General features: G+C 38.3%; 2 long non-coding RNA genes across 2 annotated transcripts; one reads left to right on the top strand and one right to left on the bottom strand.

Moving 5' to 3' along the window:
- Window positions 1–12,793: 12,793 nt before the first annotated feature.
- LOC107761411 (uncharacterized) lies at window positions 12,794–14,091 on the top strand. Its single transcript, XR_001642593.2, has 2 exons — window positions 12,794–13,555; window positions 13,731–14,091. It is a non-coding gene; the product is annotated as an uncharacterized LOC107761411 (long non-coding RNA).
- A 17,672-nt stretch (window positions 14,092–31,763) lies between these two features.
- Window positions 31,764–38,971, bottom strand: LOC107782158 (uncharacterized). The gene is made up of 3 exons (XR_012694547.1): window positions 38,546–38,971; window positions 33,649–33,713; window positions 31,764–33,126 (listed from the first exon to the last, which is right to left on the bottom strand). It is a non-coding gene; the product is annotated as an uncharacterized LOC107782158 (long non-coding RNA).
- Window positions 38,972–72,089: the final 33,118 nt, after the last annotated feature.

The raw sequence follows: 72,089 nt of genomic DNA on the forward strand, positions 1-72,089 counted from the left end.
AGTGTCAACATTTCTCTAAAATTGGTCCTTCCATAATTGCTTTAATCCCATTAGATATCCTGCCTATAGGTATTGAAAGGTTTATTTCGAAAAATTGTTTGTTTCTGCACTAACATAAGCACAGTACTGCATATAGGCAGGCCTTAGGGCATTTTTTCAAACTTGCATTTCCCTGAAGCTGCTTCTGCCACTCAGTGTCTCTAATTTCTAATAGGCTTTTAAAAGAGATCCTAGGCAACTAATAGGTTGTTACTTCTGTATCTGAAAGTGGTTTATTTTTGCATAATCACTTAGAAATCCTGCTTTAGGTCTTTGATTACTAAAGACCTTACTTATAGTTGAGTCGTGTTGCATGTATGCTTGTTTGCAGAGGAAACTGTGAGCCTTTAATTGCTCCATTTATGTGAAAGTCCTAAATGCTTTTCTTTGATTGTCGGCTTAGATTTTTGCCTTTAAGACCTTAGGGGTATGTCTAGAACTGCCTATAGGTAAAGGTACTAATTCAATCCGGGACTATTAAGAAGGGACGGGTAGCAGCACACAATAGGAATCAGTGACCAACACTCGTTTTGCATGACCAATAAGGGGATAGGAAGGGTAGACATGGGATATAATGACTACACGTTAATGTCACGTGTAGCCCCTCGTTGAGGAGTGTTCACCGGAAATTGCGTGGGGTGATCCTATAGGATAAACAACCTAGGACCCCTCTTTAACCCAAACCTTCTCCTTTTTTTAAACTTTTCTTTATAATTTGTTCAACCTTTATTTCACTACTTGACTTGTCCAAACATGTTGTACTTATTTGATTCAACTATTTGTATGGACTAATTTGTAAATATAAGTTCGGTCAGGACCCACAGTTGTGGACCAAGAGGGGTGCCTAACACCTTCCCCTTGAGGTTATCTCGAGCTCTTACCCTAATCTCTAGTAATGCAGACCAACCCAAGAGTTAATAAATCTAGATGCCCTAACGCACCATAATCCGTTAGGTGGTGACTCTTCAAATACCCAATTCCCAAAAAGGAATGAGTCATTGCACCCCATGGAATGTTGAGACCCGAAACTCTCTCCGCGAGCAGGGAAAAAAAGGGGCGCGACAGCAGTTCCCCCTAAAGATGTCATTCTTTATGTTCCCTGAGCTCACAGTAAAGAACAATTGGCGTTGAGTCCTCCTAAGAGGTTCGAGCTGAATAAGGGACCCAAGATGTATGTACCCAAAGGGACTTATGTGGCGCGAAGACCTGTAATTCCACCCAGGTTGAACGAGCCCATAATCATTAGTCGCACACCACAAAGGCCTTTGAAAGACCCTACTGTAATCCCTTGGAACTACAACAGAGCAATTGTGACATACAAAGGGAAAGAAATCATAAGGGAAGTAAATGAAACCAACCCATCTGGGAAATACCTCAATCTGGAGGAAGTGAACAATGCCAAACAAAAGCGCTTCCCGCTCAAAAAACCTGTTAGTGTCGAAGAAGCAGAGAAGTTCTTCCGAAAAATGAAAACTGTGGACTATGAGATAAATGACCAACTCTGGAAGTCTCCCGCTCAGGTCTCACTTTTGTCTCTACAGATAAGCTCGACTGAGCATCAGAAAGTGCTGATAAAAACCCTCAATGAAACTTATGTTCCGATTGAAACCACTGTCGAACAAATGGAAATGATGGCGAAAATATTCTTCGCAGTCAATTAGATTTCCTTTAGCAAGAATGATTTTCCCCCGAAAGGGGCCGCCCATAACAAAGCCCTCCATTTGATAGTTAAATGTGAGGGGTACTATGTGAAGAGAGTCATGTTGGATGGCGGATCCGGAGTTGATATCTGCCCTCTCTCAACTTTGCAAAGAATGGAGATTGGGACTAAGAGAATCAGACCTAACAATGTCTGTATGCGTGCCTTTGATAGCATCAAGAGAGACACCATAGGCGAGATAGATTTGATTTTGACAATTGGTCCTATGGATTTCGAGGTGACATTTCAGGTCCTAGACATGGACACTTCTTATAATTTCCTCTTGGGAAGGCCTTGGATTCACGCGGCAGGGGCTGTACCTTCCACTCTCCACCAGATGGTGAAATTTGAATATGAAGATCAGGAGATTGTAGTCCACGGAGTGGACGAACAATCAATTTATAGGGACCCGTCAGTCCCAAGTCTCGAAGCTAGGGAAGGTAGCGAAAATATAGTCTATCAAGCTTTTGAGGTTGTGGTCGCAGACCAATGTGAATAAGGAAGCCCGTGTCCTCAACCCTTTCTCTCAAATGCGTCATTTATGGTTGCCAAGGAAAAGATCAGGCATGGTTATAAGCCCAAGAAGGAGCTCGGGACATCATTACAAGGTATCACAGAACTTATCACTCTGGCTGCTAGCGAAAAGTTCTATGGTGTGGGTTTTCAAGCCACGCCAGCTGATGAAACATGGGCAAATGAGCAAAAGAACAATGGTTGGGTTTTGCCTCAGCCAATCCCATATCTTTTGGAACATTCGTCAAGCCCAAGTACATATAAGAAGAAGATGAGGCCTTCACGACTGAAGAAATTGAAGAAATATGTGGAGCTATGAGGCAGATGTTGTATGAAACCCACATGGTCCAGCCGGGAGAAGGCTCGAGCTCCGCTGAGGTGTTGTATATAGGGACCAATGCCAAGTTGCAAAACCGGAAGGCTACTACGTTCCCAGTAAGGCGGTAATCCCGGTAGTCCAGTCTTGCCACCTTTTCTACATCACGAGTTATTCCAAGGTGTAACTCGGATGTTTCTTTTAGTTTACTGTCTTTAAATTCCAATGTAAACCCTGTTATCTTCAAAATTCAATGAAATGAAATCAATATTTCATCGTTCATAAATCTCTCTTTATTCTTTCTGATTTTTGTTACTTTTTCTTATTTCTTCTTTCAGTTCTAATAATGCGGCTTTAAATAACATGACATGCTTGCGGACTTCATGCCCAGATCCAAACACGTTGTCTCATTGTGAAATAATGAATCAAGAACCAGAATATGATGAAGAAGAGGCTTTTAGGAAATAAATAGAGAATTGGAACAATTTGAGAATAAGCCTAATCCAAATCTAAATGAAACCAAGCCAGTAAATTTGGGTAGTTCGGAAGAGGTCCAAGAAACCATGATAAGCATTCACACAGATGAAAGGACTAGGGATGCACTAATCCAACTTTTGTTTGAATTCAAAGATGTGTTTGCTTGGTCCTACGATGATATGCCAGGATTAAGTGTTGATCTAGTGGTGCACAAATTGCCAACTTACCCCCAATTGTCCCCCTGTCCAGCAAAAACAAAGAAAGTTCAAGACTGACAATAGTGACAAGATCAAAGAAAAGGTCACCAACCAGTTGAAAGCGGGTGTGATCAGAGTGGTCCGATACACCACATGGTTGGCTAATGTAGTCCCAGTACCAAAGAAAGACGGGAAAACCAGAGTGTGTGTTGACTATAGGGATCTAAATAAAGAAAGTTCCAAGGATAACTTTCCTCTACCAAACATCCACATCCTCGTTAAGAACTGTGCCAAACATGAGATATAGTCTTTCGTGGATTGTTATGTTGGATATCATCAGGTCTTGATGGATGAATAAGATGCAGAAAAGACAGCCTTCACCACACCCTGGGCACCTAATGTTACAGGGTCATGCCTTTTGGTCTGAAGAACGTCGGGGCAACGTACATGAGAGCTGTGACTACCATCTTTCATGACATGATGCACTAGGAAATCGAGGTGTATGTGGATGATGTGATCATTAAATCCAGAACGCAGGATGACCATGTTTGGGACCTAAGAAAGTTCATTGAGCGTCTGCGCAAGTATGATTTGAAGTTAAACCTGGCTAAATGTGCATTTAGAGTTCCGTCTGGGAAACTTTTAGGATTCATCGCCAGTCGAAGGGGCATTGAACTAGATCCAACGAAGATAAAGTCTATTCGGGATTTTCCTCCTCCGAGAACCAAGAAAGAGGTTATGAGCTTGTTGGAAAGGTTGAATTACATCAGCCGATTCATTGCTCAGTTGACTTCCACATGTGAGCCCATATTTAAGCTGTTAAAGAATGATGCGGCAATTAAATGGATAGATGAGTGTCAAGAAGCCTTCAACAAAATCAAAGAATATCTGTCGAATCCGCCAGTCTTGGTCCTACCCGAACCTGGAAGGCCTTTGTTTTTGTATTTGACAGTCTTGGAGAATTCCTTCGGATGTGTCCTCGGACAACATGATGTGACCGGGAAGAAGGAGCAGGAAATATACTATCTGAGTAAGAAGTTCACCAGCTGCGAAGCCAAATACACTTTGTTAGAAAAGACTTGATGTGCCCTAACTTGGGGTCGCTCAGAAGCTTAGGCATTACCTACACCACTTATCTCATCACCAGGTTGGACCCTTTGAAGTACATATTCTAGAAGCTGATGCTCATAGGAAGGTTAGCAAAATGGCAAATCCTGTTCACTGAGTTTGACATAGTTTATGTCACCCGCACGGCAATGAAAGCCCAAGCTTTAGGAGATCACCTAGCTGAAAACTCTATTGATGATGAATATCAGCCTTTGAGTACTTACTTCCCGGACGAGGAAGTAAATTTAGTTGAGGTAACACCAGAAGACACCAATGCTTGGAAAATGTTCTTCGATGGAGTTGTGAACGCAAAAGGTGTCGGGATTGGGGGCAATTGTGATCTCACCCACTGGTCAACACTATCCAGCCACATCCCGGCTTCGGTTTTTCTGCACAAACAACTCTGCCGAGTATGAAGCTTGTATAATGGGTATGAATATGGCAATCGACCAAGATGTGGAAGAATTGATAATCATGGGAAATTCGGATCTGATTATCCGACAAGCTTAGGGAGAATGGGAAACTCGGGACGTCAAGCTTATTCCATACAGGCAAAATGTGGAAGACCTTAGCAAGCGGTTCAAGTCAGTTGAGTTTAAGTACATTCCTCATTTTCACAATGAGTTGGCCGATGCACTCGCTACTTTGGCCTCGATGTTACCGTATCCAGGCAATCTCCCCATTGACCCGTTGGAAATCCAAATCCGAGAAAGGAATGGTTACTACAATATGGTTGAGGCAGAACCAAATGTTCAGCCATGGTATAATGATATCAAGAGATTTCTGAAAACAAAAGAATTTCCCGAGCAAGCCAATGGAGACCAAAAGAGAACCATTAGAAGGCTTGCCAGTGGTTTCTTCTTGAGCAGCGAGGTCTTGTACAAAAGGACTCCAGATCTCAACTTGTTAAGATGTGTGGATACCGAAGAGGCCGGAAGAATCATGCATGAAGTGCACGCAGGAGTGTGTGGACCCCATATGAATGGATACGTCCTGGCAAAGAAAATCCTCCGAGTAGGCTATTACTAGATAACTATGGAAAAAGATTGCTTCAGTTTTGTCCGAAAATGTCATCAGTGTCAGGTGCACGGTGACCTGATTCATGCACCACCTACAGAACTACATCATATATCAGCACTGTGGCCGTTCTTTGCTTGGGGTATGGATGTCATTGGGCCAATCGAGCCAAAAGCTTCAAATGGGCATAGATTCATATTGGTTGCCATTGACTACTTCACAAAATGGGTTGAAGCGGTTACTCTCAAAGCCGTCACTAAGAAAGCAATGGTGGACTTCGTGCACTACAATATCATCTATCGTTTTGGTATTCCTATGACCATCATTACGGATAATGCTGCAAACCTGAATAGTCACTTAATGAGGGAGATATGCGAACAATTTAAGATCACGCATCGAAATTCCACCCCTTATCGGCCCAAAGCTAATAGTGCTGTTGAAGCAGCAAACAAAAACATCAAAAAGATTCGGAGAAAGATGATTCAGAGTTCAACACAATGGCATGAAAAGTTGTCGTTTGCATTATTAGGATATCGCACAACTATGCGCACATCAGTCGGAGCAACACCCTATCTACTGGTTTATGGCACCGAAGCCGTAATACCCACAGAGGTTGAAATTCCATCTCTCTGAATCATCGTTGAGGCTGAAATTGAGGATAGTGAGTGGGTCAAGACCCGTCTAGAATAGTTAAACCTGATTGATGAAAAGCGGATGGCCGCAGTTTGCCACGGGTAGTTGTATCAACAAAGAATGGCTCGTGCCTACAACAAGAAAGTGCGGCATAGGAACTTTGAAGTGGGGCAACTCGTTTTGAGATGTATTCTCCCTCATCACAAGGAAGCAAAAGGAAAGTTCGCTCCCAACTGGAAGGGCCCATAATCAGAAAATTATTGTCGAAAGGGGCGTTGTACCTGGGAGAATTGAAGGAAATGACCTTGAAACAGGTGTAAATGCAGACGCGGTCAAAAGGTATTACGTTTAACCCTTTTGCGATACCAATATTATCCGAGATGACGAATGCTTTCATTCACGCTACCCCAAACACTCCAATCATTTACTAACCCTTTGAGCTGGTTACCCCTCTTTGATTACCCTCTTTGAAACTTGAAAACGTTTGTTAAAAAAACAACAAAAATTAAATCAAAATCAAAAACAAAGTTTCCCTGAATTACGTTCGACTTGATTCCGAAAGGATACATAGGGAGCCTCTCTTTGGGGTTCAGTCACACCAAAACAAAAATCCAAATTCCCCCAAAAGTGAAACTAGGTCAGATGTTATAATGGTTTGGCGACGGTTCGCCAGAAAGGTTCAAAAGTTGTAATTCAATCCAAACTCTCTTTACCCCAAATCCTGTTCAAATCCTTCTGATCAAGCGGTGAGAATGTTCAAGAATCGGAGAATGTGGCTGCTTGGATCTGATACAACCAGATGAGAGAAATAAAATGAGAGAGTCTTATTGGTAAAAATCCACACGGGCACCGTAAGGCGATGGTAAGCAGAGAAATTGAAAATGAGAGAGTCTTATTGGTGAAAATCCACACGAGCACCGCAAGGCAATGGTAATCAGAGAAATTGAAAATGAGAGAGTCTTGTTAGTGAAAACTCGCAAAGAGCACTATAAGGAGACGGTGAGAAGAGAAATGAGAGAGGTCAATTGGAGAAAACCCGCAAAAGGGCGCCGTTGATAGAGAAGAAGGAATCCCTTACAACCATTGGCACTGAAAGAGTCCTGGAAAGGTTTCCCGATTTTAAAACACGGGTCATAGTGGGTTTATGAGAAGTTGGATAGTTGCACAGATCGGGTATCTAGTCCAAGAAGCATGTCATGTCTATTGAAGATTGCATGCACTCCAAATAAGTCCTTCCTTCCTCCCCCGAAAGGGACACTTCTCTTTAAATTCATTTTCCTGTCTTTCTTTACTTTTATTTGAATCCCTTTTGGTTTAATCCTCCTCTGAAACTAATACAAAGAAAAGATGGCAAGATTGGTTTTATAGGATTTTGCTTAGCAAAAGCCGAGTTCAAGTAAAGGCACCCAGCCTCAGCAGGTGCCTCAAGTCGATCTCGATTAGCCTTGAAGGCTGATGCTCCAGAGTCGAAAACTCTTGAAAAGGAAATAAACCCAAAGTCAAGCTACCACAAAGGAAAAATAAGAAAGGCCGAGGCTCCACACGGGTTAACCGTCATGTGAAATTTTGGGCAAAGTCAAGATACCCGATTTTTAGAAGAGAGATCAGTCTCCAGAAAGCCAGCAAGCGGTAAAGGATTTCAGCAAAAGAGTTGGGCCGAGATCAAGTGATCAAAACACTTAAGGCCACAAAACCAACCACCGTTTCAAACTGACAAATTATTCTTTGATTTCAAAACAGGTACAATCCAAGATAACCTCGCAAGAAGCAGGTGCAATAAAAGCAAGGTGCGCAGAGACCAAAATGGTCCAACAGTCGAAGTTAACCCAAAAAAGGGAAGTCCCTTTCAAACTCTTCATACATTCTCTTGAATAAAGTATTAAAAGTAAAATGAAAAGAAAGAAGAAGAAAATTCAAAACCATGGTAGCATAGGGCCTCCGATCTCTAGCTACGTTTTCCCAATATAGGGTCACATTCCCTAATCGCTCCCAGCATAACCTGGTAATCTTTTCCATTACAGGGTTCCACTCCCTAATTGATTCCCGGCATAACCCGTGGACCTCCTCGGCATAACCCGAGGATATTTTTTTTTCCGGCATAACTCGATGAACTTTCCCGGCATAACCCATGGACCTCCCCGGCATAACCCAAGGACCTTTTCTCTTTTCCGGCATAACGCGATAACTTTCCCGGCATAACCCGTGGACCTCTTCATACAAACCGAGGACCTTTTTCTTTTCCAGCATAACCTGATGAACTTTTCCGGCATAACCCAAGGACCTTTTTCTTTTCCGGCATAACCCGATGACCTTTCCCAGCATAACCCGAGGACCTTTTTCTTTTCCGATATAAACCGATGACCTCCCCGGCATAACCCGAGGACCTCCCCGGCATAACCTAAGGACCTTTTCTTTTCCGGCATAACCCGTGGACCTCCCCAGCATAGCTCGAGGACCTTCTTCTTTTCTGGCATAACCCGATGACTCTCCTGGCATAAGCCGTGGACCTCCTCAGCATAACTCGAGGAACTTTTTCTTTTCCGGCATAACCTTGCCATTTTTCCAGCATAACCTTGCAATCTTTCCAATTTAGGGCCCCAATCCCTAGCTGATTCCATTATAGATATAGGGCTCCACTCCCTAATCTCTTTTTCCCAGGGATACACAATCCTAATTTTATTGCTTTCAATAAAGAAATATCTTTGATTTTGTTGCAATAACTCATGAAATTTTCCTAATGAAAACTGGGGCAGAAAATTTCGTTTGTTTGTTTGCTTTGGTGCCTGAATAGGTTTTCACTGTAAGGCACAAGATTGAAATGACCAAAAGAAGGAGTCTCAACCCAAATAAAAGAAAAGAAGTTTAACTCTGAGTGTAGAAGAGGATAAAGGAAGCGGACTACTCAAAATTTGATTGAAGTCACAAGCTTTGCATGTCCCGCCTTGATCTAAAAAGCTGAAAAGGAATGAACCAGCGGCTGCAGCGAACTAGCATCAAGATTCAGATCAGAGTTTGTAGGAAAAACTATCTAAGACTCAAGATCAAGCTTTAGAAGTTTTTTAGATAGGAATCTTGTAACTCGTAGTTGATAGGTTTAGCTAGTTTAGCCTTTTATTTTTCATTTCGGTGTAATAAGGAGTTCAGCAAGCAGAAACAGCAGAAACAACAGTAAAATTACAGTTCCTGGTAGTCCCAGCTACCAAAACTTCTAGAACTACACTGACCTAATTCTTTTATAGCCAAGGATATGTAGGGAAGCTCCGAAGCAGGGTTCGGTCAGACCTTTTTTCCAAAGATGCTTCCCATGGAGTTTCAAAACGGGCAAAAGTCCCTCATAATTGCTCATTTTGTCTTTGCACGAAAACCCTTCATGTTTCAAGCAAAGAAGGGCAGCTGTGAGCATATGATTTTTACCCTATACAAAATACTCCTATAAAATCCCAAGAAAATAGATTTTTTCTTAATTATTTGTCATTTTTAGGAATTTTTGTAAAATTTCATTAGTGGTTTGCATTTCTGTGCATGCTTAATTTTTATTTAAATCATGAGAAATACCATAAATATCATGCATTGCATTTAGGCTTTATTTTTATATTTTTTAGGATTAATCAGTAATTGTTTGTTTTATAAAATGAAAATCACAAAAAAATGTTTCATTTTTATACGTTTTTCTTTTATTTTAAGGTTATTAATTTTTCACTTTTAATTTGGGATCAAGTAGCTTTTATAATTTTGGTAATTAGTTAATTAGTTTAATTTCACATTTTTAGATAATTTAGGATTTTTAATTAAAAGAAAAAGAAAAGGAAAGGAAATAAAAGAAGGAATTGAGAAAGGGGTTTTATTTTTGAAATTAGGCTCATTTTTACACCCCAATCTGGCCCAAACCCATTCCCAAATTACCCACAACCCAAGCCCAAACGAAGCCTCACCGGTTCAGTTCCCACCCGTTCCCAAACGACCCCGTTTTGTATTGATTAATCACAACCGTTGGATCTTATAAATCCAACGGCTCGGAACTGAAGAGACATTAGGTATATTACTGTCCTAATGAGACCAACCCCACACTTCGGAACCCCCCTCATTCAGTCTCTCCTCTCTCTCAGGAACGAACCCTATCTGCCCTAAAATCCATCGCCGCCTACGTCACAAACCACCCACCAGAAATCGCCTCACGGCTGTTCCAGTATTTTAATCCTCCCTAAAACAACACCATGAATTCCCCATGACCTTCTCATTTCCAATCTCACATCCTTTTCCTTCGAACCCCGGTCAAAATTCTCGAATCTTAGATCAAAAATCGCGGCCAAAAACCCTAATTGTTCCAAATCGCTCCAAATTCACACCCTATAACCCTTGTACCCCTCCCCCCCAAACCCTAAACCACCGTTAATCCCCTTCAAATCAGCCTCAATTCCCTCCAATTTTGAATCTAAGATTCTGAGGAAAAAAACCCTAATTCCTCTTTATTCTTTTCGGTCAGTGCATGGAGTTTATGAACCCAGACGATCATTAGTTGGTTGTTCTTATTAAGAACAGCCAATTAATGGTCGTATAAGTTCATGGGTGTGTCGTGCAAGAGTTTCATCAACTGACCCATTCCAAAGCAGCCTCAGGGCTTTTTCTTTCTCTTTTTCTTTGTTCTTGATTGTCTGCCTCATCTTTGTATTTTTTCTTTTGTATAACCGGCAATTAGGTTTTCCTTTATTTTTAGTTTCTTTACATGGTCACTTGTTCTTTTCTTCTTTTGTTTTCTTCTATCAACTAGTTTTAATCTGTAGTTAATTATCAATTAATTGGTTAGTTCAGGGTTTCAGATTTTTTAATTAGTTCCTAAAAATGTTGTGGTTATCTAATGTTTGTTTTCCAGAATTTGAAATTGTTATTTGAGTTCACTTCTGGACTTAATTAATATTAGCCTTAGAAACATCAGTTAGCTAATTAATCTTTGGAATTATTGACTTCACTGCATTGATTTGCTTTATGTAAAATAGAGATGTCAAAATTCAGTTTAGCTATTTGAAGTTTGGTCTTGTAGTTAGGTAGATAGAACAGCCTTTTATCAATACTCAGGTTGATTTCAATTTAAAATTGCATCAGTTCTCCTACTCTCATTTTGTCAATATTTTGCATCTTTTTACTTGTTCTAATTGTGTTTGACATGATTTGAAAATCAATAGAAACTTTAGGGGCCTAACTGAACCAAAAACGTTTAGGTAAAACTGCAATAAGCAGACTTTAGAAGGGCAATTTGGGGTTTTCTAATTAGGGAAATATCAGAATATTCTAGAATATGGTAGTTGTCCCCATTCTTAGCATGAAAATGCTGGTAATGGATAAGAAAAAGGACAACCAGCTGTATAAAAGAGGTTGTACCTTTCTGCAGTCTAAAATTAGTAAGAATATTCCCTTTTGATCTTTGTTTTGCGCACTTTATAAAAGGGAAACATTCCCTCACTCACACACGCATTTATCATCAAAAGTTACTGCAAAAAATTCCCTTTCCTTGGCTGAAAGATCAAATTTTCAGAAATTTTAGAAAAACCTTCAAAACCTCTTACTCTTTGGTTTTCTACAAGCTGAGCAATATGGTTTGAAATATTTTCTTGGTTCTTTAGCTGGTTTTCTGGTTTCAAAGCTGTTTTCTTCTGATTCAAACTTTCTGATTCATTGTTGGGCTGTTGCTGTGTTTGCGTTTCTATTCTTGCAAGCTTTAGACATTTTCCATCTTACCTTCACCTGTTAATTGTTAATCTTTGTTATTGTTCATAGGTATTTAACCTTAGCCTTTCTTATGTAATGACTTCTTAAAAATGATATATGAATCAGATTTTTGAATAGCATGTCTTTCATGATAGTAGCTTGTTTACTTTAGTATGCATTTGATTGGTTTAGTTATGTGTGTTTAGAGTTTAAAAATGATTCAGCACATTAACTTAGCCAATATATGAGTGTTGTTTGGTGGTTGTATCTTGTGAAAATAGCTTTGCATCATAGTAAAACATTTAGGTTTAATGTTGTTATGCTTTCTTTCTTTCTCTCATCTAATTTCTTTTACTCAAAGCCATTATTTTTCTCTTTCTTTGACTGTTTGATCATGAGTTGTAGCCTGCAGATTTAGCCACTGGTTGGTTAAATCAGCAGGTTCAGAAGCCTGAAAGTGGGACTCACGATGTTCTTTTAATAAAGGAAGACCAAGCTCTAATGGACAAGCCATGTCCAAAAGAGGCAGGAATCCTCTATTAGTTATGCAAATTTGTAATAGTTTTAGCCTAAGTCTAGTTAGTAAAACAGTTGTAGATTCGACTGTTATATAGAATATTTTTTAAGAAAGCAATATTTTTAGTTTAATAGCAATGCAAAGTCTGTTTATTGCTGTAAAATTGCCATTGCATTCGGATTTATTGTAATAAGTGTGTGAGCACATGATTTTTGCCCTATACGAAATACTCCTTTAAATCCCAAGAAAATAGATTTTTGTTAATTATTTGATATTTTAGGAATTTTTGTCGAGTTTTATTTAATTGTTTGCATTTTGTGCATGTTTAAGTTTTATTTAAATCATGAAAAATATCAAAATGTCACACATGGCATTTAGGCCTTATTTTTTCATTATTAGGATTAATTGGTAGTTACTTGTTTTATAAAAATTGAAAATCACAAAAAATGCTTCATTTTTACATTTTTTCCTTTTATTGATACTTTCTTTTTTAATTTAGGATTAAGTAGCTTTTATAATTTTTATAATTAGTTAATTAGTTTAATTTCACACTTTTAGATAATCTAGGATTTTAATTAAGATTTTTTATTAAAGAAAAGAAAAAGAAAAACAAAGAGAAAAAGGAAAATAAGAAGAGAATTTGAAAGATGAGGTTTTAATTCAAATTCGGGTTGTTCTTATATCTAAAATCTGGCCCAAACCACTCAAAGCCCAAAAAAACATACCCGACCCGCCTGCCCGACCCGAACCGACCCAAGACCCGGATCCTTTCTTATTAAACTAACCTAATAACCTAGACCTAAGGAATACGGACCTTACCCTCAGAACTTAGGAAACGGTGGATCTGAAGAGAGACCCCCACCCCCTTTTTTGAAGCGTCTTCTTCTTTACAGGCTTTAGGAGACCCTTCCATCTCCTCTCCAAACCAATAGCCATGGCTTCACCCTCATCACCACCAAATCCTTCAGCACACGCCATTTAACTCCCCTTCTTCATCCATCATTTCCTCACAGCCACCAAATCGCCGGAAATCCGGCATTCATCAGCTCCCCCTTTCTCTTCGATTCTTTTTATCTCATCTCTAACCTTGAAAAAAATGGAAACAAAGACCTGACAAGCTTGGAGACCAAAAGCAATAGAAAAACCGAATTTCAAAGAAGATCTGAAAGGGAGTTTGGTCGCTGAAATGTTAAAATTCGTCTTCCTCCTTTCTTTGGGCTCGTATGAAGTTGTGAATGGACTGTGTTGCTGAACTCGTTGTTCCCGATTTTAAATGTTCTATTCATCTTCAGCGTTAACTTTACTTGGTTATTTGGGACTGTATTACTGCCGCTAAGGTACTGTCTCCCATTCTCGTTCTTGTAATTCTCATTTTGATTCAATGAAAATATGCTTACAATGATGAGGCAGTGTATAATTATATATTTTCTTGTTACATTCAGCAATTCCTGTCATTGTAGTGTATCATGATTTGATTTTATAGCTAAATGGAATAAAGGTCTCTATTTTCAGGTTGTCATTTTTAAGATGGTTCTGGAACCGGATTATTGGTTTGTCTAGTATTCTACCAGAATTTTTGGCTTAAAATATGGTATACAGTGGGAGGGACTTTAGGGATTTGCCCTCTGGTTTTGTTTAATTATCAATTCCTTTTTGTAAGTAATTAAGTGTCAAGTTGTTTTTTTATTTGAGCTACATGATCCATCTTGATCAAAGTTAGTTTATAATGGACTGAGTTGGACCCTTTAGCATATGAGAATTGGAATGTGAGAAACATATGGTCTTTGACACAAACGGAGTGTTGATGTTAACCAATCTTGTGTATTGTTGCTATTAACCAAGGTATTCTGAATAATGGAAAATTTCTTTCCTTTTTTTTGGTGAAATTTGGTCTTTGACACAAGCGGAGTCGATACAGCGATGTAATTTGCTCATTTTTTGGAGTTTGAATATGCTTGTGGCAAACAGAGCATCTTTGTGGTTGCTAACTTGGTAATTGGTGTGAAAGCTCATACAATATCAAAGTGTCTAAGTTAATTAAGCTAGGTACAAGAAGTCCTTCTATGTAATCACTATTTCTGATTTTCCAAAATAATTCCAAGAGCCATGTGAAGAGCTACTTATTCTAAATCAGTGTCTCGCTATTATGGTATTCAATGGTGAGTTTCAATAGTTTAAGGACGATTCTGAATAATTAAAATACCATTGGAGCAGTAGGCATCATATTTAAAAGTTTAGTCAGGTGTAGATTTGGATGATTCATAATGTCTTGGTTATCTTGAATAAAAATTGTGCTATTGCAGTAGCTTGCAACAACATGTGCATCTAGTCTCGCCCTTTCCAATTTCCTTAGCAAATTACAGTCATTTTCATACAAATAGATTGCATACATTTTGGACCTTTTCACATTTGATCTCAAACTTAGAAATAATTAATTCATGAATATCATAGCTTGCTTTAGGCACGATTAATAAATAAACCATCGTGATTATGGGTGCGGTTCCCGAGACATAGTCATGATGCCTAATTCCCAGATTCGGGGGTACATTTCATGTGACCCGATTATAACAACTTCGAATAATAAAGCCCTTTGAAATAAATTGAGATGTGTCATGCCAAACAAAATTTATAATGCTCATAAGACTAGATTCAAGAACTAACCCCTTTTAGTTAAAATAATATGAGGTGTGCCGTGCCAAATAAAACCCCTAGGCCCATGGCCCTCACAAAACTAGTTAGCTTTTATAGAAAATTTGAGGTGTGCTATTTTCGTTAAATAAACCATGGCCCTCATGTAATTAATACTAACTCTTTAAAAATTGGGGTGTGCTATCAATTGAACTTTCCATGGCCCTCGCAAACTTAGTTATTAATTTGAACCTTCGTAGTTGCTTTAGGCGCGTTCTATAAATTGATTTTCTTTTATTTATTGACTTCGGGTGCACATTTCATGTGACCCGAATTCATTTTCTTAACAATGTTAAATAGAACGTGTCATGAACCGCTGGTGCATTTTAATGGCGTGGTTCAAGGCATGTTTAAATAACATTGAATCTTCCTAAAATAATTAAAAGCGGTTAATAAGTTAAAAATGCACCATAGGCTAAAACGTGTAATAAATCGGATAATAGGCCAATTATAATGGTTTAAGCGACCGTGCTAGAACCACAAAACCCGGGAATGCCTAACACCTTCTCCCGGGTTAACAGAATTCCTTACTTAGAATTTTTGGTTCGCAGACTTCAAAAGGAAAGTTGAATTTTCCTCGATTTGGGATAAATAAACCGGTGACTTGGAACACCAATTAAATTATTCCAAGTGGAGACTCTGATTAAATAAATAATCTCATATCGAATAATGTCACTTAAAGCGAAAAAACTCCCTTATGCCCTCGGGGTGTATAAAAAGGAGGTGTGACAGCTCTGGCGACTCTGCTGGGGATCCAAGCTCAGAACTTCGGTTCAGTGTTTAAGAATTCGAGCTTAGAATAAATGTTATAGTTGGCTTGTTTTATCTGATTTTTACATGTTGAGCCTAATGTGCTAAATGCCGCTTTTACCGCTTTGATATTGTTTGGATTGTATATAAATTTCTACGAAAACCTCTTCTCTCTGAGTCTTCTAAATCATCTAGGAAGTGTACACTTCGTGTGACTTCTTTTCTGTTAGAGTCTTATCCCAATTTTAGAACGAGGTTCGGACAAGTTGCAAAGCCGGTGAAGCTTCTGTATTCTCGGTACGCTGCCTCCCTCGGCTCGAGATGTCTGCTCGGGTAAGCCAGGTCTAGGACAATACACCCAGGTTTTAAACCTAGTATAACAAAACCTTATGCCGGATCCCTAGTAGGAACGCTTGTTTGCATCACGTGCATTTGACTTTGGAGATTCAACGTAGGGGTTGGGTTTGTCTAGGACAGGTGTACCCGAAATGAAAAGACCATCCTGATGTATTCTACTTGCTACTCGTGCATTTATTTGCTTCGGATTGCATGTTGACCGGCTTATGAATAGTGGAGAAAAGTTGGGAAAAAGAAAAATCAATTTGAGGACTGAGAGAGATAATCACTTGTTTTTGAAAAAAAACTGATATCCAAAAAGTACCGAAACTCTGCCGAAATTTTGAAAAAAAGAAAAGAAAAAATAGTTAGTATTGTTTTTTGCTATGTCAAATCTGCCTGAACTACGCCAGTTTGATTCCCGTCAGATGTGGGATACGTAGGCAACCCCCATCGGCTCCAACTTCATTTTTGTAAAAGTAACTCAAAAAGAACAAAAATTTTAGTGTTTTTTCAAGTGATGTCATTCTTGCCTAAAATAGCCAAATGTCCCCCAAAAGGGCGCCGGAAGGTTGTTTTTGCAAGAACAGCCACCTATGGTCTCTTTTTTAAATTTTGGTTGTTTAGCATACACAGCCCTAAAATCGTCTTTTCTGAAATGCTGAAGGGTCGTATTTGCAAGGCCGGGCTTTTGTTTTGAAATGAAAAATTTTGAAAAAAAAATTAATAACTTTTTCTTGAGTCAAAATGAATCATGATCTTTTTAAATAAATCACCTTTATAAATGTGCAGGATGAGCACAAATGAAAATGAACCCTTTGCAGTTCTTGAGAAAATCCCTTTACAGCTCTATATATGGTGGAACGACTTAGGAAAAGTCAGCAGAGGGACTGTGGTAAAGGTTTTGGGTGGTCTCGTGGGACTTCTGAAAATTAAACCGAGGTTGGATGTGATTCAGGCCTTGATAACTTTCTGGGACCCGACTCACAATGTGTTTCACTTTTCTGATTTTGAGCTCACCCCCATGCTAGAGGAAATTGTAGGCTATGCCGGTCTTAGTGGGAACCTCAGAAGTCGGTACCCGGTGTCGCAAGAACAGTGTCTCCTCACAAGTTTCTAGATATGTTGAGTATTAGTCGGGAGGTTCAGGATGGGAATTTATCCGAAGGGCTTTGCACTTTCCACTTCTTGTACCAGCACTATGGCAATCCCCTTGGTTTTGAAGCACCAGATACGGGTATGACCCATGCAGGAAACAAAGATAAATGGAAGGGACGGTGGGGTTTGGCCTTTGTAGTAGCATTCTTGGGTGTCATAATCTACCCAAGAAAGGATGGCAACATAGAATTGGGTCTTGTGGGAATGGTCGACGTCATGATTAAGAAAGCTAACGGCTCTCTTGTTCCAATGATCTTAGTTGAGATTTACCGAGCCTTAACCATCTGTCGAGAAGGGGGAAGATTCTTCCAGGGTTGTAGACTGCTACTACAACTTTGGATACAAGAACATCTTTGACACCGTGTGGGGTATATGAACTACGGCATGACTGGTCTGAATTGCATCGAAGGGCGGGAGTTGAATTTCCAGAAGGTACAGAGGCTTGGTTTGTGCACTTGAGTTCTTTAATTTCGGACAAAATTGAGTGGACTTTCGGATGGCTCCCTGCCACTGAAGTCATCTACATGTCAGCTGATGTCACGACCCAAACTGAAGGGCCGCGACGGGCACCCGGTGCCTTACTCAACCGAGTACCAACGTAACATATCTTTCTTATCATGTTATCATGAGTAAATGAGCCAGAAAACCCGTCATGAGATAACAAGAATAAAACATAAGGGAATACTCAACATATGAAGACCCAACATGATATACAAACTAATATATGTGACATACGGGCCTATAAGGCCGACATGACCATTAGTAAACTCGAAACATAGGCCGACAAGGCCATACAATTATCCATACACCTGACATCTGTCTACAAGCCTCTAAGAATACATCAAATCATAAAGGTCGGGACAGGGTCCCGCCATACCAATCAATACATATCCAAAGTATACTGACCAAATAAGCAACTCCGGAGCAAGTGGAGTGCACTAACACCTTTACTGAGTTGATAGCCTACTAGGAGGACTGTCAACCTATCAATCGGGACCTGCGGGCATGAAATGCAGCGTCCCCAGGCAAAAGGGACGTCAGTACGAATAAAGTACCGAGTATGTTAGGCAAGAAAGCATACATAAGAATAGTAATGTAAAGAGAGAGATAGAGGAGATACAACCTGTAACATCTGAGTGCCTCTAGGGGCTATGATATGAAATGCATAATACATATATATACATAAACTTTTTAAAACATTCGCCTTTGTGGGCATCATCATCATCATATCATACCCGGCCTCAAAAAGGACTCGGTAAAAGCATACCCGACCATCATAAGGTTCGGTAGAATCGTACCCGGCCACGTGGAGCTCGGTAAACCCAACTGATCAGTAGTTGCACAATAGGTGCTGTACCCGGCCGACTATAGAGCGGCTCGGTAGAGTAAAATAGATACTATATATAATGCATGCTAGACTCATGGAATCACCTTCTAAACCTTTTGGAGTGACTTAAGAATACTATGGACATCCATACCCTCAATATGAACCTTAGTAGGATTCAAGGATCATACACACTTGCTTAGAATAATTTTATAAGGAAAGAACAACATGGACAACCTTAGTTGCTAGGAGTAGAGTCATTATGAAATAGCGTATCGTTTATGTTCATTTCATTTTAGATCATGCCAAAAGAAAAAAGAAAGTGCCTTAACATACCTTAAACTCGTTGAGTCCTTAATTACTTCCAAGAAACTTTTCAAACAAGTCAACTCAATCTATCATAGTATAAGGAGATTCAAAATCAGTGCTGAGCAAAGGCTAAGTCTATAACTTAAGCTAGTAGCTCGTTTACGTAAATTTTGGCAGCATCTCCCTAGTAACAAAGGCCTCCTCCAATACCATATACAAACAACAATGACCAGAGCTATCCATCAATGCATAATTATCAATATCAAGACACCATATAACAACAACAAGTGACAACTACATTACGACGAGCGGCAAGCTCCGATTGGAATCCGTATACCCCTTATCAATCCTTATAGACTTCTTACTTCAACATAAAAGTATCATTAACTTGATAATGAAGTCATTAATCAATGATTCCAGCCTTATACCATATATTTATAACAACGAAAATAATCCACAACTTCAACTATCCCCAACTAGCAACTTTATTCACTAGTTCATGTCTAGCCCATCCATTTAACTTAATCAATATCAAGATAACCTTAGGCACAAGCAAGAACACAATATACATACCTCCTACAGTAACTTCAAGTCAAAATCCAAGTTATATTCATTTTACAACAACCCTTAATAGCAATACAACACCATAGAAGTGACTTAAGCTAATCCAAGTATTATCTTTGTAGTTTATCATCCTAACAACTTAACCAACATACAAGCAAGCTTAAGCACAATTAGTAGGCTGTTATACTCACCTTAGAAAGCAGCAACAACTTGGAATTTCATCCAAATACAGCCCACAACAATCCTCAATGACAACACAACCTCAAAGAGGTGTTGTTCTTCACTAGAACTAAGTTTTGATGTTGAAATATGGTGTAATCACTTTGGAATCACTTCAAACCCTTGTGGTATATGTTTAGGAGGGTTAGGATAAGTTTGGAGACGAATTTTAGTTGAACAATGAGCAAAAAATAGGCATCCAAATCGTTTATAAATTGAAGTAGCTCAACCACCGCCTAAGTGGGTCCCATTAGGAGCTGCTTGCTCGGTCTCGCGAAAACACAAATATCTCTCTACTCCGATGTCGTATTGACGAACGGTTTAATGAGTTAGAAACTAGACTCGTTGATATTCAATTTGGTAGGTAGAACACCCCATGATTCCAAGTATATTTTTAGAAATTCTCATATATATGTGACCTAAATTTCAGCAAATTTATGAATGTAACTTGTGATGACCTTTGCCAACTCTTGTTCCACAACTTGCTTGCCTTCAAAATGTAGAAAGTGAATATCATACGACTAAAATAACTCATAGAATAACCTCCTTATCATGTTAAGAACCCTAGTCTCACTCCAAAGTACATGTTATAACATTCTAAACTTATCGACTTTTGACGAAACTTATTTTCTTCAACTGGTTTAGCTTCTAAGATTTCCAACCCTCTTGGTACTCGTTATTCATGATCTTAAATATTTGTAACCTCCAAGGTAACATGATTAACTTACTTTATTTTCTTCCAAATATAATCTCATTTCCGAGCTTACATCAATGACTTACGATGTATAGGTGTACTGATGTCTTTCGCTTGGTACTTTATCGAACTTAAGACTATTTATATCTCTTGTTTCATAGCCTTGTATATCTATCCTTATGGATTTACTACATCTAGGTAGGTTATACTATACCATAAAACTTACTTCGGTTTATTATTACCGAGGTTTGCTACCCAACTCCAGGTTACTCTCTCGCTGCTTATCCTATATGTATAAATCTAAGTCCTTTAGTGCTTCCTCATTATTATTCATCTAAGAATAACAAACAAATCTCATCTCGAACTTTGGAACTTGTACCCGTCTATTGTTTATTCACCTTAATGTTGATCTATAATCTATCACTGATAACTTGCAACCTCTTATGTAATACACTGTCACTAGGGATCACATCTTATCGGGGAACATATGAAGTGATTTTCTTGATCCACCTAGGGATAATACTATACTTCAATAACCGTATTTCATTGCATCCCAATGCGATTCATCTTATAGGGGTATTCTAATCCTGTGCAATTAATGAAATCCCTTTCTCGTTAAATCATTACTCAATCAAAGGCCTAAGCATCATCCTCTTATCTATCACAATTAGACTCTTATTCTACTGCCAGGGCAGCATTCCATCTCTTCTAAATGCACCTAGTCTCAGACTCTTCTGTGTTCATTCAGGCTGTATCAAGCTTTTTATTACATATGGAAATCATCAGCTCCCTTGTTTGGATGGGTTTAATCCCGAGGACATACATATTCTCGTCAACTTCTCACTCACCTTTTCCTATCCTTACTCATATCAACCTAAAACCTTGTTGCTCTACAATACTTTACCTTAGGACCTACACCGATCTATTTATACTACTCGCAACCTTCCTTTAACTTGCTAGCACCATAAATTTCCTTTCGTGCCTTCTCAGTTGTCCTTAAATGTAAGCAATTACTTTTGCTAGTCATTCTATCACTTGTTGCATGAATACTTGGCTTGTCATTTTGCCCATGAATACTATAATTTCCTGTACCTCATATGATCTCAAACATCACCTTTGATGACTTTTTTTACCATTCATTAGCCATGATAGGTGCCACTTTCTTATGGAGTGTATACAATATTGTAGTGAGACTGTTGTTATAGGATCATTTACTCTTTAGCTCACTATGCTTAGGTGGAAACCTTCTTCCTTATTTCCTCAGCTAGTCTTTCATTGTAGTACTTAGGGAGACCTTCTGGCTCTTGTAAATTTGCGAGCTTGATATATCGTACACCCGAAGGTAATTTTCGTTATTCTTACTCGCCTATAATAATCCTTAGTTACATAAATTTATGCCTTTGTGCTCGTAGGGTTACTTCTAAGCTCAATTTTTTATTGTCTCCTTAGTGGCACTCTCTCTTATTTTTATAAACCTTAAAAATGGTACCTTTAACTGCCTCAACTCCTATCTGAAATTTTTTTCAAATGATTGTAATCTCGTATCTGCGAGACTGAATTCACTATGCTGCGATTCACTACATTTATCTTGCATGATCTATTGATTTATCTGTGACCTCTTGTCTAGCCATAACTGGGCTCTTCCTGAATCAACTACTAATTACTCGTTGGTCCATTCTCATATATATATTGCATAATCCCTCTTGGGATATATCCTTTGTCTTAACTGATCTCTCGCCACTAGATCCTGATGTATCAAGTGTCCATTCACACTTATTTATCAATAACATCCTGGCCGAAAACTTTTACTGCCTCTCCCCGGTGTCGTACTTGTATAATGTTCTGGAGTCGCAACATATCTGCAGGAACTGAATAAATACAACATCATCCCTTTCTCCTCTTTACCACATTCTTCCTTTACCATTCCATAGTTAACTGAACTGCTTAACTCCGACTTAATACCATATCACACCATATTCCCCCCTTTAGGGGAGTACTAAGATTTAGTACTACGACGATCTACCTATAGTTGTTTTACCTCTTCATCTTTGGCGTCTTTTCACATTATCAATGAACCTTAATCACCTTATGGTAACCTTCTGTACCATGGATAACTAAATTTCTTACGCACGAAGGTGACACCTATTGTAACTGGCATACTTAGTCCCTTAAGATTAACTCTGCTCAGAGTGCTTGCTTTAGGTAAGCGACTTCCTAAATGGCCTTTAAAGGTTATTCGTCTGTTGTCTATTCTATTATTGTTGGAGCACGATCTTTGAAATTCTCACGATGTCGACCATTATCAAATCCTCCGGTCCCTAATTCATGTTCGGTTTTATCTTGTTCACCAGCCCATACTGATTTTTATTACTATGGGGTCTAACCATTCCTCCTGGTAATCACGTTGAAGTCACCAACTCATTTCTCGAAATAAGGATATGACTTTATGGCTTATACTCTTTTATTGCCTTAAGGCTTGTCACCTCTTGTATTTTCCTTCACTTGACTATAGACTCTGTCATCGTGTCAAATTTTGATTTACTGTTATAATCCCTTTATCACATCTTACTCATGATGCTTCATTTATTTTCTTCTTATTCTCCGGATAATATTTTTTTGTCTATCACTTTATTCTGAAAACTTCAACAAAAAGTTCTTTCCCTATAAGCTCTCCTAGCTTCATCTCACTGGCTCTTGGGAATGCCTGACATTCTTTTTTTTACTCGGGGCTAGAGTCATACTAAGGTAAATATTTGTCCCTTCTAGGATCCCACTGCCTATCTTCTGAAATTTCTAAATATTCCAGTATTCGTATCTGATTGTACTACTCTAGAGTTCACCATCTGGGTGTCTTAGAAGGAGATCTATTACCACATTTGCACCATCTTTCAGAAACGTTAGTTAATGATAACAACGTATCCACAATTTTTGGGTTACTCTAACTCCAACTGGATCCTGATATCCCATCTTTCTCTTAAATAATATCTGTTAGTTCCCATAGAACATAACTGAGATGGGTGTGGCCAATTGTACTTACCTCTGTCATTGATGAAGGTACCAAAATGCTTATAATTCTCTGCCTGATTTGAAAATATTGATTATCTTCATTATCTGGGTGCCTCGTACCCCTCTTCACCTTACTTATTTTACTTGTTAAAACTTGTATCTAGCTTCTGAATTCCTCATAGATTTTCACCATATTCGTGAATAGATATCTGTGCCTTAAGGCTCCTTATTAAGAAGCATACACATATTAGTACACACATGATCTGTTGAAGACCTCATATTTACTCATCATAAGCATGATGTGAAATCGAGTTCCTCTGACTCAACTCTTCCACATCCACATACAGTCTCTTACCAACTGTCTTTGTGGATATAGGTATAGTTGTATTACGACTAAAGTCGAATTTAGGAGTTTGAATTCTTACAACTGAGCTCTACTGCACGATCTAGAGTAAGAAGAAAGAGTGACATACCTAAATGCCTTGTAGCCTCCTGCTTATAAGTGTGGTGCACAACACACCCATAAACAAGACTCTACTAGACACGGCTTGTAGACTCCCTAGGACAGAACTGCTCTGATACCACTTCTGTCATGACCCAAATCGAAGGGCCGCGACGGGCACCCGGTGCCTTACTCAACCGAGTACCAACATAACATATCTTTCTTATCATGTTATCATGAGTAAATGAGCCAGAAAACCCGTCATGAGATAACAAGAATAAAACATAAGGGAATACTCAACATATGAAGACCCAACATGATATACAAACTAATATATGTGACATACGGGCCTATAAGGCCGACATGACCATTAGTAAACTCGAAACATAGGCCGACAAGGCCATACAATTATCCATACACCTGACATCTGTCTACAAGCCTCTAAGAGTACATCAAATAATAAAGGTCGGGACAGGGTCCCGCCATACCAATCAATACATATCCAAAGTATACTGACCAAATAGGCAACTCCAGAGCAAGTGGAGTGCACCAACACCTTCGCTGAGTTGATAGCCTACTAGGAGGACTGTCAACCTATCAATCGGGACCTGCGGGCATGAAATGCAGCGTCCCCAGGCAAAAGGGACGTCAGTACGAATAAAGTACCGAGTATGTTAGGCAGGAAAGCATACATAAGAATAGTAATGTAAAGAGAGAGATAGAGGAGATACAACCTGTAACATCTGAGTGCCTCTAGGGGATATGATATGAAATGCATAATACATATATATACATAAACTTTTTAAAACATTCGCCTCTGTGGGCATCATCATCATCATATCGTACCCGGCCTCAAAGAGGACTCGGTAAAAGCGTACCCGACCATCATAAGGTTCGGTAGAATCGTACCCGGCCACGTGGAGCTCGGTAAACCCAACTGATCAGTGGTTGCACAATAGGTGCCGTACCCGGCCGACTATAGAGAGGCTCGGTAGAGTAAAATAGATACTATATATAATGCATGCTAGACTCATGGAATCACCTTCTAAACCTTTTGGAGTGACTTAAGAACACTATGGACATCCATACCCTCAATATGAACCTTAGTAGGATTCAAGGATCATACACATTTGCTTAGAATAATTTTATAAGGAAAGAACAACATGGACAACCTTAGTTGCTAGGAGTAGAGTCATTATGAAATGGCGTATCGTTTATGTTCATTTCATTTTAGATCATGCCAAAAGAAAGAAGAAAGTGCCTTAACATACCTTAAACCCGTTGAGTCCTTAATCACTTCCAAGAAACTCTTCAAACAAGTCAACTCAATCTATCATAGTATAAGGAGATTCAAAATCAGTGTTGAGCAAAGGCTAAGTCTATAACTTAAGCTAGTAGCTCGTTTACGTAAATTTTGGCAGCATCTCCCTTGTAACAAGGGCCTCCTCCAATACCATATACAAACAACAATGACCAGAGCAATCCATCAATACATAATTATCAATATCAAGACACCATATAACAACAACAAGTCACAACTACATTACGACGAGCGGCAAGCTCCGATTGGAATCTGTATACCCCTTATCAATCCTTATAGACTTCTTACTTCAACATAAAAGTATCATTAACTTGATAATGAAGTCATTAATCAATGATTCCAGCCTTATACCATATATTTATAACAACAAAAATAATCCACAACTTCAACTATCCCCAACTAGCAACTTTATTCACTAGTTCATGTCTAGACCATCCATTTAACTTAATCAATATCAAGATAATCTTAGGCACAAGCAAGAACACAATATACATACCTCCTACAGTAACTTCAAGTCAAAATCCATGTTATATTCATTTTACAACAAACCTTAATAGCAATACAACACCATAGAAGTGACTTAAGCTAATCCAAGTATTATCTTGTAGTTTATCATCCTAACAACTTAACCAACATACAAGCAAGCTTAAGACCTTGCGTAGTTCGGACCAATAAAAGATAAATAACAATAAAACATTTTATTATTTTTTCAATTTTTCCTAATAAAACAAGCTTGATTATAAAAGTTTAAAAACTGACCATACTAACAGACTTTGACAAAAGACAACAAACGAACTCGAAAATCAAATAACTCGCATACTCTAATCAAAGAATTACAAACTCAAAAACAAACAGCCAGATTCCTTCCCCTATATGCCAATTTTAACCAAATGGTTGTTTTTCATACGTGGCCCCTTCTCAATTTCACCTGAATTTTAAGGCCGGGAAGGACTATTTTACGACCTTTCACAAACTTGTTCGTTCTTTTACGAAAATAGCCCTTCGCCATCTGAAAGATACTCTAAGGCTATCTCGGCAAGAACGGTTTAAGACATTACCGAAGCCGGGCCGGCTTATTTTAACTAAAAACCAAACGGTATTCACTTGACCACTGACTATTTTCTTGTTTTTCAAATAATAAAAGACCTGGTTTTGCAAACACGACCTTTTAGCACTTCGGAGACGAAGATTTTAAGGTTGTGCGGGATAACTGGTCACAACCAAAAAGAATGACCAAAGATGGTCGTTTATGCAAAGTCAGCCTTCCGGCGTCCCTTTCGAGAACATTCGGCTATCTTTACAAAACGGCGTGACCCAACTTATTTATGACTTTTTTCTTATTTTTTTTTTCAAATTAGAATAAAAGACCCAGTATTGCAAACACAGTCTTTCAGCGCCTCAGGGATGAAGATTTTAAGGCTGTGAGGGTCAAAAATCAAAACATAACCAAAGGTGGTTGTTTATGCAAAATCAGCCTTCCGGCGTCCCGTTTGGGATCATTTGGCTATATTTGACAAAACGACGTGGCCCAACTTATTTATGACTCTCTTCTTGTTTTTTTTTAGCAAAAGGGGAGGTTGGACCCGATGAGGGTTGCCTACGTATCTCACATCCGGTGAGAATAAAACTCGCGTAGTTCGGGAATAAAACAACCTATATATTTTTTATTTTTTTATTTTTTTTAAAAAAAGAACAAGACTCTTTTTCATTTTCATTTTTCATGGGAAGACAAACTATTTTCCCTTTCTATTTTTGAAGACAGAACAACGACTTTTTTTCTATTTTTCCTTTGCTTTTACTAAAACAAACTAATAAAACATTTTTTCCGTTTTCTCAAAATTTCGGCAAAGTTTCGACAATATTTGGGCATTGTGTTTTTTTCAAAAATAAACAATTAACTCCCTAAACGCTATTTCCTTTTTTTTTCTTTTCCTCAATTTCACAATATTCCTGATATTCAAAAAGTCAGTCAACACACAAGTCTGAATCAAATAAATGCACAAGTAGCAGCAAGTAAGATGCATCAGGATGGTCATTTTCATTTTTTGGTACACCTGTCCTAGACAGACCCAACCCCTGTGTTGAGCCTCCAAAGTCAAATGCACGTGATGCAAACAAACGTTCCTACTAGGGATCCGGCATGAAGCTGAGTTATTCTAGGTTCATAACCTGGGTATTTGTTCTAGACTGTGCACCCGAGCAGACAACTCGAGTCGAGGAGGGGAGTTGTGTACCGGTAACCAAAAGGCCATCCAGTTTTGCAACTCCTCCGAATCCTCGTTCTATTTTGGTATATGACACTAACAGAAAGAAGTCACGACCAGCGTGCACTCCTCAAGAGAGAGAAGAGAGGGGTTTCGGCACAGTTAATATATACAGTCCAAGTAATATCAAAGCGGTAAGAGCAACATTTTGCACATTTAGGCTAAAACATGTAATAAAATCAGATAGTAAATAAAGCCAAATAATAACAATTATTCTAAGCTCGAATTCTTGAACCCTGAACCAGAGATTCTGAGTTCGTTCCCCAGCAGAGTCGCCAGAGCTATCACACCTCCTTTTTTCGCCCCCGCGAGGGGTGAAGGAGTTTTTCCAATTAAAGGACAATCGAAACGGGATTTGTTTATTTATTTCAGAGTCGCCACTTGGGAGTTTTAAGGTGTCCCAAGTCACCGGTTTAATCCCGAATCGAGGAAAAGAATGACTCTGTTTAACAGTCCGCGAACCAGAAATCCGGATAAGGAATTTTGTTAACCCGGGAGAGGGTGTTAGGCATTCCCGAGTTCCTTGGTTCTAGCACGGTCACTCAACTGTCATATTTGGCTTGATTATCTGATTTAATACATGTTGAACCTATGTGCGAATTTTAACTTTTAACCGCTTTTATCATTACTATTATTTTTATCAAGAATTGCAACATCGTGGAAACACGTCTCGAACCACGTCACATCAATGCACCCGTGGTTGTTGGCACATTTCAACTCTGTTGAGATTTGGATTTGGGTCACATAAATGTGCACCCGAGTTTAAGAAGATAACATTATTAAATACGCTCCTAAAGCGACTAGCGTATCATTATTTTGGGTAGGGCCGTGAAATTTGCTAAACGGCCCGTCCCAGAATCTAAGTACTCGAAATAACTATCCGTTGAGGGCCCCGCACTTTGGGTATTCTTGTTTGTCGAGGCTCGTCTCATTCGTTATTTATTGTTATTATTATTATTATTATTATTATTATTATTATTATTATTATTATTATTATTATTATTATTATTATTATTATTATTATTATTATTATTATTATTATTATTATTATTATTATTATTATTATTGTGTGGAATTTGCAACGTTGTGAAAACGCATCTCGAGCCATGTCACAATCAATGTACCCGTGATAAGAGACACATTTCGACTCCGTTGAGATTTGGATTTGGGTCACACAAATGCACACCCATATTTAAGAAGGTAAGATTAATTAAGACGCGTCCTAAAGAAACTACGTATTGTTGTTTTAGAAAAAGGCCGTGAAAAATTCACTAAACGGCGAAATCCAAAGTCTAGTCAATGGTTATGTATTTATTGAGGGCCCCAGCGATGTGTGATTTATTTGGCGAGGCTCGTCTCATTTTTATTTAAAAGGTCATCCTATAGTGGCTATGTACTCTATTGAGTTTGTCTATAATAATGAAAGAAGAAGAACGGTCCAACTTTATTTACATGCTTACAAGTTAGTTATAGTCGGGTTCCGAATGTGATTTGCCCAAATCCGAAACATGAACGCGTGTCTGGGCAGTCGTTTAGATATTATGGGCCCAGGCCCAGAGCACACTGTATGGACTGGACCTGGGCCATCCTTATTCCAATTGGGCCTAGTTAACCTATTTTGTATATGTTTGACATTTATAAGGGGGCTGAAATGTAAAGTACCGCTTGTCTGATCAAGCCATATTCCTACCAATTTGAGAAAAAAAAACAGGCCATTTGTTTAAAGAAGTAACTATTGGATACCTAACATGCTTCTTGACAACAATGATGAACTAACAGAACATGGCTACTACAACATTAGTCCTTTTTAATTATAAGCAAAACATAGAGTTCTCCAACTAAATGATATGTATAAAGGTTGAGTTACATCACAGCTAACTTCATGGTTCTAGTAGAGAAGGTAAACTATCATACATACAATTATTGTTCAGTATATTTCTAAAATGAATTCAAAATAATTTCAACTCTTCATTTTTTGTATTCATGCTTCAAATTTCAGCCTACATTGACCAATGTATCTGTTGTGTACCTGGTATAGGAAAGCAAAAGAAGAAGAGGAATGATCAGTGCAGCAGTAGCATACACAGCAACAACAGCAACAGAAAACAGCAACACAACCCCAGCAGTCAGATTTTTTGTTACCAACAGCAAACCCAGCAAAACAAAATCCAATAATACCCAGTAGGAGGAACCAGCAACAGATTTAAACCAAACAGAAGTCCAGTGAACTTTCAGACCAACAGAAAGCCAAGAACACTCAACTGAAACAGTGTTCAACAAGTAAAGGACCCAGTTTGCACCCCAGCAGCATCAAAACAAATACAGGCTAAGCAGAGAAGGAAGCAGATGTAGAAAAGCAGTAGCTTCTGATTGTTATGTTCAAAAATCCAGCACACTCTTAGCTCTCTATTACTCTGAAACAGCCTATCCTCTAAAGGTTGGAAGAACAGCCTTGTTTTTGCTTTTATTTTCTATCAACACTTAAAACTGTCCAGCCAGCAAACAAAACTGTCGCCTTTTGTTCTAAAACCAACCTATTTATAAGCAAAGTAGGCAAGCACCAGGCTCTCTTGATCCCTTCAGCCCTTACCCCTTTAAACTAATCGACAATGCCCATCCTCCTGACAGCCCTCTCATGGGTTTTTGTACCCAGGAGGTATGGGGAGACTATAATATTCAATTACCCCATGCTATCAAGTTTTGTTCCCCACTATTGTATTAGTTTAATCATATTTCAGTACCCTACTGTCAGCCCAACTTAAACTGACCATTTTCTGATCTTTTCAAACCCCAAACTACCCCTTTTAACCCCTGATTATTACTGTTTTAAACTGAGCTTCAGCAACCTAAAGTTTGAACTTATGGAAGTTCAAACTCAACAACTGCCCAAGACTGACTTCTAACCATTTCCTAAGTTCACTGCAACCATAAACCATTCATAGCTAAATTCAAATAATCAGCTAAATTACAATGGTTTGATCAAACATGTGAGGTTTATCAAAAACAGACCATTTGAACATTCAGCCTTGTAAAACTAATCGACGACGTTTATCTAATCGACTATACTAATTATAACATAGAACAATCAGTCGATAAACAAATAATATGAACAGGGTCCCAAATGGCTTCAGATAACTTTGCACAAAACAGAGGAACAGCATAAATGGAACACTTGACGACACTGATCAAATCGAGTATGTATATCACCATACATATTTAACAATAAACAGAAGAATAGTCGACCAAATAAAAAGGTCTTACGAAGACGGAGGAAATTGAAAGAACATATCAGAAATATCAACAAACTAACTAAACATGTTAACAAACTCAAACAACATTCAAACAAGAAACAGAAAAGAAAAAGAAAACTCACTCTGGAAGCTCAACAACAAACGACCCAAGTTTTGACTGGATTTAACCATTTGAGGTCGAACAGACTTTAATCGAGGTGTTCTCAATCGAGAACACTTCGATTAAGGTCTATTAGACCCCAACCCTCCGTTTAAACTGGTCGGATTCCCAAAGTTCTTGTGCTCTAGGGTTTGAACAGTCCGATTTGGGGCTTGAGGGTTTGTGGGTAGATTCGGACCAAACCAAACTTGATTTGGTCACGAGTGAAGCCAGGGTATTGACCGGTGTGAATCTGGGGTGGGTTGGTGTAGATCGGGGTTTTGCTCGAATCTTCAAACAAAGATTCGAGACGATGGGGAATGATTCGAGGCAAGCTGCTAATGGATTCGTGTTCAGGGTGGTTGGGTGCATCAGGGGTGTTATTTTGGTGGTCACCGGCGTCGTGGTTGCCGGGTTTACGGTGAAAGTGTATGGTGGCGGCTAGGGTTTGGAACGGGGGGTTTGGGTTCGTCTCTGGGATGATGGTGCACAGTAGGCGAGGGGTGGTTTGGTTTGGAGGCGTGGGTAAAGGGGTGGGGCCTTATATACGGAGGGGGAAAATGGATCCTGGCCGTTGGATCAGGTGAAATCGAGGGCCAGGATCCCTTCACTTAAAGGGAACGGTGTCGTTCCACTTAAAAGGAGGTCGGGCTGGTCCGGGGCCAAATGGGTCGGGCATCTGGGGGTGGTTTGAGTCCGTTGGATTAAATGAAATGAACGGCTCTGATTAGACGCACCTAAACGGCGTCGTTTCAATTTAGACGGGAGGTGAGCTGGACCGTTAGATCTGTTTGATCAACGGTCCATATCTGATAGGCTAGAACGACGTCATTTGGGGAGGTCCTTGAGATCTAGTTTGGACTGGGTCGTTGTAATTGGTTTGGGCCTGATTTTCAGTTGAATTTTGGCCCAAATCCGGTATTTTCTTTCGTTATAATTAAACAAAATTCCTAAAAACCAAAATTAAACTACCCCAATATTAATTAACACCTAACAACAATTATCGCACGAATTAAAACATTTAATAAAATTACCATGACAATAAATAGAATAAAAATGCATATTTTTTGTGGTTTTCGCTTTTAAAACCAAATAATGGTTAATTAATTCCTAAATATACCATTTTTCCTAAATGCATGCAACATGTATTTTTGTATCTTTAACTATAACAAGGCAAGCATTTATGGACAGAACAATATCAAAATGTCACACAAATTCTCAAAATTGTACCCGAAGGTTACTTGTTTTATTTCTTTTTCGATTTCTTTTGGAGTAGTTTCCGTGAAGCAAAAATCACGTGCTCACAAGAACTGTGAGAACCATGACCCGATGATGCCCCAGGATAACCTGGGCGAGCTGATTGAGTCTGCCTACATGGACGGCCTTTGCCCTACTGGAACTGACCCCTCGAAGGAGCACTACTAAAGCTACCAGATCCCCGAGGCCTCTTAGCCTCCCTCTCCTCTCACTCCTGGTGAAGAACCGACTCAATCTCATGGGCGATGTCAACAACCTCCTTGAAAGTAGCACCTATCACCCTCTCCCTAATCATAAGAATCTGAAGCTGATATGTGAGGCCATCAACAAATCTCCTGATCCTCTCTCGATCTGTGGGAACTAACCAGACCGCATGACGAGCTAACTCAGAGAACCGCATCTCATACAGCGTCACAGTCATCTCTCCCTAATGCAACTACTCGAACTGCCTGCGCAGCTCCTCTCGGCAAGATTGTGGCACATACTTCTCCAGAAAGAGAACAGAGAACTGCTGCCAGGTAAGGGGCGCTACACCAACAGGCCTACGCCTCTCATACGCCTCCCACCAAGTGAAGGCAGCCCCAGAAAACTGAAATGTAGTTAATGCTACACCACTGGTCTCCAGAATACCCGCTATACGAAGCATCCTCTAGCACTTATCTAAGAAACCGTGGGCATCCTCTCCCTTTGCACCACTGAAGGTCAGAAGCTGGAGTCTACCAAACCTCTCTAATCGACGCTGCTCATCGTTCGGCATAACTGGTACCACATACTCCTGAGCTGGTGCAACCGGCTGGGCTGGAGGTGCCCCCGATGTCTGAAGTCCCTACACAACCTGCTTAGGTGTGCGAGAAACGGGAGATTGGGTGCCTCCCCCAGCCTGAGAAGTAGCTGCGACCGTAGTAACTGAGACCGCCTGAGCCAAATCGGTACACACTGATAAAATCTGAGCTAAAGCCTTCTGAAGGCCTGGAATCACAATTGGCACAGCTGGTGCCTGAGCTGGTGCTGCTGTAGTGTCCACAACTGGGACCCGATCCGGAATTGGGGTAGCTGGTGGATCTGCAGGTGCTGCCCTAGCTGCTCTGCCCCTACCACGGCCTCGACCGCGTCCTCGGCCTCTAGTGGCCCCAGCTGGTGGTACTGGTGGTCATCCATCCTGCTCGGTAGCACGTGTCCTCACCATCTGTGAGAGAATTGAAAATAAAAGTTTAGTACTCGGATCAACAGATTCGCACGACAAGAATTTCAAGAATATGGAGTTTTTCCTAAAGGTCATGCAGCCTCTCGAGGATAAATACAGACATCTCCGTACCGATCTGCGAAATTCTACTAAACTGGCTCATGACTCGCGAGACCTATGTAACCTAGGCTCTGATACCAACTTGTCACAACCCCGAATACCCGATCATGATGGCGCCTATCACATTACTAGGCAAGCCAACCCAAACATCGATCATAACCCTTTTTCTATTAATATACCATTTTCTAACACGAGTTTAAATACCAAATTTTCATAATAAGTGTTTAAAACAACTAAAATATATGGAAGTCAATAGAACATGAGACAACACAGCCCAAACATATGGTTTCACGAGTTTAGAGCCTCTAATACACAGCCAACTGTCTAATGCATCGTAAGTCTAAAAATACGGAAAATAACAAGATAGGAAGGAGAAAAGCAGGGTTGCGGACGTCATGTAGCTACCTCGCAATCTCCGGCAAACTCTTAATAAGCTGAGGATCCTCACTCTGCCGCTCGGGCACCTGGATCTGCACACAAGGTGCAGGGAATAATGTGAGTACGCTAACTCAGTAAGTAACAAAAGTAAATAAGGTCTGAAAGTAGTGACAAGCAGTTAAAAATCATATAAATAAATAAACAACAGGATAACAGATCAAACTCCACTGTTTAAAACCAGTTCTGTCATAAAAATCATCAATTTCAGTTTAAATACTTGAAATCATATACTGAGCAATTTCTCAACAGAGGCTTATTTTAAAAGAAGAGTGAAATCAGTGAAATTATCATAACCGGGCCTCTCGGGCATGATATCACTCAGAATATGGCCTCTCGGGCAACTTCTCAATCACTCGGTACTCACTCTCAGCACTCAGGCTCATTAATACCTCATAATAATAATCATCATATAACCGTTGTGGCGTGCAACCCGATCCATACTTTATATTCGACTACGCTCACTAGAGGTGTACAGACTCCGGAGGGGCTCCTATAGCCCAAGCGTCATATCTCTACGGCGCACAGTCCGATCCAATATATATATCGCTGCGGCGTGCAGCCCGATCCATATAAGTACTGTTGTGGCGTGCAGCCCGATCAATAATTCATACATATATAAATATCCTCACCATTAGGTTCTCAACCTCTCTCAGTCATTAACCTCGTAGCCTCTCGGGCACAACAGTAGAAATTAGGGAACTCAGTCCAAACAGTCCTCACATTTAAGAAGTAGAGTGATAAAATAAGTTTTAAATAATAAACAGTAAAACATGACTGAGGATATGCTTTCAAACAAGTAGATAAAGGAAAAAAAACAGTAAAAATGCCCCTAAAGGTCTCAACAGGTCGGCACAAGGCCCAAACATGGCATACAGCCCACAAAATAGTATAAATGACTAAGTACGGAATATCATAAGGTTTCTGATCAAATACGTGGCTTAATAGTCGCTACGGGATGGACCAAGTCACAATCCCTACCGGTGCACCCCCACACGCACGTCACCTAGCATGTGCGTCATCACATTTATCAAAACAAGTCAAATACCGGGGTTTTGTACCCTCAGTTCCAGATTTACAATGGTTACTTACCTCAAACCGGTGAAATACTACTACGCGATGCCTTTTCCCCTCAAGTCGGCCTCCACTCGCGTCGAATCTATCCAAAATCAGAATCACGGCGTCAGAATATGCTAAGGGAATGAGGCCCAAGCGAAAATAATCAAATTATACAAAAAATCCCGAAATTGGCCAAACCCCGACCCCCGGGCCCACGGCTTGAAACTCGATAAAATTGTATCAAGGGAATCCTTATCCTTCCACGAGTTCATACATACCAAGAATACTGAAATCCGAGTCCAAATGACCTCTCAAATTCTCGTTTTAAAGTCTTTTAATCTCAAGCCCTAATCCCTAATTTTCTTCCTTAATCTCCACTAATACCATGATTAAACAATGAAAAAATGATCATAAACTCAAATAATGAAGCTTAGGGAACTTACCCAATTGATATCCCTTGATTTCTCTTGAAATCCATTGCCTTAGCCTCTTTCCCGTCTTCAAAAATGGAGAACTTAGCAAAATTTCACGAAGAAAACAATATATACCTTCTGGCCCAGGGATTCCGCACCTGCGGCCCAGATACCGCATCTGCGGTACCGCATTTGCGGTCAATTAGCCGTTTCTACGGTTTTCACTTAATGGTCCAAAACTGCATCTGCGACCAAGTAGCCACACCTGCGCTATCGCAGGTGCATTCAGCCAACCGCATATGCGGCTCTTGCCCTTCTCCTCCTTGACTGCTTCTGCGGTCCTTTCCTTGCATCTGCGTCATCGCACCTGCGATCCCCAATCCGCAGGTGCGGAAATATCATAACAGAAAAATCTGCAGCTTCTCAAATTTCCCAAACTCTCCGACAACCATCCGAAATCACCCCGAGGCCCCCGGGACCTCAACAAAAAGCACCAACATAACCCAAAACCTTGTTCAAACTTATACCAATCTTCAAAATACCTCAAACAACACTGAATCAACCAAACTCATCGGATTCAAGCCTAAGTTTACCAAAATCTTCTAAATTACGCTTTTTATCAAAAACCCAACCAAACCACGTTCGAATGACCTGAAATTTTACACGCACATCCCAAATGACACAACGGAACTACTGCAACTCTCGGAATTCCATTCCGATCCCTATATCAAAATCTCACCTATCAACCGGAAATCGCCAAAAATCCAATTTCGCCAATTCAAACCTAAATCCACTCCGGACCTCCAAAACTCATTCCGATCACGCTCCTAAGTCCCAAATAACCTCCCAAAGCTAACCGAACCAACGGAACTCACATCCGAGCCCTTTAACACATAAGTCAACATCCGGTTGACTTTTCCAACTTAAGCTTCCTCAAAAAAGACTAAGTGTCTCAAACCTTACCAAATCCTTTCCGAACCCGAACCAATCAACCCGATCACATATAGAACCATTAGACAAAGCAATAAGAAGCAAAAATGGGGGAAATGGAGTAGTAACTCATGAGACGACTGGTCGGTCGTCACAACTACGATATTTATGAATTATTTTTCCTAAAACTAGTTTGAGATTATTGCACAAGCCCAAGAATTATGGAAGCTTACATTGGGGAATATTTATCTATTTCAAAGGATCAAATGCAGCTTTGGTGTTTCCCTACTGGATTAATTTAACGCAGACTCGAATTTTCTTACTTTGTTTAAATCCCTTTATAACTTTGATCAAACTAATAGGGAAAACCAACCAATTAGGCGTTCGAGAAGCTACCTTGGTTTGTTATTAGGAGCTACTAACTTGACTGGGGACAAATAAAACCATTCAATCTTCAAAGCAGTATCGTTATGGTTAAAACCTACGAATTGGGGCTTAATCGAAGTCCTGATTCCTAATATTTAGCAACTAAAAAATTAAAAGGCGGGTTCATCTTGGGCCTTATTTGTCAATAACTGGGCCTAGCAACTCTGCTTTGAATAGCCCATTAGACGAACCCCAATATTTAAGCTTAAATAAACAAATTGACATAGTCTATAGATGCGGACCTGAGTGTAGCCAGGCCCAAGACAGATGACAAATCATTATAAGGAATGAAACAGAGGCTCTGGCCCAATATACAACATGACAACAATTACGAGAAGTTAAACATGTGTTTACAAGATCAGTTTGGAATCTATCTTTAACGAATCAAAAGGAGCTATATTCATGCGCTGATTGCAATAAAATCTGAAGATATAACAAAATTAATACAATGCCCTACGTTATACAGAAATAATATCTAATTAATTCTAAGATTTCATTCTATGAACTTCCTTGATGAAATATGTTTCTAGTGTGGTCTCCTCTCTTTAAGGGACATTTGCATCTATACCCGTTTTTTGGGTCACGTTTTAACTTATACCCGCTTTGCGAAAAAAATTGCAAGCGTATCCACTTTTTGCGTGACTTCAGACATACAGGCCTGAAGTAGCAAAGGCAATCACGCAAACTTCAGCATTCTAGTAGACGGGCCTGAAGTAGCAAAAATTGTTGAACCAAGTGTTGGCTGAAGTTTTTGTTTGTAATTGCTGAACTTAAGCATTCTAGTAGCTGAAGTTTTATTCTCTATTTGCTTAAGTTTTTATTTGTAATTGTTGAACTTAAGCATTCTATTAGCTGAAGTTTTGTTCTCTATTTGCTGAACTTCAGCATGTTTTAGCTGAAGTTTTGTTCTATATTTGCTAAACTTCAGCATATTTTAGCTGAAGCTTTGTTATGTTTGTGATAAACTTTAGGGGTGAAATTTATTTTGTTTTTGCTGAACTTCAGCATTCTAGAAGTTGAAGTTTTTGTTTATATTGTTGAACTTCAACATTCTTAACGTTTGTTGCTTATAACCAAAAGTTAAGAATAGGAGATTGCAAAAATGGAAGAAGAGTTGAAAACAAATACTAAGCTTATAACCAAGTAGAAGAGACTGATTCAAAATTGGAGGAAGGAGTTGAAGGACCAATTAGACAAACACAACATTGAGTTGGAAAGGGTGTAAACTACAAAGGAGTTTCTTCTTTTGCGAGGTCCATTATGTTGTTTTCTCTTGCTATCATCCCTTAGCATTCTGTATTGAAGGTGCTTGAAGACAATGAGCTCACTACAAAGATGAATTGTGGCTAGCTTTCTGTATTTATTTGTTTGGAAGTTATTAGGTTGGTCAAAGTACATAAGCATCAAACGTTAATTTTCAGCAGAAAGTTTATCTCTATGAACTGAAGTTTCATAGCAGCACCAACAGCAGCAGAAGGAAGAGGAGGAGAAAGGGGGCTGAACTTTTTTAAAAAGTGAGTACAAGTTAAAACGTTTTAAAAAAATGGGAATAGGTTAAATGGGGGCGACTAAATAGGGCGCCCCGTACCATTTTTACTCTCTTTAAGCTACTTCCAAATTTACAAAGACATAGCCATTGGGTTACTCTTCGTAAATCAGTTTGGCTATTCTAGTAATTCAATAGATAGACAGCATATTAGGCTTAATTCAGCTATTATTAGTAATCTCATTTAAAAAAATGTCGTTATTTGAGAAGGTAGATCAACATCAGTGGTGAACCGACAATACAAAGGTCAACCCAAGAAAAACAAACTAAGCAGCATTTTATAGCTAGCATGCTAGACCTATAAGACTGAAACACACAAATATATCATCACAATCAGACCAGATCTGCATAACAGAAGAATTCAATAGCAAGAAATCAACTAGTCATTTCATAGATTTGAGCAAATATGCTGAGAACACAACAACAGGCCAACAAGAAATAAACAAACATTCCTTTGAAATAAAAATCATTGTACAGAATCATGAGAAAATACCTAAACAACATGGTGAATCAACTAAAAGCCAAATAAAGGCTAAGAGAAAATGAAGAAATCCAGCAGAACTCAGAACAGCTGCAATACAATGAATTTTCATTAACTCCAAAAGCTATAAAATCCAGAATTTGCAGTAACAGAGTAGGACTTAGAAAAACAGCCTTGAATAATTTTTTTTTTCCTTTTTTTTGGTTTTTTCCTATATTTATACTGAATTTTTTCAGAGTGTTTTCTTTGAGAGCAATGCAGAGGATGAATTTTTTCAGAGTGTTTTCTTTGAGAGCAATGCAGAGAATTAGTGTGTGTGTGAGAGAGGAAAAATATGTGGTCTCTTATAGAGTGTAGGGGCGTTAGATACACACACAAAAATTTAGGGAAGTATCTAGGAATGTCAGCCCTAAAAATAAGGAGAAAAGCATCCTTTTTCAATAAATTTGGATAGCTGTCCATTTTCAAATAGTCTTCTCATTTTCAGCATCTTTTATTAACAGATTTGGACATCTGTCCGTCATCTATTCTTTTCCTACTTTTCCAGCCCCTTTACTCTTTCGCATTTCCTTTTTACACCCCAAATCCCATGACCTAACTCTTTTCTTCATCATTTTAATATTGTTTTAACCCCTTCCACACTCTTCTAGAACCTTCCAACCAATTATGTGAAATTCTTTTGATTTAAACCCCTAAATACCCCTTGAAACTCTGAATATTTACCTAAGGACCTAATTTTATGGACCTGGGGTCATGTGACCCTAGGTCAAAGTGTACAGACTCCACGAGAATTCTCAATCCCCATTATCCCAATCTTTCAAATTGATGGACCTACACTAGTTACACAAAAATCTAGCCCATTTCTAAATTAAAGCCAAACGAAAAATAGTGTATATGTTCGAATGAACTCAACAAACAATCAAACAATGATCCAAACAAATCCTAAAACCTACTTCAAATTATAATTAACTCAAATCCAAATAAGCAAATAACAACTCTGATAGCCAATTAAGCAGTAAATCATTAATTAGTAATTTAACGACAGATCAATATTCATTACTTAACCAAAGTGAATGAACAGGAAAGGAGTAACCTAAATCAAATCACATGACTGACTTAGCTTAACTAAACTGTATGACTATATGCAATTAAACAGGCAATTAAAACGAAAGGGAGGGAGATATACCTAATAAGTAAACACCAACAAGGACTAAATGGCCAAGTAGAAGACTCGAACAGACTCCGATGGCTGTGATATGAACTAAGACTAACATCAATTGATTTCTCTCATCAAAAGCAATTGATTGATCTATCTTGGGTTCAAACAGGCCGAGATTGAAGGGAAATAGAAAAGGACAAACTTAGGGTTTTTCGACCTTCTGAGATCTGTAATTCATGGAGTTCTAATGGAAATTGAGGAAAATTAACGATAGAATAGTGATAAGAGGAAGCTTGGGATTATGGGGTGATATTTTAGGGCTGTTTGGCGATGGGCCGCCGCCATGGATGATTTCCGGCGGCAGTCTAAGGCTGAGGTTGAGAAAGGGTGAGGAGAGAGATTGGTAAAGTAATTGGGAGTAAGGGAAATGAGTCTTAGACAGTTTTAAGAAGTTTGGGACTTTAGTTCTCAACCGTAGGATTGGATTAATGGATTATGGAGATTAAACGAACATGAAACGGCATCGTTTAGTTTAATGGAGATTATGGACAAGATATAGGGCTTGGGTTGGGGCGGATCTTTGTGGGCTGCCAATTCTTTGGTCCAACCATTTATAAGACTTAAAACCCACACCTTTGTTTAATTCTCATTTTACCAATTTATTAATACTCTAATTTGAATTAACTTTTTCACAATTAATTTAACCACCCGAATTTCTAATTGATCAAACGATTAACTAACTAAACTAACACACACTTAATTAAATCAAAACTAAAATTACTAAAAGAGAAAAAATGAAAAGTAATTAAAGTATATATATATATATATATATATATATCATTAGATAAATGCACTTGAAATGTATTTAATTCCTAAAATGCGATTGGAATGCAAAACATGAAATCAAAAACATTTTTGGTAGTTTTCCTATGATTTTATAATGCTCCTAATAATGCAATTAAGCTAAAAATGCAACCAAACAAATAAGGATTTTTTTTAGACATTCTACAAAATCAAAAATTTATTTTTTGAGTCTACAACAATAACAATGACCCAGTAAAGTCCCACTAAGTAGGGTTTGGGGAGGGTAGTGTGTACGCAGACCTTACCCCTACCCCAATAGGGCAGAGAGGCTGTTTCCGATAGACCCTCGACTCAGGAAGATACAAATAAAACAAGAAAACAAGAAAAGACAATTCATCAGTAACGTCAACATACACCATAAAAATAATGACAACATCCTAAAAACCATAAAATAGATGACATGCAATAACCATAACCCACAATTAAGGTCTAGAGCTATGGAAAACAGTAAGGTTAGTGTGAACTCTACATTAACCACAAGCCTGTCTAGGACCAACCTACTCAAACTCGCTTCACCCCCGGAATGGAGGAGGAGAAGCTCGACTCCCACCCTATCCTACAACCCTAATGCTCGACCTCCAAACCTCCCTATCAAGGGCCATGTCCTCGGAAATCTGCAATCGTGTCAGGTCCTTCCTGATCACCTCTCTCCAATACTTCTTAGGCCGTCCTCTACCTCTTCTCGAACCCACTAAAGCCAGCAACTCACACCTCCTCATCGGAGCATCCAGGCTTCTCCTCTGCACGTGCCCGAACCATCTAAGCCTCGCTTCCCGCATCTTGTCTTCCACAGAGGCCACACCCACCTTCTCCCAAATATCGTCATTCCTAATCTTATCTATCCTAGTGTGCCCGCACATCCACCTCAACATCCTCATCTCAGCTACCTTCATCTTCTGGATATGAGAGTTCTTAACTGACCAGCACTCTGCCCCATACAACATGGTCGGTCTAACCACCGCCATATAAAACTTACCTTTGAGTATCGATGGCACTTTTTTGTCACATAAGACTCCAGATGCTAGTTTTCATTTCATCCACCCCACTCCTATGCGGTGAGTGACGTCCTCGTCAATCTCTCCATCCCCTTGAATAACTGACCCAAGGTACTTGAAACTACCTCTCTTGGGGATGACCTGTGATCCAAGCCTCATATCCATGCCTACTTCCCTCGACTCGACGTTGAACTTGCACTCTAGGTACTCTGTCTTAGTCCTGTTCAATTTGAAACCCTTAGACTCGAGAGCCTGTCTCCAAACCTCCAACCTCTCATTAACATCGTCCCGCATCTCATCAATCAGTACTATGTCATTAGTGAATAACATACACCATGCCAATTCTCCTTGAATATGGTGTGTTATTGCATCCATTACTAAGGCAAATAAGAACGGGCTAAGCGCTGATCCTTAGTGTAACCCCATAACAACCGGGAAATACTCCGAGTCGCCACTCACAGTCCTTACCCTAGTCTTAGATCCATCATACATGTCCTTGATCGCTCTAACATAAGCTACCGGCACACCGTTTGCCTCCAGACACCTCCATAGCACCTCCCTAGGGACCTTGTCATATGCTTTCTCCAAGTCAATAAACACCATGTACAGATCTTTCTTCCTATCCCTGTACTATTCCACCAACCTCCTAATAAGATGGATAGCTTCAGTGGTCGAACATCCCAGCATGAACCCGAACTGGTTGTCAGATATAGACATTATCTTCTTCACCCTCGCCTCCACCACCCTCTCCCAAACTTTCATGGTATGACTTAGTAACTTGATACACCTATAGTTGTTACAACACTGAATATCACCTTTGTTCTTGTACAATGGAACCATTGTACTCCACCTCCACTCATCTGGCATCCTCTTCGTCCTAAAAATAACATTAAATAGCCTAGTCAACCACTTGAAGCCTGCTCTACCCATATACTTCCAGAACTCAACCGGAATTTCATCTGGCTCGGTCGCTCTGCCCCGACTCATCTTACGCACAGCCCCCACGACCTCCTCCAACTTAATACGCCTACAATACCCAAAGTCTCGGAGACTCTCTGAATGCCCCAGATCCCCTAGCACTATATCACGGTCCCCTTCCTCATTTAGAAGACCCTAAAAGTACATCTTCCATCTCTGTTTAATCTGGGACTCCCCCATCAAGACTCTACCTTCCTCGTCTTTGATGCACCTCACTTGATCCAAATCCTGAGCCTTCCTCTCCCTCGCTTTAGCCAATCGAAACAACTTCTTATCCCCGCCTTTTTTCCCCCAATTCCTCATACAGTCGGCCAAATATTGCATTCTTAGCCTCCGTGACTGCTAGCTTAGCCTCCTTTCTTGCTACCTTGTACCCCTCTTTATTCGCTCTTCTCTCCTCCTCGCATGTGCTCCCTACCAACTTCATATACGCTTCCTTCTTTGCCTCCACTTTGCCTTAGACTATGTCATTCCATCACCAGTCGCCTTGGTGCCTTCCAGAGTGACCCTTCGAAATCCCTAGCACCTCTCTTGCCACCTCCCTAACTCAGTTCGCCATCGTAGCCCACATAGCTCTGGCGTCCTCACTACTCCTCCATGCTCCCATAGCCGATAACCTCCCCTCCAACTCCTGGGCTTTATCCTTAGTTAAGTCTCTCCACCTAATCCTCGGTTGACCACGAGCATACCTCTTCTTCCTCCTTATCGTAATACCAACGTCCATTACCAAGAGCCTATGTTGGGTTGCGAGGGTCTCACCCGAGATAACCTTGCAATCCCTGCACAACTATTGTGACCAAAACAATGACGCAAGTGTACGCGATCTTCAAGTAATATAGTAATAAGTAAAGTATCATTCCCACGAGGACTTGTGATCAACTTATAGACTGATGCAAACTCAAACAATCATCGATTCAAGCTAATTCATTACAAAATACACAAATAACCAATTTACAATTTAACTAGTAGACAAACAATAATACAATGCAAAGTTACTACGCCACTTATGAATTTTTCTTTTAACAATTAATAAAAGAGATATCCCGGGGTTATGGGCTTGCTAGAGATCATCCTACGTTTTTAGCTTAAAAATAATTTATTGAATTATTTGGGTTATTGATTATAGGGTTAATAATACCCATAAGAATTTGTCGATTTCTTATGCGCCTATTCAAGTTAAATTAATATCTATATTTCTATGGTATTAATATTAACTCAAATGAATTTACAAATCCTATTTCTCAACCAAACAATGCAATTAAGTATAGTTCTATCTTAATCGCGAATATTTCACCCGATGCCCAGGATCCAGATCTTGCTCTATTTAATTTTATATGCAATCAAGAATTTCCTTTTTCAAGTTTAACTCAAGATTCGTAAATAATATTTCACTGTTAGCTACGCAGTAAAATAATTAACAGCAGAATCAAATAAACAACCTTTAACGATAATTTCAAGATCATCAATTTAAGCTTCAAACAACATAATCATCTAATACCCATAACCCCAGAATATTTGAGTTTTTAGCCACTCATAATTATACAAACATCAACAATAAAAATCTTAAACATAATATGAGTAAATACTAGGAGAAGGTTTAGAAAAACACTTTTAATCCTTGCTCCATGTTGATGTTCCTCCTTGATTCTCTTCTTCAAGATGAATCTCCTTCTTCTTTTTCTCTCCAAAAACAGGTCTCCCCCAATAATGGCACTGTTTTTGCCTTTTTAATCGTGTAGGAAGGGGTTTTGACAAGTATGCCCTTTTTAGTCCGAAATAGAATAATTTTGTGATTTTTACACACCTGCGGCGCGCTCCGCGGCGCCCCGTGCGATGCATACATGGATTGGACAGAGGTAGAATGCATTTTAACGGAGCAAAACAATGCAGCGAAAATATTTGCACTGCTGCGGCACCCCGCGGTGCGGCAGTGCAATATTTTGTGTTGTTGCATTTTTTCATTTGTTTTGCTATCCGGGCCTTCTTTGCGACCCCCGAACACGATGTCGACTTGATTTATTTAGCTTTTACTCAGACTTCAAAGCCCAAAATCAGTCAAATTCATCCCAAATTTATTTCTTAAGTCGAATTAGCTTCCTGCAAGGCATAAAGCATGAATTTAATACAATTCATTATTATTTAAGCTCAAACCTTTGTAAAATGCAATAATTAAAGTGTTGTTACAATAACTAAAACACGAGTTTTAAGCCTATGATCAACACCCCACACTTAGACCATTCCTCGTCCTCGAGCAATTGACCTACATTTCACATAAGGATGACCTTTTTATCAAACAATTTCTCTAACAACACATGCCGATACTTAAGTACCAATTCATAATAGTTCAACCTCAAGACATGACTCACAAGTGCCACGCATTTTCATAACTTGCTCACTTACTCTAACACAAAGGTCAAAACGTTTCCTTGCTTTCACAAATCATGTGACCTCCCACAATTAATATAGACTAGTTCCTCTCAGCATATTATTCACAAATATTTAGGAACTCAAAATAGGAAGAACTAACTCACTCTCAGAATGGAAATTCATGTGCAACAGATGACATACCATATGCTTGCCCCTAGTGTAATACTCTACTAATTGAGCTTATTCAATCAAGGATCAAATAGGACTTTAATTGGTTGTAATGCAGGATTAGGAAGGGTGTGATAAATATAAAATGTAGTAGCTACATCTCTTTGAGCACTTCATATATACACCATTTCATTTCACAATTTCAGCATTACTCTTATGTTAAACCATCTCCAACCTTTTTGAGATTTTTCATACTAACAACAAATCCCTTTTTCTTTAAGCACCATAAGTTAGGGAATATTCCTACTGAAAATTCACCCCCTATATATATACATATATATACATATATGAATTATTTTTCACTCTTATATATATATATATATAAACCAACAAATCTCTTCTCAACTTTAACAATATTAAAACAAGACTAAGTGCTCATAAGATATAGAGGTTCCAACAACTGATATATTTACATAAATTGGTAAGGTTTATAATGCGGATGCCAAAGAAATAGGATTAACAGCTCAACAGGTTTGACTAAGATATATACAATTAGGTGGAGATAATCATCAAACTGGTTCAACAAAGAAATGCTTATATCATCTCCTAAACTGAATAATGCTACTATTTCGCTTTGCAAAACACTTGAGGGCAAGTTCTGGATATCAACTGTTACGCACAGAATATTTCAACAACCTCACTCACACATTGACACACAACTCATTCAAGCTTGGATCTTTCTTGACTCTCTAGTCAAAGCAGTTAAGCATAGTTATAAATACACAATTTAAGGCACTTACTTTAGAATCAAGAACTGAGATTTGAACATCACAAATAAGGTACATATAACTTCTAAAGCATGTGCATTTGAGGAGATTAACTCAGTAAGTTTGGAGCTTTTTATTCAATTGAAATAAAAAAATTACACTATACCCGGTTCAAATACACCCTTGGAAAAGAACCGTAGTGTAAAGAAAAACCAAGGGAAATTTTTTAATTTAAACCAAAATTAGCATACACTAAACTGAAAATAAAACAAAACAAAAACTGCAAACTCAAAAATTTCGAATTTTTCTGATGGATGGATATATATTTTTTTTTCGAATTTCGACTTTATTTTTCAACAAGAAAATCCAGCAGGGATCTATACCGAAATTAGGATTACTTACTATCTATCAACACTATAATCTAATAAAACAAACTAAAAGCAATTTTAACAAACTAAACAAAATCAAACAATAACTAAACTCAATCAAACAAAATACGAAAAATATAAAAGTAAGTACATTACAATAGGGGCCAACCACCCCACACTTAAAAAATTTGCATTGTCCCTAATGCGAAAAGATCAAAAATAGATCAGAAAAGACTCCCTGAGGCCATTGGACTAAGCATCGCCATCCTCAAAGGTGCGCAAATATTCCTCGTCATCTGAGGGAATAGAGTTCACATCTTCATCCGATGGGATTTGTCCATGTTGAGCCATTCCTAACCACTGTTGTGTGAAAGGAGATAAAGGGTGATTTTGTTGCAACTCTTCCAAGTTCACTTCCCCTCTAGAAGCGCGAAGGCGCAGGTCAGCAAATAATATCTGTAAAGTCTCTTCCACCCGGACAAACCTTTGATCGGGGTTAAGTGCAGCTGCAGGCGGATCTATCACAGTCGTGACATCAAGCGCCCTAATAGGATATGTTACTTCTATCCGCCGATCATAGTGATACTATTCTTCAATGAAGTGCACACGCAATAACCGAGTAATCATACTCGGATAGTGTAGGCGGCGTCCCCGAAAAGGTCTCACCTTTGACATGTGTTCCAGCATAATTTTCCCAAGATCCACCTGCATTCCTATTAAAAATGCATAAATCAAGCAAACATTTCGTTTTGATACGTCTGTATTACTTTGTGTTGGCATGATTTTGGCATTTATTATCTTCAAAATGACTCGTGCAGGACGCTAGAATGTTCCTTTTTTCATTTCCTTGTGACACTCATTTGTATCTCTAGTCCACAAGGCAAAGGAATCTTCACCACATAGCTGTCTGCGGATGTCTGGGTAATCTGGTCTACGCACAAACCTCTGGAATAGCTTATGTGAATGTTCAGTGAAACCCATTATTTGATTTATGACCTTTGACAAAAATGAGATCACTCTATTTCTGACCCTGACTTGATAGATGGCATCTAAATCACCGCCTGGTTGCCAATTGGCATAAAATTCTTTTACCAAGTTGATGTTCACACTATCACCTTGGCGAAACAACCCTTCAAAACCCAAAGCTCGAATGTTAGTATATATGGTATTATACTTACGGGCAAGCTTTGCTTCATCTATGGCAACTTTTGGGGTTGGTGGCACAGCAGGGACGAAGGATTGGAACCATTGTATTGTATGGGCTGGAATAGCCCTGATGCCATATTTTCACTCTAGCACCTCATCTGCATCAGGGTCAAAGTGTTCCTCTTCCTCCTCCACTGGTGCCGGAGGTGGTGCCCTTCTACCTCTACGTCGGCTAGTAGATGCAGCCTCAGATAGGCCAGCGTTTGATCTTTTTCTTGGGCGCCGAGACATTTTACCTACACAACATGATATATTAGTTAAAGATATACAAAATTATTTTAAGAGCAAGTGGAGTAAATACCCCACACTTATGTTATATCATGTTGACACTTAGCATGTATAATAGGGATTCAGACTACCCTGTTCTTCAATTAGAATAATATAATGTTTATCGGCCTACTCAATCATTAAAGAGACTTGCAACAATTAAAAATAAAATAAAAATAAAAAACTAAGCTAGATTTTACAAGCTAAATTAATATTAATCATAAACATAAAAAGAAATTTGTCTATTTTACAAAATTCAAAATTTATATACAAAATATACTACATAGGCACATTAGCATGAATCTTACATCTCATTTTTACATAAAGAAAGCAAAAAATCATGGCTTGGCCTAATGTTATAGTTATTATCAATAATAACATCTCACAATGCAATTTGTTTCTCAATTTGCAACATTACTCAATTTTATGTCACTTAGACATTTTAACAAACACATTGTAAGCATGTCTTTTATTCTTAAAATTTCAACTTCAAAGAGGCATAATCACCATATCAACAACACCAATATGCCTCTCATCACAACTATAACATCACCACATCTTCACAATAATATTCAATACACAATTTTCACTTTCTTATATGCATTTTCGGATTAGTACACTCCTTAACAATCTTCAACAAGAAACTCAACTCATTTCACCTCAACACACCTTCAAATCCTCCATAACCCCAAAAAGAATATACAAGCTAAGTTTCTAATACTATTTTTAACAATATTAACAAAAGAAACTAAAAGAAGATTATGAACACAATTCTTGCTAGGGTTTATACAAATATACTTGAAAATAAGAAAGAAATACAAAATGAAATACTACTAGTTTGAAGGAAAAGAGAGAAGAGAATACTTATCTTGCAAGAAGAAGAAGGATTTGTGGATGAATCTTTGAATGAATTTGTTTGGTTGGGGTGCTTGAGTTTAGTGATAGAGAAGAAGAGAGTTTGGGGAGTGAAATAATGAAATAAAGGGAGGGGGGTTCGGATTTAAGCAATAATTTTTTTTTATAAAACTGGCCTGCCGCGGCGCACCCCGCGGCGCGGTAGGCCAAAAATCCTAGCTTCCGACAATTTTGTATTCTGCCTCATCTGTGCAATTTTGCCTGGCGCGGTGTGTGGCATGACTCCCCATGTGACATGGTAGGCCAATTTTTCACAGAGTTAGCATATTTTTCGATTTTTTAGCTCACCATTCACCCCTACATCATTGTACACTGATTTTATGCCAAATTCATGCTTGCACCTGACTAAAAATATTATACATATAAAATCTAATAATTCTAAACTACAATTAAAAGTTAGTGATGTTAGTCATTGGGTTGCCTCCCAACAAGCACCTAATTTAACGTCGCGGCACGACTCAACACGTCATTATGCATCAACCAAATCTATCGAGGTCTTGTGACGTTTAATATCACCACCCCAATAGTGTTTTACTCGCTGCCCATTCACCAAGAATGTACCACTTGAATTTATATCCCGCAATTCAACTGTTCCATGAGGATTCACACTTACCATAACGAAAGGGCCTGCCCAACGGGACTTAAGCTTTGTAGGAAAAAGCTTTAGCCTTGAATTAAATAAGAGAACTTCTTGACACGGCTCAAACTCATGATGTTGGATCTGCTTGTCATGCCACCTCTTGGTCTTTTCTTTATATAACTTGGCATTTTCATAAGCATGCAACCGAAACTCATCAAGTTCATTGAGTTGTAGCAGTCTTTTTTCACCGGCTAAGTCCATATCCATATTTAGCTTATTGATTGCCCAATAAGCTTTGTGTTCTATCTCAACGGGTAAATGACACGCCTTTCCATAAACCAACATGTACGGAGAAGTACATATTGGAGTCTTGTATGCAGTTCGATAAGCCCACAATGCATCTTCTAACTTACCGGACCAATCTTTCCTATTTGCACTCATTGTTTTCTCCAAAATCTGTTTTACCTCCCTGTTTGACGCTTCAACTTGAACACTCGTTTGAGGGTGGTATGCAGTAGCAACCTTGTGTCTTATCCCATATTTTGCTAGAACATTTTTCAACAATTTGTTGCAAAAGTGTGTTTCTCCATCACTTATCAACACCCTTGGAGTTCCAAAGCGTGTAAAAATGTGCTTCTTTACAAAACTTACCACTACCTTTGCATCATTAGTAGGGAGAGCAATGGCCTCCACCCACTTAGACAGATAATCGACTGCAACCAAAATGTATCTGTGACCATTAGAGTATGAAAATAGTCCCATGAAATCAATTCCCCAGACATCAAAGAGCTCTACTACAAAAATATTTTGCAAAGGCATCTCGTTCCTCTTCGTGATTGTACCTGTTCTTGGACACCTGTCACAATTTTTAACAAAAACATGTGCATCTTTAAACAATTTTGGCCAGTAAAAACCTGATTGCAAAACCTTTTGTGCAGTTCTGTCTCCACCATGATGACCTCCATACAGAGAAGAATGACAGTCATGCAATATTGCATTCATCTCCTCCTCAGGTACACACCTTCTTACCAATTGATCTGCGCATTGCTTGTATAGAAAAGGCTCGTCCCACATGTAGAATCTCACGTCATGTAAAAATCTTCTTCTATAATCAGCTGTGAATTCTGGTGGAGTCACCCCACTTGCAATGAAATTCACATAATCAGCATACCACGGGGTTTCATCCGAAGTGATGGCTAGCAAATGTTTGTCAGGAAATGTTTCTTTGATTGATTCTCCTTCAGTGACATGGCCTCGATTTTCCAGCCTGGATAAGTGATTTGCAACCTGATTCTCTGTACCTTTTCGATCTCGAATCTCCAAATCAAATTCCTGCAAAAGAAGAACCCATCGGATTAACCTTGGCTTAGCATCTTTCTTTGCAAATAAATACCTGATAGCTGAGTGATATGTGTAAACTATGACTTTGGTTCCCACTAGATAGGACCTGAACTTATCAAATGCCCATACTACTGCGAGCAACTCTTTTTCAGTAATAGTGTAATTCATTTGAGCTGGATTAAGAGTTATGCTCGCATAATGAATGGAGTAAAAAAATTTCTCCTTCCACTGCCCCAAAACAGCTCCAATGGCTATATCACTTGCATCACACATCAACTCAAATGGAAGTTTCCAATCTGGAGCAATGATAATTGGTGCAGTAACTAATCTTCTTTTCAGCTCATCAAATGCTTTCAGACAAGCATCATCAAACTTGAAGGATGTATCTTTCTCAAGAAGTCTGAACAAAGGAGATGAAATTTTTGAAAAATCTTTAATGAAACGACGATAAAAACCTGCATGGCCCAAGAAACTGCGAATGCCTCTAACTGATTTCGGTGGAGGTAATTTTTCAATTGTTTCCACCTTTGCTTTATCTACCTTCAATCCATTCTTGGATACTTTATGCCCTAGGACTATGCCTTCTCTTACCATGAAATGACATTTTTCCCAATTTAGTACCAAATTTGTTTCTTCGCACCTAGCAAGTAACTTGTCAAGATTCATTAAACATTAATCAAAAGAACATCCAAATACAGAAAAATCATCCATAAATACTTCCACAAATCTTTCAACCATATCAGTAAAAATAGCCATCATACACCTTTGAAAAGTCGCAGGTGCATTGCAAAGACCAAATGACATTCTTTTAAATGCATATGTCCCATAGGGACATGTAAATGTGGTCTTCTCTTGGTCCTCTGGGGCTATAACAATCTGATTATATCCCGAGTAACCATCCAAAAAATAGTAGTATTCTTGCCCAGCTAATCTATCAAGCATTTGGTCAATAAAGGGGAGAGGAAAATGGTCTTTTCGGGTGGCATTATTTAATTTTCTATAATCTATGCAAATCCTCCACCCAGTAACAGTTCTAATGGGAATCAGATCATTGTTTTCATTTGTCACTACGGTCATTCCTCCTTTCTTTGGAACACATTGGACTGGACTTACCCATTTGCTATCAGAGATTGGAAATACAATACCTGCATCAAGCCATTTAATCATTTTTTTTTCTTACAACCTCTTTCATGTTGGGATTTAGGCGGCGTTGTTGTTCTATGCTCGGCTTGTGTCCTTCCTCCATGAGAATTTTATGCATGCAAAAAACTGGACTAATACCTCTTATGTCAGACATTGTCCACCCAATTGCTCTTTTCGCTCACGTAGTACTCTCAGCAATTTTTCCTCCTGCAATTCAGACAAGTCAGAAGAAATAATAACAGGTAACGTATCAGAACTACCCAAATAAGCATAATGAAGGCGAGAAGGTAAAGGCTTTAGTTCTAATTTTGGAGCTTCTTAAATTGATGGCTTCGTAGGAGGACCATTTGGTCTGTTCAAAGGTTCAAAGGGATTTAAACATTTCATAGATTCACATGATGCATTCAAAATATGTTTCATCTCTTCAACCTTATCATTAATCTCTAAACTCTCGAACAACACAATTGCTTTCTCTAAAGAATCCTTCAAATATACACTTGGGGCAATAAGTTGCTCATCCATCTCCATGACAAATATCATAGACAATTCTTCATAATGGCGAGGAAGTTGAATTGCTTTGTATACATTAAAAATAGCTTCCTCGTTGTCAACTCTCATGATCATTTTTCTCTCTCTTACTTTAATTATAGCATCACCTGTAGCCAAGAGAGGTCTTCCCAATATAATAGAAACTTTTTCATCTACTTCAAAATCTAAGATAATGAAATCAACCGGGAAAATGAAATTCCCAATATTTAGCAGCACATCTTCAATCATCCCTTCCGGGTAAGCTATGGACCTGTCTGCTAGCTGCAACATCACAGTGGTGGGTTTTGGAGCTCCCAAACCCAATTTTTTGTACAAGGACAATGGCATCAAATTTATGCTTGCTCCCAAATCACAAAGTGCATGGCCTACATCAACATTGCCTATTCTCACAGGATAGTAAAGCTTCCAGGATCCTTAAGCTTTTGAGGAAGCTTATTTTGGACCCTTGAAGTGCACTCCTCAGTAAGTGCAACTGTTTCAAATTCAGTCAATCTCCTCTTGTTAGCCACAATATATTTTATGTACTTGGCATACTTTGGAATATCACGAATTGCATCTACCAACAGAATATTCAATTGAATCTGAATCAACATAGGGATCAATTTGTTGAACATGCGATCATCATTCTTTTTCTGCAATCTTTGTGGAGAAGGTGGTGGTGGCCTTGGAACATTCGCAGGCACTGAAACTGTATCATCTTTGTTTTCTTCCTGTGTTGCTTTGGGAATCAATTCACCCTCAGGTATAGGCTTGTTTTTTCTCTTCTTTGGAACTTCTTCTAATTCCCTTCCAGTTCTAAGTGTAATTGCACTAACTTGTGGATTTTTTTTTGTATCACTTGGAAGAGCACCTGTAGGTGTTTTGATTTGCAACTAGCTGTCCCATTTGCCTTTCAAGATTTCTGAAATCAGTTCTGAGTTGTTGATTGTCATGCAACAATTTCTTCAACAAATCATTTGTACTTTCTTCTACCTGTTGGGGTGGCCTTTGTGGTTGATTAAAATTTCCGTGGGGTCTATATTGATTCTGATTTGATTGATTTCCACCCCAAGAGAAATTAGGATGATTTCTTCAATTTGCATTGTAAGTGTTCCCATATTGTGCCTGTTGGTTCATCGGACCTCTGCTTTGTTGTCCCATATAATAAATAGATTCAGGATTCGTTGGGCACATGTCACTTGTGTGATTATCACCACACATTTCACAACAAATCGACATTTGTTGAACATGTTGCAATTGTTGTGTCTGGTTCATTGTCATTCTATTCATTTGATTTGCCATTTTGCTATATCTGCTCTCATGGCTGAAAAATCATCAAGTTCAAGTACCACTGCTGCTTTCTGTTTCATTGCTCCCCTTGGTTCTCCCTCACCTTGCCAATTATGATCATTAGCAGTAAAGTTGTTTAGCAGAAGTTGTATTTCAGTATATGGTCTCGCCATGCAACTACCTCCACAAGCTGAATCAAGATTCATCTTTGAAGTCTCATCTAATCCATCAATAAAAGTATGGCCCAATACCTCATCAGTTTGACAATGATATGGACAGTCTCGGAGTAGTTTCTTGTATCTTTTCCAAGCTTGGCGAAGAGTCTTACCATCCCGTTGTTGAAACCCAAGAATATGGCTCCGCAAAGACATTGTCTTTTTAGTAGGGAAAAACTTGATTAAAAATTTCTTTGCTAAATCATCCCAAGTATGGATTGAATTAGCAGGCTCCTTCTGCAACCATTCTTTAGCTTTCCCCAACAATGAAAAAGGAAACAAGATTATCCTGACATAGTCTTTGGAAACATTTGGATAGTTGTAAGTATCCATGATTTCCAAAAAATTCTGAATGTGCCTCTGCGGGTCTTCATGAGATAGACCTACATATTGCCCAGTGGACTGAATTAGTTGTACCATGTACTGTTTAAGCTCAAAGTGACCAGTGATATTAGGCTTGACAATAGCCTGGGTCATATTAGCAAGATTTGGCCTTGCAGCTTCTATCACCGGACGCCCTCCATTACCTGCCATCACTGTTGGCTATGGTTGAACTAAAATGTCCAACTCTCTTTCTATTTTGTACCTAGCTTCCAACTCATTCCTCGCTCTATGAAGTGTTCTTTCAATTTCAGGATCAAGAGGGAAGAGATTGCTTGTGCTTCTACTCCTCCGCATTCAAGAGAAGAGCCTGCGTGACACAAACAAAGTGAACTGAAAATTAATACTTAAACCAAAAGCTGATAAAAGCTTAACTTAATCAAGTAGTTAATTTCCAAGTCCCCAGCAATGGCACCAAAAATTTATTGCGACCAAAACACTTACGCAAGTGTACGCGATCTTCAAGTAATATAATAATAAGTAAGGTATCATTCCCACGAGGACTTGTGATCAACTTATAGACTGATGCAAACTCAAACAATCATCGATTCAAGCTAATTCATCACAAAATACCTAAATAACCAATTTACAATTTAACTAGTATATAAACAATAATACAACGCAAAGTTACGACGCCACTTATGAATTTTTCTTTTAACAATTAATAAAAGAGATATCCCGGGGTTATGGGATTGCTAGAGATCATGCTACGTTTTTAGCTTAAAAATGATTTATTAAATTATCTGGGTTATTGATTATAGGGTTAATAATACCCATAAGAATCTGTCGATTTCTTATGCGCCTATTCAAGTTAAATTAATACCTATATTTCTATGGTATTAATATTAACTCAAATGCATTTACAAATCCTATTTCTCAACCAAACAAGGCAATTAAGTATAGTTCTATCTTAATCGCGAATCTTTCACCCGATGCCCAGGATCCAGATCTTGCTCTATTTGATTCTATATGCAATCAAGAATTTTCTTTTTTAAGTTTAACTCAAGATTCGTAAATAGTATTTCATTGTTAGCTACGCAGTAAAATAATTAACAGCAGAATCAAATAAATAACCTTTAACGATAATTTCAAGATCATCAATTTAAGCTTCAAACAACATAATCATCTAACACCCATAACCCCAAAATATTTGGGTTTTTAGCCATTCATAATTATACAAACATCAACAATAAAAATCTTAAACATAATATGAGTAAATACTAGGAGAAGGTTTTGAAAAACTCTTTTAATCCTTGCTCCAAGTTGATATTCCTCCTTGATTCTCTTCTTCAAGATGAATCTCCTTCTTCTTTTTCTCTCCAAAAACAGGTCTCCCTCAATAATGGCACTGCTTTGCCTTTTTAATCGTGTAGGAAGGGGTTTTGACAAGTATTCCCTTTCTAGTCCGAAATAGAATAATTTTGTGATTTTTACACACCCGCGGCGTGCCCCGTGCGACGCGTACATGGATTGGATAGAGGTAGAATGCATTTTAACGGAGCAAAACAATGCAGCGAAAATATTTGCACTGCCGCGGCGCCTCATGCAGCGCGCCCCACGGTGCGGCAGTGCAATATTTTGTGTTGTTGCGTTTTTTCATTTGTTTTGCTATCCGGGCTTGCTTTGTGACCCCCGAACACGATCTCGACTTGATTTATTTAGCTTTTACTCAGACTTCAAAGCCCAAAATCAGTCAATTTCATCCCAAATTTATTTCTTAAGTCGGATTAGCTTCCTGCAAGGCATAAATCATGAATTTAGTACAATTCATTATTATTTAAGCTCAAACCTTTGTAAAATGTAATAATTAAAGTGTTGTTACAGTAACTAAAATACGAGTTTTAGCCTATGATCAACAACCCTCTATCACACCTTCTGAGGAGGAGGTAATCAATCTGAGTTTTCACAATCGAACTTCGGAAAGTTACTAGATGCTCCTTCCTCTTCGGAAAACTCGAGTTCGCAATCACCAGCTTGAAAGCCTTAGTGAAATCCAACAGCGAGGAACCTTCTCCGTTCCTATCCCCAAAGCCAAAGCCACCATGCACCTCGCCATAGTCACCGGCAACCGACCTAATGTGGCCTTTGAAATCCCCTCCTATAAATAACCTCTCAGCGGGTGGAATACTATGCACAACCTCGTCCAAACTCTCCCAGAAGCGCCTTTTAACCTCCTCATCCAAGCTTGCTTGCGGCGCATAGGCGCTAGCAAAATTGAGGGTGCACTCACCAATCACCAACTTAATAAACATTAGTCTGTCATGCACCCGCCTAACCTCAACCACCGACTCTCTAAGGTCCCTATCCACCAAGATTCCCACTCCATTCTTACCCCCCACGACTCCAGAGTACCACAGCTTATACCCGTCCACATTCCTTGCCTTCGACCCTACCCACCTTGTTTCCTGGACACAAGCTATATTTACTCTTCTTTTCTATAGAATCTTCGCCAGCTCAATAGACTTACCCATCAGCGTGCCTATATTCACGGACCCGATCCTCAACCTACAAGCTCCCTTTCTTCCCTTACCCTTATTGCCTCCCGTCCTATCCTCTGACCCCCTCCTTACCCCTCTCCCCACCCTCCAAACCCCCTGAGGACATGACCTTACTCTACCATCCCAAACCACAACCACGATAGACTACGGACAAGCACTAGCACAGAATAGGGCCCAACTAGAAGGTAACAAGTAGCAACTACAAGTGCGCTAATAATATCCTAAAAGTAATGCTAACAAGATAGGCATAATTTAACTATCACAAAGAGATAAACAGGAAAGCGGGAGGTACATACTCCCGATTGGAAGAACCTGAAGATATGACCTAGTGCACACCGAGGTCACGGAATCCACGTGCGTCCTTCCAAATCTCACCAGCCTTTGCACCTACCAACCAAGAATGATCTGCTTGCTTGTTCGTACGCCTCGCGCTCGTCTTGACGCAGCTAGTTCCCTGCAAAATCGCACACAACCACCACAAAAACAATAGGGGAGGGGGTGGGTTGTCAACCTGTCACCGCTGCACTAGTTTAGTTCCACGACAGCCCGGGCTGTTCAACTAAACTATGTGGAAAACCGCCGCCGAAGGCAACGGAGATGGTCGACGAGTCTAGGTATCCAACACAAAGGAGGGGAAGGGGGTGGGGGTACAGGCGACCTGGACAGACTCGAAAGGAGAGGGTGTTCGCCTGCTAGAGGTCGCCGACGGGTTGCTAGGGTTTGTGCTTTGGAACTAAAGTTTGGACACAAGAAGGGGTTGGGACCCGAACCGTAGGGAAATAAATGAGGGCTTAGGGGAATAAGAGAGAAGAAAGGAGAGAGGAAGAGAAAGACCAGTCGCCGGCCGGAAAACTCCGGTGATGACTAACATAGGGAAGATGCAAAAATAGAAAACGGGGGAAGGAGAGAGAAGGGATGGGGAAGAGGGAAGGGAGGGGGGAAAGGGAGAGAGAGAGGGTAGCATACTTTTGATTTCCGGCGCCGGCGGTCATGCCGGAGGATTTACAGTAGACGGAAAAGACGGAAAAGAGGGGGACTAGCGGGGAGAGAGAAAGGGGGTTAGAGAGAGTCTTCCAGGTGACTTATTCCTTCTATTTACTAAAATGCCATTTATTTTTTGAGTCTGTAGGAGAGATTTATATTTGAAGAAAAAATTATGTGCTCACAATATAAATAACACTATTAAAATTCAGCTAAGTAAAAATATAATATCAATATTTATAACCTAAAATCCAATTGAAAGTTATAAGATTTCATCAAATAAGCAACACCTTTTTTATTAGTGTAAAGAAAAAAATGGCATACGAATTAGATATGTTTTTTAAGAAAAGAAAAAGAGTTGTACATATACGGATATGTTAAATATTTAATTTTAATTACTATTTTAAAATTAATTTTCTTGAATAATTATCTAGATAGATATATCATTAGGAAAATGATAAATAGGATCTTAAAATCCTATATTTCAGAATAAAAAATTACATAAAAATATAATAATATTAAGTAATGAATATTGCAACCAAAATAAATAAGGAACAAAAGGAGAAATATAATTTTAAAAATTTTAAAAAGCAGCTTAACATAAATTTTAAGACTTATTTGAATTTGAGTTGAGAAAGGTTTTTGTATTATAATGAGAAAAGTTTAAATTAAGGAATTCCAGGAAACTCGTTAAAATTTTAAAAATATAATAAATTTTTAATGTAGGCCATTTTAATAATAATTGAAAATATTATATTAAAAATAACAAGAAAAGTAATTTCTAATACTACATACTATTACAATAATAATTATTAAAAATAATGCTAAAATAAATTCATGAAAGGCTTCACTTCTCTAGGAAAAAAATTTGAAGAATAGAAAAGGATAAATAAAGTTCGAAAAAAATATAAGTCATTTGCAAATAATAAAGTTAATAAATGGTGCAATAGTCTACTACATAAGACATAACTTTTGCTATGAAAATGAGTACATGTGTAACTTTAAAATATAGTATTGGGTAATGGCATAATTTAATCACTATAAGACTTATAAATCAAGATATTGAAGGTAAGATTTTCTCAAAAAATATGTTAGACAATAATGTTTGACTCCATTTGAGTTAAAAATACCTTCTTAATTTAAGTGAAGATAATTTTTTATTGTATTATTTTTTTTATTGTTATAAGGTAAGATGAATCATTTTCTTATATAGGACTATTTTTAAATTAAATAAACACGTGGTTACAGATGAATCTTATGATATTCATCACGAGATACAAGTAGGAAGTGATTGAAGATTATAATGATGTTGATGAATAAATAACAAATAAAGTTTGAAAAATAGTACAACAACAACAATAATTCTAGTATAATTTCACAAGTGTGGTGTGGGAACGATAGCATGTACGCAGGCCTTATCCCTAACTAGTGAAGATAGAGATGTTGTTTTCAATAAACCTTCGGCTCAGAAAGGTGAGAGAGAAGAAGAGGGAGAAGAAGAATGCCTATTCATCTCTCCCCAGTACTTCATTTGCCCACCTCAGCCTCTTCTTAGATCCGTCATGGTCAACCTCTCGCACCTCCTAACAGGAGGATCAATGCTTCTCCTCTTGACGTGCCCGAACAATCTCAAAAGTTAGAACAATAGTAAATAAAGATTTTCTTATATTTATTTAATTATAGTGTATTCTCATTCATTTTAAATCTATATATATATATATAATAAAGCTGGGAAAATAAAAGATGATGTGGCATGTTTTTTTGGCCAAAGACCATATTAATCTTTTTTCTTAGATTTTATACCTTTTTCCTTATTTTTGCATTTAAATTTTGTTAGCAATTAAGCACTTATTTCTTTCATTATTAATATACTATTAATCTCTTTTCCTAAAACGTTTTCTACTCTTTTTTTCTGTTACAATTTTTCCTCCCCTTAAACATCATCATTAGTGCTATTTATTTCTTTCCTTTAAATCACCTTTTTTTCTTTCTATGCATTAGTTTTTTTCCATAACTCAAAAATAATTCCAATACTCAAGGAGTGTTCCAATAGAAGTATTTTACTCTCTAGGTATCCAATTCTAATCCTATATTATTTTGTAACTTTGTTTTCTTTACTTGATGAGATTATAGTTTGTACAACGTTTTTATTCATGTTTGATTTCCTCAATTGAATTTGAATTTGGAAGTAGTAGCTTTCTTTGTTTTACTGCCCTCCGTGTGAAAGAAAATGAAAATGGAGAACTAGGGACTATGGCTAGCCAGTTATTGGTAGAAGAATATCAGTTATGTCCCTATTTATTTTTTTAAAATATGTCAATTTCATGGACCCTATTCAAATTCATAACTATGCATCAATAAATCGACTTCTTTACCATTTTACTACTCTGATTTTTGATTCTCACTTCTCCTAAGTTTTTTTTTTCATATAATCCTTGAAGTTTAAGAATTAAGAGTTTCAACGACATTTCCTTTTTATCTTTTTTTCTTTTGATTTACTTTTGATTGTTATACTGTAAGATTACTACATGATTGAATATTCATATGATCTGCAGATTGCTTGGATTAAACTTTTGTCAATGTATAATCTTCAGAGGAGAATTGGAACAGCATCAAGTAATTGACTTTATAGTTTGTGATAAATAATTCAGTAATTTTTTTTGAATTTCTTCATGGGAAGGGAGAAGCAAAAAAGATTTTGTAATTGTGTAGTAACATAAAAGAGTAATTACATGTGCTTCTTTGCTTTTTTTATTCAGTGTAATAGGTTTCTGAAGCTTTATAAATGCCTATTTTAGTGAAAAGTAGTAAAACTAAAGAATTCACATTTCTTTAAAATTCTTTAACTAATTATTTATAGATGTAAATATTATATATATATATATATATATATATATATATAATTTGTTAGCAATTTTTTTTAGTTGATTATCTATAAATATAAATAGAATAGTTGTTATAGTTTCAACCTTTCATATTCCGTATTTTGGACCGTTACAATCTTTCATCATAATCCATATTTATAAAGAATAAAGAATTCTTACAATTGCAATGGCTCTATCTGCAAGTTTCTTCCTTTATCCTCTAGCCATTCATATTGTTTCTTCAGTTCTCGCTTTTATTAATAGTCCATTGAGTTAAGCTTTTGTATTGGCTATGTTTCAATAGAACCTATACTTATTTTTATTTTTGTAATTACTATATTTTTTACTATTTTACAATTGATATTCTTGAAAAGAAAATTAACTAATTCAGCCTGTCACGACCCAAAATCCACCAGTCTAAATCTTATACATTTTCCAAGGACTGGTAGTACAAATCATGAGCTTCTACGAATAGAGTTTACAAAGAAATAATGAAACAATTACACAATCTGTTTGAAAAGTACATAAACAAAATTTTATAGTCTAAGGCTACCGTAAACAAGAGGCAGCTATAGCAGGAACGAGGTTACGTCTTCAAATCCAGCAACCATTGAACGTAGCAATATCAGCATGCGGGATCTGCACGCATTGTGTAGGAAGTGCAGTATGAGTACAACCGACTCCATGTACTCAAAAAGTAACAAACCTAACCTCAGGTTGAAAGCAGTGACGAGCTAACACAGGATCGGGTCCAAAGCCAATATTTCCACAACAGGTCATAACAACATAAATGCTAGTATAAAAGAGATATCTCAAAAGTAAACTACTCAGCTCGTTCACAGTTCCAGAAAATGGTCATGCTTTTCAAATATCTCAGTGAAAGAAAATCCCGAATCTCTTATTGAAAATGCCAAAAGTACGAGTAAGTTTGAAAACTGTAACTTTCCAAATATCCTTTCCATAATAAATAAAATATTTCATTTTCTTCCAACTAACAAGTATAAAGTACCTCTCCATACCCACATATCAATGTATATAATAAGTCATGAATGACGTGATACTATATAGCATGAGGAAGAATTCATCTCTATGCATGTATGTCATGTATGCATGTAAATGCCATGTATCTCAGAGATGAAACGTGTACTCACACTCTTAGAGTACTCAATCTCATTACCTTGCATCCTCTCTTAATAAGCTCAATACTCAGCACACTAAATCACTCAGCACTGTATAATGACTGCTATAACGTGCAACCCGATCCATATATATATATATAGTCGACTGCGCTCATTAGGGGTGTACAAACTCCGGAGGGGCTCCTACAGCCCAAACTCTATATCGATGCGGTGTGCAGCCCGACCCAATATCGTTGCGGCATGCAGCCCGATCCATATATCGCTGCGATGTGCAGCCCGATCCATATATCGTTGCGACGTGCAACCCGGTCTATATACCGCTGCGACGTGCAGCTCGATCCAAATATCGCTGCGGCGTGCAGCCCGATCCATATATATATTTATATCCTCATAATCAGGCCCTCGGCCTCACTCGATCATCACTCTCCCCAGTCTCGCTCACGAGCTTAAAATATTATGAAACTAGCCCGACAACAATGATATGATGTATCAACAACAACAACTGAGACTGAGATACGATATGAATGCATAAATATGACTGAGTGCAATGGAAGTAAGTGAGATGACAACAAGAAATAATCACTATAGGTACAAACAATATCAGCATAAAGCATAAACATGATATTTATCATGATTGACAGCTCAATTACTTTATCATATGATGAAAACACAAATATCAACAAAATAGGACCACTATACAGGACCATAGGAATAACAGAGTCCCATTTCACAGGGTGCACGCCCACACGCCTGTCACCTAGTATGTGCATCACCTCAATACCAATCACATAATATGTAGTTCGGGGTTTCATACCCTCAGCACTAAGCTTAGAAGAATTAATTATCAAACAAGCCAATTCCGACACCGATCAAGCTAAGCGATGCTCCAAGAATCCCATCACGAGCGCTCCGATATCTGAATGGCTCGAAACTAATCAAAAAATAACTCAAATACATCAAACAATGCTAAAGGAACCAATCCCAATCATAAAAGGTCAAATCTTTAATCAAAAGCCCAAGATCGGCCAAAAAGCCCAACCCAGGCCTACACCTTGAAACTCGATAAAACTCATAAAATCTGTCAACCCATTCAATTATGAGTTCAACCATACTAGTTTCACTCAAATCCGACTCCGAACCGGTGTTCAAAACTCACAAATTCATATTATGAAACTTTAGGCCAAAACCCCCCAATTTCTTCTTTAAAATTCATCAACCAAAAGCTAAAATCGAAGATGGATTCATGAAATATAACCAAAACCGAGTAGAGAACACTTACCCCAATTCATATGCTGAAAATCGCCTCGAACAATTGCCCAATTCCGAGCTCCCCAACTCAAAATATGTTAAATGCATAAAATCATCGTTTTAACATTGTTCTGCCTCGTTTCTTGTGCCAAAAGATCTCGAAACTTACTTTTGATACCTCCAATGGATTACTTATGAAATTATAGTCAAGATAGGCTCTTGAATCACTCCATTTGACCTTATATTGAAGGAGATATAATGGTTACAATATTAGAAATAGTGTAAATTTTTAAATACGCATCAGTGGCAATTTCGTAATTAATCTAAAAAATTTAACAACCCAATTCTTAGTAAAATAATCATAAAATTCTCATACAATGTCCAAATTTGATAATTCTTTTTGTTATGACTCCATAATTACGATACGGATCTTATGCTTCAATAAAAACAGAAATCGGAGCTCATTTGTTCAATGTGGTGTCATTTATGCTTGAAGAAATGACATCGAAACATAAGAAAAACGAGCGCAACACGACCCAAACCTATTCGAAACTCACTAGAGCCCCTCAGGACCCCGTTTAAACATACCAAAAAGTTTTATATCATAATTCGGACCTACTCGAGGCCTCAAAACATAAATAACAATATCGAAACGACGAAATTCACCTCAAATCAAACTTAATAAACTTTCGACTTCCAAAAACTCACGCCGAAACATATCAAATCAACTCGGAATGAATCCAAATTTTGCACACAAGTCCTAATACATCATACGGAGCTGCTCGTGCCCCCAAACTACCGAGCGAAGTGCAAATGCTCAAAACGACCGATCGGGTCATTACGTTCTCCCCCACTTAAACATGCATTCGTCCTCGAACGTGCCCAGAGTTATTCCAAAAGCTATCAAAGCGCCGTGTAACCTCACTATGAACATACCCGAGGGTGATCCCACGTCACCCTGTCCCATATAGGTCTGATAACACAACATGACTAAAATTTCTCAATCCAACCTAGCCCATAAGCCTTAGAACCAAATTTTTCATATCCGAAATTTTCTATAAAATCAGAATCTCGCATCTACACACTATATATGTATGAACAAGCTGTATCAAGCCATATCTGTAACCCAAGATGAAATCACATAATATACCATATAACTCAAACACTCATAGCAATAACTTCTAATCACCGTAGCTGCTCAAAACAACCCAATACCGGTAATAAACCTCTTATCAAACAGAGGCTCATTGTAACACCTTCATATACTGCCAATGATGAAAGAAACATGCATAAACGCATAACCATTCGTCAAACCAACAAGTTGTGGAACTCCCTCTCATTTGATAGGAACTATAGCAAATTTCTAAGCCGATCAGCATCAATATCCTTCCAAATATACCGCAATCTGATCCGATAACACCCATTCTAGGTACGATGACCTCATACAATCTAACATAATCACTCTAGTGACATGACATATTAATACAGTCTAAAGCCGCAACTCGTGCAATCCGTGCACCAATAAGCAATATTCCAAATGTCCTCAATCATGGAAAATGACTCAGATGAGGGAATTATCTCGCAAGCTCAACAGGTACCGCCACAAAGCAATGCTAAGAACCTATCACACACCATATAACCAAAACACACGAATCTAACACAAAGGATCATATCTCAACATAACTCTGCTACAATACATGACCCATCCAAACACTGGTCCATATTATGTACCTCGAGCCACCCTGCTCAAAATCAATAACCATGCAAAATTCGACATCAAGCACTCAAAGTGCATTACCATAACCACGGAGAGAAAATAACACAATACCACAATCAGGAAAGAACATAGCCAACGCGCAATCAATCATGCAATACCCAAATACTCATCTCGCTCAAATTCCGCTATAAAGATCAAATAGAACCGCACCATATGTACATATAACCAATGAATCACCACTCCTCGTGGCATAGAAGAGTAACTCATAGATCATTTCAGAATACGAATAAACTCAACAACAACCAAATGGCACATCTCTCAGCAATAGCAGTATGGAGCTAACCAATCTGACTCGCTGTAGAATACACATCCTAATTGGGCCTACCAATGAACCCCCAAATAAACTCTGGTCACCCACAGATAGATAAATAATCCTCCGAAAGTCCACAATGACTAAATCATAACACATACTATCACCTAGCTAGCTTCGACCACATTTCACAGTCCACAACCATGCAACAATCTGCTCCTGAGAGCTCCCAGTCTCCAAATCCATAAAACACATGAATCGCCATATCTGATCCCAACTCCACCGCCTGAATGTCTAACACATCTCTCATACACGATCATCCCGCAAGGAATACTTCTATAATTCTTCTATGCCACAAAGCAAAATTTGAACATCAACAGTAGATCAACTAGGAGAGTGCCACAATACCAATGAAGTATCCATAAATCAAAACACATCCCCCTTCTGAAATATATACTCTCATCAAGCCATACCAAATAGTAATATTATTTACCTAGTCATTTGAAACTGTCCATGTTGCATAAGGACTCATGACTTCCCCTTCAAAACTGAACCGTGATCTTACACATGCAAATCTCTATCCTACACAACACACCGCATATACTATGCCATCATATGAAAAATACGAGAACTTCGTAATCCATTCCGAGTCACAAGCAACTATTCACTCAATTTGCCAAGAACTTTCTATTTGATTTCATTCGGAGAAAATCATTATACATCACATGCTCCTCACGCCAGTAGAAAATATACATCTCAAACCGTGGTAGAAACCATCGAAAACTCTTCGAAACCCATTTGCACATAACCAAACCATCAGACCTGAATCTCTATAACTCAACAAAGCAACGCAGGCCACCAAAACCCAAGAGTACCACCACAAAACACCTGTAGAAACTCACTACCTCATAAGGACCAAAAGAGATAATTGCATCCATTACCGTGCCGATCCAACCTACTACCAAGCTGTCTTATTTATCCTAGTTCCTTCTGAATTACCTTCAAATTGATACTTCTCCTCGCCATAATACCACAATCCTCAACCAAGACTCACCACACGAGACCCTAGCATAAACCACACCGCCCTAAGGCTCATAAGCCACTGAATGCTCTCTTAATCACCCCAAAAGTACCACAACCGAGATACCCACTATGAAGAGACCTTCTACGAATCTAAAGTTATTACATTCGCCTTTCTGATATTGATATGTAGAATCCATAATGATATAGAAATGCCACAAGTCCTGTCATCCTCCAATATAAATCCCAGTTTCTAGCCAAACACACATCCCGAAGATTTCCAATTGCTACGCACAAATCTTGAATTCATTTGAACCATTCTCAAGAGTCTTCCACTCTGCTCAAATCTCAATTAAATTAACCAAATAGACCGAACAACCGGTGCCCTATTAGTACTCCAGCACCCAAGGAAGTAACTCCACCTTAATGCAACCAAATAAATTCATGCTCCATACACATTACATCCTTTACCAATAATAACTCAAATCGTTTCGTGATTCTCATATACTCATAAATTTTACCTAGAATTTCCTTTACTTAAGTCATCCTCGATCTCACCCTCTCCAAAACATAACTCATTCACAAGTATACCTCAAACCAAAATCAATCCAACACATAACCGTGAAATCAACTTATCAATAGCGGACTCCCCCACTTGGCTCAAAGCCATAGATCAAAGCACACAAAAACTCACAATGCCCATACTCTATTACTGCCATAATACCATAGTGAGATTCAACTAAAGCCTTCATAAGCTCATGCAACACAAACCATCTAGTATTTCAAATCATATGCAAATCTCACATTCACCCTTGTATCAGTCAAGCCCGCTCTCATAGGCGATCCAAACTCAAATTGCAACACATATATTTCTCTGGTAAAATAGGACTCCCAACAAACAACATAGGGATCACATAAACCTCAGGACACCCCGCAAGAGATAATCCACCGGCTTCGCCTCAAACTAATATCTCTTTATACCCCTCCACCATCATAAACATCACGTAATCACTTAGTCTTCCTAGGTCTGAACTCATATCACGACATGAGATCTACTTTACTCCTCAACTAAACAACATGAAAAGACCCTTCAACACACCTGTAACTCGGGACTATACATTAAATCAAGATGGAAATCAAGCACCAAATAGTTTTTTCTACACTCCAAGCAGACCCTTCTTGTCACATTCAACCATATGAACACATTTCGCAGTCACATCATACTCATCATGTAGCCATCTAGCAATAAATTCTACGAATAGGGACAATGCCAGACATATAAATCCAAAAGCATGTGCTCATACAATCAACACCTCTATGCTCAAACCACAGTCAAAACACGGCCTCAAATCCTCCAAACTAGCCCATCATCAGCATACCGAAATTACATCTCGCACCTCTTTCATAGAATCACAAGCCGTTGATGTACAGCTGATACCGAGTGCTCACATGTGCATACGAATGCGTGGAAGGAATTGAAAGAGTCATGCTTCAAGCTGAATTAATGTCGCACGATAAGGAAATAAAGATGGGAATATATTCTAAATGTCCTGTAGCCTCTCAAAGATAGATATGGACGTCATCATACCGCCCGCAAGACTCTACTAGACACTTGCTCATGACTTGTAGAACCTATGAACCTAGAGCTCTGATACCAACTTGTCACGATCCAAAATCCACCAGTCGTGATGGAACCTAACCCAACTCGCTAGGTAAGCCAAATAACAATTATCCAGTTTCATTTAACTTAATAAAACAATCAAAGAAGAGAATTATCCAAATATTATGCATTTCCTAAAGACTGGTAGTACAAATCATGAGCTTCTACGAATGGAGTTTACAAAGAAAACAATGGAACAATTACATAGTTTGTTTGAAAAGTACATAAATAAAATTTTATAGTCTAAGGCTGCCGTGAACAAGAGGCAGCTATAGCAGGAACGAGGGTACACCTTCAAATCCAGCAACCATCGAACATAGCAACATCAGTATGCGGGATCTACAAACGCACTGTGTAGGAAGTACAATATGAGTACAACCGACCCCATTTACTCAAAAAGCAACAAACCTAACCTCAGGTTGAAAGCAGTGACGAGCTAACACGGGATCGAGTCCAAAACCAATATTTCCACAGCAGGTCATAACAACATAAATGCAAGTATAAAAGAGATATCTCAAAAGTAAACTACTCAGCTCATTCACAGTTCTAGAAAATGGTCATGCTTTTCAAATATCTCAGTGAAAGAAAATCCTGGATCTCTTACCAAAAATGCCAAAAGTACGAGTAAGTTTGAAAACTATAATTTTCCAAATATCCTTTCCATAATAAATAAAATATTTCATTTTCTTTCCAAATAACAAGTATAAAGTGCCTCTCCATACCCACATATCAATGTATAAAACAAGTCATGAATGACGTGATACTATATAGCATGAGGAAGAATGTATCTCTATGCATGTATGTCATGTATGCATGTGAATGCCATGTATCTCAGAGATGAAACATGTACTCACACTCTCAGAGTACTCAATCTCATTACCTTGCATCCTCTCTTAGTAAGCTCAATACACAGCACACTAAATCAATCAACACTGTATATTAACTGCTACAACGTGCAGCCCGATCCATATATATAGTCGATTGCGCTCACTAGGGGTGTACAGACTCCGGAGGGGCTCCTACAGCCCAAGCTCTATATCGATGCGGTGTGCAGCCCGACCCAATATCGCTACGGCGTGCATCTCGATCTATATATCACTGCAGTGTGCAGCCCGATCCATATATCATTGCGGCGTGCAGCCCGATCCATATATCGCTGCGGCGTGCAGCCCGATCCATATATATATTTATATTCTCACAATCAGGCCCTCGACCTCACTCAGTCATCACTCTCGCATGTCTCGCTCACGGGCTTAAAATGTCATGAAACTAGCCCGACAACAATGATATGATACATCAACAACAACAGCTGAGACTGAGATACGATATGAATATGACTGAGTACAAAATATCAATGGAAATCAGTGAGATGACAACAAGAAATAACCACTATGGGTATAAACACTATCAGCATAAAGCATAAACATGATATTTAGCATGATTGACAGCTCAATTACTTTATCACATGATGATACACAAATATCAACAAAATAGGGCCACTATATAGGGCCATGGGAACAACGGAGTCCCATTTCACAAGGTGCACGCCCACACGCCCGTCACCTAGCGTGTGCGTCACCTCAATACCAATCACATAATATGTAGTTCGGGGTTTCATACCCTCAGTACTAAGCTTAGAAGAATTACTTATCTTAAACAAGCCAATTCCGACACCGAGCAAGCCAAGCGATGCTCCAAGAATCCCATCACGAGCGTTCCAACATTCGAATAACTCGAAACTAATCAAAAAATAACTCAAATACATCAAACAATGCTAAAGGAACCAATCCCAATCGTAAGAGGTCGAATCTTTAATCAAAAGCCCCCAAAAATCTCAACTCGGGCCTGTACCTCGGAACCCGATAAAACTCATAAAATCTATCAACCCATTTAATTACGAGTTCAACCATACTAGTTTCACTCAAATCCGACTTCGAATCGGTGTTCAAAACTCACAAATTCATATTATGAAACTTTATGCGAAAACCCTCAATTTCTTCTTTAAAATTCATCAACCAAAAGATAGAATCAAAGATAGATTCATGAAATATAACTAAAACTGAGTAGAGAGCACTTACCCCAATTCATATGCTGAAAAGCGCCTCAAAAAATTGCCAAATTCCGAGCTCCCCAACTCAAAATATGTTAAATGCATAAAATCCTCGTTTTAATATTGTTCTACCTCGTTTCTTGTGCCAAAAGATCTCGAAACTCACTTTTGATACCTCCAATGGATTCCTTATGAGTGGCTCTTGAATCACTCCATTTGAACTTATATTGAAGGAGATATAATGGTTTCAATATTTAGAAATAGTGCAGATTTTTAAATATGCAACAGTGGCAATTTCGTAATTAATTTGAAAAATCTAGCAACCCAATTCTTAGTAAAATGACCATAAAATTATCATACGATGTCCATATTTGACAATTCTTTTTGTTATGGCTCCGTAATTACGATACGGATCTAATGCTTCAATAAAAATAGAAATTGGAGCTCATTTGTTCCATGTGGTACCATTTATACTTGAAGAAACGACGTCGAAATATAAGAAAAACGAGCGCAATACAACTCAAACCTATCTGAAATTCACCTGAGCCCCTCAGGACCCGTTTAAATATACCAAAAGGTTTCATATCATAATACGGGCTTACTCGAGGCCTCAAAATACACATAACAATATCGAAACGACGAAATGCACCTCAAATCAAACTTAATGAACTTTCGAACTTTCGACTTTCAAAAACTCACGCTGAAACATATCAAATCAACTCGTAATGAATCCAAATTTTGTATACAAGTTCTAATACATCATACGGAGCTACTCCTGCCCCCAAAATATCGAGCGAAGTGCAAAGACTCAAAATGACTGATCGGGTCATTACACAGCCTAGGTCCCGATATGTGTGCTAACAGAAAGCACCAACAGTAATTGTTAAAATATGATTATGAGAATAATATGGCAATAAATTACTTATACTACTAGGCATTACTTGTGTTGCAAGATATATGAAGTTGAATAGAATGACTTCAAATTCGATGAGTTGCTCAAGTTAATTTTGTGAGGTTGGACATGTCTTTTGAAAAGCATAAGAAATGCATATTACGTACAAATGTATTATATGATTATGAATATTTTGTGCTAGATATTATACATTAAAATCTAAAACCCGAGATTTAAATATTTGAGAAGGAACAATCAACTTTGAGAAATTATTTATATTAAAGCTTATCGGAAAATATACAAACAATAAAGTTAGGCAAAGAATGCCACCTCGGCATCACCAATTGGAAGTCTTAGAGACATGCGAATATATAAAATTTTGTATATTTAATTGTTTTATAAACTTATATATATATATATATATATATATATATATATCATTCTTGCATTGGGATTTAATATCTTTTAAAAATTTAGGTGATATGAAATACACATATAATTAAAATATGACTTAATAATATTTTTTATCACAGTGCGAAAAAATTCACTAATTATGTTATATTCTTAGATTATTGTAGCATAACCTTATAATTATGATACTTGACTATCATCCAAAAGTTATTCGATATTATATGATCGTCCAATTCAATTACATAAATTTTATTATTAAGTAAATAAGAGGGCAACAATAATTTTGTTAAAACCGTACGATCTAATATGCTTAAATAAATTAAACTATAATTTGACAATTACTATTCTTTAATATTATTTTCACATCTCGCAAATACCAATACTAATTAATAGGTAATAAAAAACCCAAATAATATTTTTCGTTTTCCAACTAGGGGAGTTGTTGTGCATTGAAACCAAAGGCAAAGGTTGCCAATAAAGGGGAGTTGTATTTTTTGGGCCTCTTCCACCTAATAGCGAGGGGAGAAATTTAAAAATAGCCAGATTTACAAGTGGTCATTCAAAAATAGCCATATTTTTAAAAGTAATCGAAATTTAGCCAATTTTCATGTAAGATAAATTCGAACAAAAATACTGTTCAAAATCCGAAAAAATACTCCAGTATAATATACTAGAATTCCAGTATAATATACTGGAGTTCCGGTAAAATATACCAGTCCAGCTTAAAATACTGGCGCTTGGAGCACCGGTGCTCCAATCTCCAGTATATTATACTGGAACTTTTCACGTGTTGGAGTTCTAGCATAATATGCTAGAAGTTCATACACAGGTGCACCGATCTCCGGTATATTATGCTGGAACTTTCCGTGTTACAGCAAAATAATGGCTATTTTTCATTGACTTTACAAACGATGGCTATTTTTGAATGACCAGTCCGAAAACTGGATAGCCTGTGCTATTTTTACAATAGCCAAAGATGGACTTTGGCATCTATCGAAGTATGGGCTTATAATTAGGCAAATATATATACTTGCCTATATTTTAGAATGTTTGGAAATTTTACCTCCTATAGTAAACTATTGCACTCTATTTATTATAAATTAAAATAATTTTAAAATATTATTAATTATAGCTACCTTTTTTATTTATAGCAAAATAGGTATTTAATTATACCTACCATTGAGGCATGAAATACGCCAATTATGTCCTTTCTCTCTCTCTCTCTCTCTCTCTC

This window comes from Nicotiana tabacum, chromosome 8 (assembly GCF_000715075.1).
Source record: "Nicotiana tabacum cultivar K326 chromosome 8, ASM71507v2, whole genome shotgun sequence".
NCBI classification, from domain to species: domain Eukaryota; kingdom Viridiplantae; phylum Streptophyta; class Magnoliopsida; order Solanales; family Solanaceae; genus Nicotiana; species Nicotiana tabacum.